General features: G+C 44.8%; 3 protein-coding genes across 7 annotated transcripts; 2 read left to right on the top strand and 1 right to left on the bottom strand.

Moving 5' to 3' along the window:
* The first annotated feature begins 7,287 nt into the window (after nt 1–7,287).
* LOC119295203 (glucuronoxylan 4-O-methyltransferase 2-like) lies at nt 7,288–8,567 on the top strand. Its single transcript, XM_037573562.1, has one exon. The coding sequence runs from the start codon at nt 7,352–7,354 to the stop codon at nt 8,321–8,323; it is 972 nt and encodes a 323-aa protein (XP_037429459.1). The 5' UTR covers nt 7,288–7,351; the 3' UTR covers nt 8,324–8,567.
* Nucleotides 8,568–9,194: 627 nt separating this feature from the next.
* On the bottom strand, nt 9,195–15,190 carry LOC119295201 (probable serine/threonine-protein kinase At1g54610). 4 transcript variants are annotated; one of them, XM_037573560.1, is made up of 10 exons: nt 14,620–15,190; nt 14,174–14,265; nt 12,833–13,499; nt 12,428–12,712; nt 12,026–12,343; nt 11,686–11,913; nt 10,897–10,997; nt 10,721–10,802; nt 10,218–10,514; nt 9,195–9,750 (listed from the first exon to the last, which is right to left on the bottom strand). In XM_037573560.1, exons 3-10 carry the CDS (start codon nt 13,322–13,324, stop codon nt 9,613–9,615), a joined length of 1,941 nt encoding a protein of 646 aa, XP_037429457.1. In that variant the 5' UTR covers nt 13,325–13,499; nt 14,174–14,265; nt 14,620–15,190; the 3' UTR covers nt 9,195–9,612. The 4 variants fall into 4 exon arrangements, with proteins under 4 accessions (XP_037429457.1, XP_037429456.1, XP_037429458.1 ...); XM_037573559.1 differs by having other exon boundaries at nt 12,833–13,417; XM_037573561.1 differs by lacking the exon at nt 14,620–15,190 and having other exon boundaries at nt 14,174–14,597.
* A 29,990-nt stretch (nt 15,191–45,180) lies between these two features.
* On the top strand, nt 45,181–48,939 carry LOC119295200. Of its 2 annotated transcripts, XM_037573557.1 has the most exons (4): nt 45,181–45,622; nt 47,193–47,453; nt 47,655–47,880; nt 48,595–48,939. In XM_037573557.1, exons 1-3 carry the CDS (start codon nt 45,245–45,247, stop codon nt 47,844–47,846), a joined length of 831 nt encoding a protein of 276 aa, XP_037429454.1. In that variant the 5' UTR covers nt 45,181–45,244; the 3' UTR covers nt 47,847–47,880; nt 48,595–48,939. The 2 variants fall into 2 exon arrangements, with proteins under 2 accessions (XP_037429454.1, XP_037429453.1); XM_037573556.1 differs by lacking the exon at nt 48,595–48,939 and having other exon boundaries at nt 47,655–48,000.
* The last annotated feature ends 22,917 nt before the right edge of the window (nt 48,940–71,856 follow it).

Below are 71,856 nucleotides of genomic sequence, written 5' to 3'. Positions count from 1 at the left end.
GCACACTAAACTATCAAGTAGTCATCATATCGAGCTTGCCAAACGTTCATAACATCTACATCTGCTCCTGCAATAGGTATGTCACCTAGCGGTGCATTAAGGACATGATTCTTTTATGCAACAATGAGGATAATACTCAGATCATGGACCTAGTCCGCATCATTGCTACTATCATCTTTCAACTTAGTTTTCTCTACTAACATATAAAAACATAAGGGAGCTACAACACGAGCTATTGATCGACAACATAATTTGCAAATACTATCAGGACTAAGTTCATGATAAATTAAAGTTCAATTAATCAAATTACTTACCGAAAAAGGCTTTCGCCCCGCTTTATATTATAAAGCAAATGCCCAAGCCAACAATCCACAAAGGTTCAAACACACACACACACAAAGGGCTCAAACACACCGGATCCAAAAGGGTTAATGCAGAGGGCACAGCTCAACAAGCCCTAGAACAGAAATAAACGACAGTATCTAGTCGGGCTCCGGGGGTGGTGGAGGAAGCGGAGGCGCCAGGCGAAAGGCAAGCAATCGGAGGTCGGCGAGGAGGGTGTTGATGACGTCCCGATCCTGAGGACGGCTAAGCGGCCGCCAAAGCTGCAAGTACCCACACAATTTAAAAATGGCGTCAGTAGCACGTCTGAGAGGGACCTTTTAGATGACAAGCTTATTGCGGACAGTCCACAGCGTCCAGGCGAGGACCCCAACGCAGAGCCAACGGATATGCCGGTAGCGAGGGGGGGAGGCATGGATCTCCGCGAGAAGTTCAGGGAAGTTGGAATTGCACCACTGTCCGCCAACCGTCTCGCGGAAACTGGACCATAGAAACTAGGTCGTGGAGAACTCCCACTTAGGTTTCATCCCTCAAGTCATCTAAATGATACACGATCCAAATCAAATAAAACATGTCCGATCATCACGTGAGATGGAGTAGTGATCAATGGTGAACATCTCCATGTTAATCATATCTAGTATATGATTCACGTTCGACCTTTCGGTCTCTAGTGTTCCGAGGCCATGTCTCTACATGCTAGGCTCGTCAAGTTTAACCTGAGTATTCCGCATGTGCAAAACTAGCTTGCACCCGTTGTATGTGAACATAGAGCCTATCACACCTGATCATCATGTGGTGTCTCAGCACGAAGAACTTTCGCAATGGTGCATACTCGGGGAGAACACTTATACCTTGAAATTTAGTTAAGGGATCATCTTATAATGCTACTGCCGTACTAAGCAAAATAAGATGCATAAAGATAAACATCACATGCAATCAAAAAAGTGACATGATATGGCCATCATCATCTTGTGCTTTTGATCTCCATCTCCAAAGCAACATCATGATCTCCATCATCACCGGCTTGACACCTTGATCTCCATCGTGGTTGTCTCGCCAACTATTGCATATACAACTATTGCTACCGCTTAGTGATAAAGTAAAGTAATTACATGGCGTTTGCATTTCAACAATAAAGTTACAACCATAAGGCTCCTGCCAATTGCCGATAACTTCTACAAAACATGATCATCTCATACAACAACATATATCACATCATGTCTTGACCATATCACATCACAACATGCCCTGCAAAAACAAGTTAGACGTCCTCTACTTTGTTGTTGCAAGTTTTACATGGCTGCTACGGGCTTCTAACAAGAACCGTTCTTACCTATGGCACAAAACCACAACGGTGATTTATCAAGTTTGTTGTTTTAACCTTCAACAAGGACCGGCCGCAGTCAAACTCGATTCAACTGAAGTTGGAGAAACAGACACCCGCCAGCCACCTTTATGCAAAACTAGTTGCATGTCTGTCGGTGGAACCGTCTCATGAACGTGGTCATGTAAGGTTGGTCCGGGCCGCTTCATCCAACAATACCATCGAATCAAAATAAGACGTTGGTAGTAAGTAGTATGACGATCACCGCCCACAACTCTTTGTGTTCTACTCATGCATATCATCTACGCATAGACCTGGCTCAGATGCCATTGTTGGGGAACGTAGCATGCAATTTCAAAAAAAAAATCCTACGCTCACGCAAGATCTATCTAGGAGATGCATAGCAATGAGAGGGGGGGAGTGTGTCCATGTACCCTCATAGACCGAAAACGGAAGCATTTGGTTAACGCGGTTGATGTAGTCGAACGTCTTCTCGTTCCGATCGATCGAGTACCGAACGTACGGCACCTCCGAGTTCTGCACACGTTCAGCAGAGGGTCGAGGAAGTAGATGAGTTCCGTCAGCACGATGGAGTGGTGATGGTGATGGTGATGTGACCCGCGCAGGGCTTCGCCTAAGCACCGCGAGAATATGACCGGAGGTGTAAACTGTGGAGGGGGCGCCGCACACGGCTTGGAACAATTGATGTGTGTTCTAGGTGCCCCCCCGTATATAAAGGAGGGAGGGAGGGGAGGCTGGCCCTAGGCGCACCCCAAGTAGGACGATTCCTACTTGGGGTCCTAGTAGGATTCGCCCCCCTTCCTTTTACCTGAGGGGGAAAGGGGGAAGGAGAGGGAGAGGGAGAAGGAAAGGGGGTCACCGCCCCCTCCCCTTGTCCAATTCAGACTCCTCCCTGGTGGGGGCGCGCCACCCCTTTGTGGGCTGGTGTGCCTCCCTCCTATGGCCCATATGGCCCATATCTTTCCCCGGGGGGTTCCGGTAACCCCTTGGGTACTCTGATATGTACCCGATACATTCCGGAACACTTCCGGTGTCCGAATACTACCTTCCAATATATCATCTTTACCTCTCAACCTTTTCGAGACTCCTCGTCATGTCCGTGATCTCATCCAGGACTCTGAACAACCTTCGGTCACCAAAACACATAACTCATATAATACATATCGTCATCGAATGTTAAGCGTGTGGACCATATGGGTTCGAGAACTATGTAGACATGACCGAGACATCTCTCCGGCCAATAATCAATAGCGGAACCTGGATGCTCATATTGGTTCCCACATATTCTACAAAGATCTTTATCGGTCAAACCGCTATGTCAACATACGTTATTCCCTTTGTCATCGGTATGTTACTTGTCCGAGATTCGATCGTCGGTATCTTCATACCTAGTTCAATATTGTTACCAGCAAGTCTCTTTACTCGTTTCGTAATGCACCATCCCACAACTAACTCATTAGTCACACTGCTTGCGAGGCTTCATATGATGTGCATTACCGAGAGGGCCCAAAGATATCTCTCCGATACTCGGAGTGACAAATCCTAATCTCGATCTATGCCAACCCAACAAACACCTTCAGAGATACCTGTAGAGCATCTTTATAATCACCCAGTTACGTCGTGATGTTTGATAGCACATAAGGCAGTCCTCCAGTGTCCGGGAGTTGCATAATCTCATAGTCGGGGGAATATGTATTTGACATGAAGAAAGCAACAATAAAACTTAATGATCAATATGCTATGCTAAAGGATGAGTCTTGTCCATCACATCCTCCTCCTAATGATGTGACCCCGTTCATCAAATGACAACACATGTGTATGGTTAGGAAACTTAACCATCTTTGATTAACGAGCTAGTCTAGTAGAGGCTTACTAGAGACACGGTGTTTTGTCTATGTATCCACACATGTATCAAGTTTCCGGTTAATGCAATTCTAGCATGACTAATAAACATTTATCATGAAATAAGGAAACATAAAATAACAACTTTATTATTGCCTCTAGGGCATATTTCCTTCATTATACTCCCCCGATACAATCCATAGATTCATCAAAATATGCACACAATGCAACGAAAACATAATCTGCCAAAAACAGAACGGTCTGTAGTAATCTGAACTCTACCCATACTTACGTAATTCCAAAAATTCTGAAAAATTAGGAAAACATCGGAAATTTGTATATAAATCTTGTGTAAAAAATTCAGAGCAAAAGCACGTTTCTGGTGGGTTGTGGTCCCCACATGCCTCTCCCCAGGTGCTTTCTTGGTCCCAAAGGTGTCTTCTGGTCCAAAAAAATCTCCAAAAAGTTTCGTTGTGTTTGGACTCCGTTAGATATGGATATTCTGCGAAGTGAAAAACAAGTAAAAAATAGCAACTGGCACTGGGCACTTTGTCAATAGGTTTGTCCCAAAAAAATGATATAAAGTTGCTATAAAATGAATATAAAACATCCAAGAATGAAATATAACAGCGTGGAACAAGCAAAAGTTATAGATACGTTGGAGATGTATCAACCCACCATGCCATAGGATGAAAAAGTAAAACGTTTGTAATTTCATGTTGAAGTTAGTCAGTCAAACGCGGCTACAGATGCCCTGGAGATCATCTGGTTGACGGTTGTTTTGCTGCAACAACCCTTGGCTTAGTGCACCTCTCTGCTGGTTTTTCTATTTCGCTTAGCCTTGTGTTCTTTGATGTATATGTTGCAGTTTCTGTAAGCTGGCTCTGCTTGATATGTAATAAGCACAGTCTTAATCGTCCTAATACTTTCCTTTTTAGCTCGATGTAGGAAGTGGGTGTTCTCACCCTAGGAGTCTATTTTTATATTTCTCCTTTTGAACTCACTTCTACTAGTCCTGTTTATCGGGCTTCTACTGAATGAATCTGGGGAGCTCTGACTATTGATCTAAAAAAGAAGTAACTTCTTCGTGTCAAGATGCAGTTCGTGCAAGGAGGGAAGTATGGTAAACCTCAAGCTCATGTTTTGAGGCTGGTCCTATGTGCCAGTTCCAAAGTGATGTTGGATTACACACAAGGTGCTAGTTCCCTAATGATGCCAGATTAGCCACAAGATGCAAATTCCCAAATGATGTTGGATTCCACACAAGCCAGGTGGAGTCGTCAAGTGTTCGTGTCCTCGTGGCTCTAGTAAAGGCTGAAAGAAAGCATGCAACCGCCCTTGAGAATGTAGCTGAGTTCCTGAGGAAGCGAAAAGAGCAATCAGATGCTCTCTTCACCCAAGCCAAACTAGAGATGGAAAAAGCCAGAAAGAATCCAACAAAGGCAGAGCAGGCTAAGCGACTCCTGCATTCTAAAACTGTTGTCGATCCAAATTTTCATTCATAATTGCTAGGTTCAAATGTTTATCCAGTCAGCATGCATGTTGTGATGTACGTGCATCGACTGAGATGTATGTAAGTCTGTGATGCCGAGATGTGGCACAATTTTTTTCCAGTTCATGTAAACTTACATTACTTCCCGAACAGACAAACCATTGGACATGGTATAGTTCACATGCAAGACCAACATTCCAAGTTCAACTTGAACATCAAACTCATGTTCACAAATATCTTCACATTCATAGATAATGTCCACAACCAACTAATAGCCATAGTTGAAATAGTTTATGCATCTCAATGATTCACTTCAAAGCTAAAAAAAATGTGAGGAGAATTAGAAATAAAGAAAAATCTCGAGTTGCTAGCAGTGGATTTGTCCATCTTTGGTGATGACTCAAGTAGGTATGTAAATATTAGCTTAATGAGACATAAGTCTGAATCCTTTGAAATAGTTCAAAAGGTTTCCAGAATGAAGTATAAATTATTGTAACAATAAAAATTATGTTTCTGCAATTAGATTGCGGAAAGGAATATTTGAGTTACAAGTTTAGCAAATGTGTGATGATTTGTGACAAGAGTTTCATAACTTGCAGCTCCTGGAATACCACTGAGAGTAGAATGTCCGAGAAGATGTAATCAAACCATATATGACATGGTAAGACCAAAGATGACATGCATCAATTTGTCGTTATCCTTTTCGAGGTAATGCTTTAGTGACTGCGGTTTTACACAAAAAGTAGCGCAATCAAAGCTGTTGAAGTGACACCATTGTATGGTACACAAAACCATGTTTGTCTTTTCTTAACATTTGGAATTTAATAAATGTGCAAAGTGTTTGCAAAAATATTCAAATCAGACAAGTGCTACTTTGTAGGTTATCCAAAATGTTGGGTATTCCTCCATCACTATGTCGAGGCAAAGTGTTTCCCGTATAGCGCGGTATATTTTGAAGAAAATGCCTTTTGCAAAAGAGTGAGTGTGAGGGCAGTGCAACTCAACGAGATAACATAATATTCATCATCACATCAAAGGAAGAAACAATGGAAGTTGTTCCAGAGTTTCCTACTACGATGGTTGATACAGAAGTCTCTACATGAGATGTATAGAATTCAGTTGAACTTACAGCTGAACCACACAGGAAAAACTCGTGCAAATGAGGCATTGCTGTTAGACAACGGTATACCTACGGTACACATGGAAGCATTGGTGGGCCCTGACTCCGGAATTGGCTAAATACCAGAATAATCCAAGATAGTATCCATATACATGATTCGAGATTAGATCTTGATAAACCCATCTGAAAGACTTAGAGTCTAACGAATACATATGGAACTATAAACTGATACAAATCAAAATGGTTTTTTATCCATAAATCTCAAGTTGTTGCTACTAAAAAATCAAGGAGTTGACTACAGCGAGATTGTCTCACCGCAGCGATGCTTAAAGTTAGTTCGTGTTATACTAGCAATTAATACACATTTCAATTATGAGATATGTTAGATGGACGCCAAAAGGATTTCCAAGGACATGTAAACAAATGTGAGACTAGACATAAGTAAACAAATGTTACTTTTACAAGGTGCGAGATATCCCAAATAAATAAATACTAGTATGGGAACACCACTATTGTAGAAACACAAACTATAAATGCATGTATGTGATCTCAACTCAAACATGGTCTTGATTGCAGTTTCTCTACCCAGCCAATTTTTTCAGTTCTATGTGATAGTAGATGGGGGCAAACAAATTGCAATTTCAACACGGTGATAGATGTTGTCATCCTACCTAATCTACCATCTTGTGCATTCAACTTACTCATACCATTCAAAAAAAGGTTACTCATGCCCATTATAATATGTTTCAAATTCAAAATGTTATTTCGCTATAAATGTTGCAAAGGACCTACTATGGTCACTCGATACTCTTCAGTTACTACAACATGATTTTGCACTATAGTTGCGCTTTTTTTCTCGTGAACCATGCAACGGCCAGAAGATACCATCAGCTTTTGATGATCTCCTAAGCCGATGACAACTCTTTATTTTTTTTATGGTTTCATAGTAACGCACGGATATTGTGCTAGTAATAGTGAAGGGAGAGAGAGAGTAGCTCCCAATCAAATCCATTAAACACCCACAAAGGCGGGGAAAATCTAACAAACGCTCACCAAACTTTAGGTCTCTGGTCCTCGTCACCCATCAAGCAGACAATGCTGCCCCTTGAAGCAACATCTCAGTACTATCTCACACCACACCACGCTAAACCAAACCACCGTGATATCTCATCGCGTTGCCGAAAGTGCTACACAGCATACCGCATACACGATGACGAGCCCCACGCTCGCGCGCAAGGCCAAGCTCAAGAACCACCTCGTCTCCGCGAAGGCCAAGCTCCGGCAGCACGTCACCCTCCGCCGCATCGTCCTCGTCGCCGCCGCATCCGCCGCGGCCTTCATTCTCCTCCTCACCGTCCGCACCCTCTCCGCCTCGCACGCCAGATCACCAGGCGCCGCCTCGTCCACCACCTCCCCGCCCGAGGCCGTACGGCGCAACACGCAGCAGCAGCAGGGCGGGTGCGCGAAGCTGCCTGGGCCAGTCGCCGAGGCGCTGGTTCACTACGCGACCGCCAACGCGACGCTGCCGCAGACTGCGGCCGAGGTCGGGGTGACCGCGCGCCTGCTGGCGCGGCGCGCGCCGTGCAACCTCCTGGTGTTCGGCGGCCTCAGCCCCGACAGCGCGCTCTGGGCGGCGCTCAACCACGGCGGACGCACCGCCTTCCTCGAGGAGGACGCCGCCCTGATCGCCGAAGTTGGCGCTCGTCACCCGGGCCTCGGCCTCGAGTCCCACCAGGTCGCCTACCAGACCACGCTCGCCGACGCCGACGAGCTCCTCGGCCTCCGTGGCTCCCCGGACTGCACTGCCTCTCCGCCCAAGGATCATCCACTCTCGCCGGACCACTTCGAGGGATCCCCATGCAAGCTCGCCATGCGTGGGCTGCCGGCAGCGTTCTATGAGACGGAGTGGGACGTGATCATGGTGGACGCGCCTACGGGGTGGGTGCCAGAGGCGCCAGGGAGGGTGGGCGGCGCGATATACATGGCCGGAATGGCGGCGCGGGCGCGGCGGCCGGGAAATGGCGAGACGGAAGTGTTGGTGCACGACGTGGACAGAACGGTGGAGGACAGCTTCTCCAGGGCGTTCCTGTGCGCAGGCTACCTCGAGGAGGAGGTCGGCAGGCTCAGGCGCTTCGCCGTCCCGAGCCACAGGGAAAAGGAAGGCCTGCCATTTTGCCCTTGAGAGCAAAATATACAACTACAACTATACTACTGTGTTTGTAGGATTTAGAACCAAAAGGATCTGCAACATGTCAATTCCAAGATTCTTGATTTCTTTTTGTTGCCCTGAGACGGACAAGAATGTTACGATTTTCTTTTGATTCATTTTCAGTTATAAACATGGGAAGAGGGGATCTGTTGTTTTCGAACTCCAGGATGAACACTCCCTGTGACATTAATCTGTGTGAATTCTTTCCTGAATTTCAGTGATCTATCTTTTGGAGTACATTTAAAAAAATTCATGCCACGTTGCAATGGATCAAGCAATGTAGTGCCACCCACCCAGGTAGCGGCAACTCGCTGCAGCCAGGTAGGGAGTCACCAACTCCTTCCTATGCAAGCACCAACCTCAACAACTCCTCCAACAACTTAAAAGGGAATGGCCGAGTCGACTCATGAACTAACCACCTTTTGTTAGCAGGATCAGATCTACAACCACCTTTCGTTTTCAAGATACGGGGCAATGGGGTATATGTCATAGGAGATGTAGTCTGATCTGGTCATTGCATTTCTCCTAATTTTTCAGGAAGATTGAACTGCAATACCAATTGCAGCTATCGTTCTGATTCCCAGCAGCATCATGGTTCAGTTTCTGCATTTTCATGTTAATATTACAGAAAATTATGTGACTGAGGCAGGCCCAATTATTTGGAGTTTGTTCAGTTGTCATGCTTGCATAATCATCCACCGTTGGTTTTCATGGTGGGATACTGGACTACATTGCTTTATCATGAGAAATTTGCCATTTTCTCTCCTCAATGTTTGTTCAGAACTATGTTCTTTATGTTCAGATAATTTACTACAGCAATCTGTGGTATTTGTACTGTACATCCTTCCTTGCAAATCTTCTTGTACTTCAAATATCATCACGAAGACAAAATATTAGGACCATGAACCGTCAAAAATCCGCTACAAACCTTGGCTTGTACTGTATTTCTTAGACCTCCAGCACCTAAGCTTCACCATGCCCCCTTAGTACACATTCAATACAAATGGCAGCATATGCTCATTAAGCTCACAAGGCATCTGCCTCGCTTAAAAATAATGGTATCGGTATCGCCCAACTCTTGTAATGATCTTCAGCTGTACAAAAATGGAAGTAATTCTTTTTCAATTAATTATGCCCATTTGGAGAGAAGTTGCTCTTCTAGAGATGCTCTGTAGAAAAATGCAAACTGCCATCCTAGGACTTTGAACTTTGAAATGCTGGAATCTTTGCCAGTTCGATCCCACTCATCTGTTTCACAGATCTCAACTCTTGATGCAGCGCGCTTTGCGCACCGCTTCCTGAACATTCCGCTCATGTTCTCTGAGCATATCCTCTATGTTCCCATCTTGAGTAGCCACTGGACCAGAGGAATTGACTATTTTGCTCTTACCCTTGTAGTCCTGATCAGACAAAAAAACAAAGACATATAATATGTTAGGTAAGAGATATTCAAAATGTTTTAATAGAATAAACTGGAAGGTACATACAAAATAAACCAATATGTATGAAATGATGGTGAACTGATGTCCCAACAAAGGACAACATAAGCATTTGAACTCTCAGCAGAAAATAATTCATCTTAAATCAAGCACTCACAAATAACGTTTGTGTTTCTTATTCTAGAAATACTGATATAAATATTATATTTTTTTATCATGTCAACAGAAGAGTTCCTTTTACTTAAGGAATAGTTTTGCAGCATAAACAGCGCCTATACGCCAACAGTATCACTGGGCTCGCACTAAAAAAGGTCCTCGAAGCTTAACTGACATATTATGTGATTTTCTGCTGTCCAGACTTATGCTTTGGTTGATTAAACAGCAGTTATATGTAAAAAAAACACTATCTTTAGCATTACCATACTTACCACCATTGGGCCTTTTACTTCCATCTCTTTGTTGTGAGAAGCAGGCATAATGTTCCCTACGCCAGTTGATTCGGGTTTAAACATGTCTGAGCCCTTTGTCCTTGAAATGTTGGAATTTGCCAATCGGCCAGATTTATATTTGCGTTCAGGTACTTCGTGATGGTCCATATAATTGTTACCTCCCTTGTTCCATGTGGGATCAAACCCTAGAGGTTGTACCTCAGTAGCCAACGTCAGTTGATCATCCTTTGGATTGAGATGTGCACTATTGAACCTTGTTTTGGTATGCTGAAGCCTCTGTATGATGGCAAAGCAACAGAGTCAAATAATGCAATCCTGTTATTAAAAAGAGTGCAGAATATGACCACTTTAGGAAAAAAGACGTAGGAGTGCATCATTTCATGTAAGGCATTCCGTTTCTTCTGATCGCAGTGATCATCAATGAGAAACTATACACAGAAAGGAAGCATCTCAACAAATGATTGCCGAGCTATTGTACGCACCTGCGGTTTAATAGAACCATATGCAACATGGTTTTCTCTAGGATTCTCATTTCCTGATCGAACAGATTCTGCCCTTCTTTGTCTATCGAAAGAGCAAGAAGAATTTCTGGGTCAACTAACAAAGCATCTCAACTGCATCCTCCCTATGAACAGAAAGACAGGATATGCAATCATACCTTCTTGCTTCCTCTTGTCGGAGTCTAGCATCATATTCTTTGCTTGGTGGACACTTTGGTAAGTCCGAAGGGCTGCAAGCAAGTGGCTCTGTTCTGAAAAACTGAAGAATTGGATACATAGGTTAAATGCTGGTACACAAATATCTTTTAATAAACGCAGTTTGCAAAACTAGCCAGCTGACCTAATAAACAAACTGATCTAGAAATAATAATTTGATGATCTTCACCAGGTTAGATTAGTTTTGGCATGATGCTAGGTTTTAAAAGGTACTACTGGACCAATCTGACAGTTTATTCCAGCAAACATAATCTGACAGCTTATTCAGGCCGTGTGCACAATTTCCATGCAATAAGCGGAAAACCAACCAAGCTCAGATCTAGTCCAAATGCTTCAGTGAGGTAACTAGCTACATACAGTAGACTAATTAACTTAGTTTCATTTTGTTACTCCTGACATAACATATGCATGAAAGTTGTTTCAGCAAAAAAAACATTCAGGCTCATCAAAAGATGTTCAAATTCCTCTACTTACCACAAACAAATTGTACAAAAGTAGATAATTTTATACCGTGATAACCTAAAAGTTTTCATGGTACTAGTCCTGATCAGTATTTGAGGTTGCTGTTAACAGACCCAATAGTATTGTCCTTTTGAACCCTTGTGGCTGCCCTGCCTTGGTATTATCCTTTTATTAGTGTCATGATATAATACTTTCAGAATTTCTATAAGTCAATAGTTTACAAACTAAAATGTGATGACCAGGAACCAGCAGAGGTTGACTAAACTTACGTCACTCTGAAGACTCGAGGCAGCTGTTCCACGAGCTTCTGGTTCTAATGCAAGCAAGTTATCTAGAAGAACTAGAGCTGATGGAGGTAAATCTTTGAAATTCTCGGCAATGCACCGCTTATACTGGCACAGGGGCTTGAACATCCCTGTTGGGGGCACTTCCAATTTCTGCCAGTACTCGTCAGAAGGTGATCCACAGAGCTTGAAAATCTTGTGAATTTGCTCCACCTAGCATGGAATTGTTGTAGAACACATATTAAATAACATAAGAGCAACTGTGAGTCAACCAGATCACAATATACCCTTTTCTTGATGCTAAAAGTGTAGCAGTTTCTTGTACCTCAGTTCTGCCTGGCATGACTGGCTTGGCAGTCAGCAATTCCCCAAAAATGCAACCTGTACTCCACATATCCACAGCAGCACTGTACCTGGTGGCACCAAGCAGAAGTTCCGGTGGTCTGTACCACAATGTTGCAACACGGCTTGTCAGTGGTTGCTGACTCTCAGGATCATAAAATGTTGCTAAGCCAAAGTCAGCAATCTTCAAAACACCATGGCCATCAATCAAGAGATTGGAGCCCTTTATGTCACGATGAAGAATTCCTTTGCTGTGGCAATGATCAAGGCCACTAAGTATCTGTTGCATCAAGCACTTGACCTGGATGAGACTCATGAGAAATAATTTAAGTTCATGTCATGCATTCCAATCAAACTATCAGTAGAAGAATAGTATCATAATCACCTGTGACTCGGTGAACTTGAGTTCTGGAGTTGCAGCAAGGCCAACAAGGTCATGTTCCATGTATTCAAAGACGAGATATAGGTTTTGTGAAACAGGAGATGTTACTATCCCTTCCAACTTTATAACATTGGGATGATTGAGTTTCCGAAGAACACATATTTCTCTAGCCATAAAGCGCACACTTTCAGGATCTGTATTGACAAACCGAACCTTCTTGAGCGCAACAATTTTGGCTGTTCTAAGATCCCGAGCTTTGTAAACACTACTATAAGTCCCTTGTCCAATCTGCAACTCAAAATAATAAATGCAAAACGGGGAAATTGAGAAGAAGAAGAAAGTACTAACAAGAAACAATATCATTTTTTTCCTGATGAAGTAACTTGTATCATCAAACTGATAATGTACCTTACTTAATCTCTCAAACGAATCAGCTTGCAGTGGGGCCCAGCCTTGCACTGCCTCAGGTGCCACAGTCACAAGCCAATCTGGCCATCCAGTATTCAAATGTTCAGCTGATAACCGCTTCGCCCCATTGAAGAAACCTAAATCCAGTTTATTACCGCATCGTCCAATTATGCCATTGTGCCGAGTGCTGATCCAGATTTTGAGTCTATGTCTTGCCCTCGGCTTCCTAGGAGGGTCAAAACCGAGAACTGGCTTCTCTTTCAACGGGACATTGGGCACTTCTGTATTTCTGTCATCACCAGCAACTTCAGGTACAGCCGACAATTCATCCTTGCTGGACGGTGCGATTAACCCATGTATACACGTGCCATCAGTGGTCTGGCTTTTCGAGGTGGCACTATCTTCTTGTTTAGTGCATTTAGAACAAAAGCGGCCTATAAACACATTTAGTGCCTTTCCACTTGATCGAAGGAATTGAATATGTATCTTCATTCAGCAAAAAAACAAGCAATGCCTGAACTTCTCAATGTTACAACAGCCTTGAAGATATTTTAATTTGACGGCATGAGAAGTCCAAATTCCAGACTGTAATATGAAGAAAAGATATGTCCAAACATTTCCTTCAACTTGAGTGCAAAGTTCATTGTACTAGATTAAGAAAGCAAAACTAGTAGAAACTCAATTAGAATCTTATGTCGAGAATAAAAAAGAGAAACTTTGACCGTGGTCATGATTGCAATTTCTAACTCTATCCAAGGAAGTTATTCCAAATTCAAAAAGGAATTATACTGTAAGCAGCCAAATGTGATCGAAATTCCAAATTTTGAAGCTAGCATCAAGAGCAAAACAGTTTTACTATATCAAGGACAATTTAAAACAAATACAAATTCAAATAGATCCGTAAACCAAAGTCACAACTCACAAGTTAAGAAGTCAACCAAAAAAAAAGCAAGGATATAGACAATCCATCAAAACTGCAATGTTCTAATACAACAATAAAATAATATGATCAAAATTCCATCTTCTGAGGCTACATCATGAACTGTTCATTCTTCTGGTTAAAATTGATTCGATTTTAAGAGCAAAACATTAAGACTAAAACAATCGAAATTACTTTTTGAAGGGAAATCAAATAATAAACCTATATAGCAAAATCACAAGTTAAGAAGTCAACAACATGAGCAAGGGATGGCAAAAATCCATGAAAACTACAATCTTGTCATACACAACTAATCAATTTAGGCGCTTCACAGCAAAGGACAGAACCATACATAGTTTAGCTGTCAACTAGTCATATATTTTAACATTTCGAGGAAATATGTGAAGAATTGTGATGGATACCTTAATTTCCCGCTTGACGCTCCTTTCAAGAAAATGCAATGGCACCAGAAATTGAACAATCTCCCCCACCTTCCCCTCACTCCATTCTAATCCTGAAATGGAGGAGAGGAAGGTGGGAATAACTATGCAAAATGAATTTGTTAAAACGAGATTGTGCCTTAATGGTATATTATTGTGAAGATCTCTTTCGCGCTAATTGAACAAAAAGTAAGGTAGAGAAAATTCAAACAAAAAAAGACAATAGAAAATGGCGCCTAAAAGGTACAGTGATGCAGATTAAAAACTACAGGTGAGGAGGATTTGTAGAGAGCTAAAGTTAGCCTGTATGCATGTTTCTTCTGTCTATTTCCTTCCTGCCCTATTATGGATAGAAGTGGGTGACTAAATAAACCATGAAATAAATCCAGGGAAGAAGAAATTACAGAAGCTTGCAGAAGTAACTAAACCTTTGCGGTGCAGATCAGGATCCCTGCATACCCAGAGTCTATCCAACTGACAGTTTGACGTCACCTTCTACAACACCTTGGTCCTTGGGGTGAGCTGATCATGTGAACTAGCCTTGTTCGAAGATTGCAACAAGCTTGACCCCCGAACAAGTGCGAGCACATAACAATCCTAGTCCAGCATTTTGTCGAACACCTTATGACCTCCTCACGCTCGTCGAGCAGGCACCGCGACCTTATGGGGAATTGGTGGTGGTGGGCAACGTTGCCGCTTAAATTCAAGATTGTTGCACGCAGCGGTGGAGGTGGAAGTGGAGGTACGTGCCGGCCGGGGCCGGCATGAGAAGAGAGAGATAACGTCGGGGAGGGGGGACTGCTTCTTGGAACTTCGTGTCCTTCGTCCAATTTTAGCAGGGTGCTGCTGGGAGCTTGTCCGATGGTCGCTTGTTCAGCGCATGTTTTTAGTTGTGGCCTCTTCCTTGATCCATGGCGCGGTTGCTCCTGCTGGAGGCCTTTGTGGTGATGCTGGGTGAGATGGTCAGAGGATGAAGGTGGGGCTGGGCGTGTCGGTGGTGGTGGCCGAACCGGATCCGGTCTTGGCAGATGTGGTGGCGACTCTGGTCCGGATCTGAACATGGCGGCGGCGACGTCCCTTTCGCCGGGGATGACGGGCCATATGGTGGGTCCTCGTGGCGGTGCCGGTGGCGGCGGATCTTGGGATCCCTCACCCGGGGACGTCGCAGGAAGCGCGTGGCGGCTGGAGCTTTCTCCGGCGTCGACGATGCGTGATGCGGGATTGCGGCGGCGATTGCTATTGTATGGGCGACGACAACGGCTGACGCGACGGACTCCGGGATCGTGTGGGCGATTCGGAGTCTGGATCTCGAGGTGGTGACGGTCTTCTGAGGCTGGTGGCAGTATGGGACGTCCCATCCATCAACAGATCGGGTTCAATGCGGCTCGACAGGTGACACATGTGTCTCTTTGAAGTTGTTGGGCGTTGCCTGTCGCCGGCAAGTGAAGCCTGAAGGAAATATGCCCTAAAGGCAATAATAACGTTGTTATTTATATTTTCTTATATCATGATAACTGTTTATTATTCATGCTAGAATTGTATTAACCGGAAACTTAATACATGTGTATACATAGACAGAACATAGTGTCCCTAGTATGTCTCTACTTGACTAGCTCGTTAATCAAAAACTATAGACATGTGTTGTCATTTGATGAACGAGATCACATCATTAAAAGAATGATGTGATGTTCAAGACCCATCTGTTAGCTTAGCATTATGATCATTACAGTTTCATTGCTACTGCTTTCTTCATGACTTATACACGTTCCCCAGACTATGAGATTATGCAACTTCCGAATACCGGAGGAACACTTTGTGTGGTACCAAACATCACAACGTAAATGTGTGATTATATAGGTGCTCTACATGTGTCTCCGAAGGTGTTTGTTGGGTTGGCATAGATCGAGATTAGGATTTGTTACTCCGTGTTTCGGAGAGGTATCTCTGGGCCCTCTCGGTAATACTCATCACTATAAGCCTTGCAAGCATTATGACTAATGAGTTAGTTGCGGGATGAAGTATTACGAAATGAGTAAAGAGACTTGCTGGTAACGAGATTGAACTAGGTATGATGATACCGACGATCGAATCTCGGGCAAGTAACATACCGATGACAAAGGGAACAACGTATGTTGTCATGCGGTTTGACCGATAAAGATATTTGTAGAATATGTAGGAGCCAATATGAGCATCCAGGTTCCGCTATTGGTTAATGACCGGAGATGTGTCTCGGTCATGTCTACATAGTTCTCGAACCCGTAGGGTCCGCACGTTTAACGTTCGATGACGATTTGTATTAGGAGTTATGCGATTTGATGACCGAAGTTTGTTTGGAGTCCCGGATGAGACCACGAACATGACGAGGAGTCTCGAAATGGTCGAGACGTAAAGATCGATATATTGGAAGGCTATATTCTGACATCGGAAAGATTTCGAGTGATTCGGGTATTTTTCGGAGTACCGGGGAGTTACGAGAATTCACCGGGAGAAGTAATGGGCCTTATTGGGCTTTAGTGAAGAGAGGGGAGAAGGGCCAAGAGGTGGCGCACGCCTCCCCCCTTCCCAAACCGAATTGGACAAGGGGTGGGGGTGAAGTCCCCCTTTCCTTCTTCCTCTCCCTCTCTTTCCTTCTCTCCTACTCCGAATAGGAAAGGAAATCCTACTAGGACTTGGGAGTCCTAGTAGGACTCCCTATGCTTGGCGCGCCCCCTAGGCTGGCCGCCTCCTCCCTCCTTTATATACGGGGGAGGGGAGCACCCCAAGGACACACAAGTTGATCTTTTAGCCGTGTGTGGTGTCCCTCTTCACAGTTACACACCTCGATCATATCGCCGTAGTGCTTAGGCGAAGCCCTGCGCCGGTAAAATCATCATCACCATCGCCACGCCATCGTGCTGGCGGAACTCTCCCTCGGCCTCAACTGGATAAAGAGTACGAGGGACGTCATCGAGCTGAACGTGTGCTGAACACAGAGGTGCCGTACGTTTGGTACTTGGGTCGGTTGGATCGCGAAGAAGTTTGACTACATCAACCGCGTTACTAAACGCTTCCGCTTTCGGTCTACGAGGGTACGTGGACACACTCTCTTGTCTCGTTGCTATGCATCATCTAGATAGATCTTGCGTGATCGTAAGAAATTTTTAAAATTACCGCATTCTCCAATAGTGGTATCAGAGCCAGGTTTATGCGTAGATGTTTTATGCACGAGTAGAACACAAAGAGTTGTGGGCTTTAATAGTCATACTGCTTACCACCAATGTCTTAATTTGATTCAGCGGTATTGTTGGATGAAGCGGCCCGGACCGACATTACATGACCGCGTTCATGAGACTGGTTCTACCGACGTGCTTTCGCACACAGATGGCTGGCGGGTGTCTGTTTCTCCAACTTTAGTTGAATCGAGTTTGACTACGCCCGGTCCTTGTTGAAGGTTAAAACATCACACTTGACAAAAAATCATTGTCGTTTTGATGCATAGGTAAGAACGGTTCTTGCTAGAAGCCCGTAGCAGCCACGTAAAATTTGCAACAACAAAGTAGAGGGTGTCTAACTTGTTTTTGCAGGGGTTGTTGTGATGTGATATGGTCAAGACATGATGTGATATAAATTGTTGTATGAGATGATCATGTTTTGTAACAAAGTTATCGGCAACTGGCAGGAGCCATATGGTTGTCGCTTTATTGTATGCAATGCAATCGCCATGTAATTGCTTTACTTTATCACTAAGCGGTAGCGATAGTCGTAGAAGCAATAGTTGGCGAAACGACAAACGATGCTACGATAGAAATCAAGGTGTCGCGCCGGTGAAGATGGAGATCATGACGATGCTTCGGTGATGGAGATCATGAGCACAAGATAATGATGGCCATATCATGTCACATATTATGATTGCATGTGATGTTTATTTTTATGCATCTTATTTTGCTTAGTACGACGGTAGTATTATAAGATGATCCCTTACTAAATTTTAAGGTATAAGTGTTCTTCCTGAGTATGCGCCGTTGCGACAGTTCTTCGTGCCGAGACACCACATGATGATCGAGTGTGATAAGCTCTACGTTCACATACAACGGGTGCAAGCCAGTTTTGCACACGCAGAATACTCGGGTTAAACTTGATGAGCCTAGCATATGCAGATATGGCCTCAGAACACTGGAGACTGAAAGGTCGAGTGTGAATCATATAGTAGATATGATCAACATAGTGATGTTCACCATTGAAAACTACTCCATCTCACGTGATGATCGGACATGGTTTAGTTGATTTGGATCACGTGATCATTTAGATGACTAGAGGGATGTCTATCTAAGTGGGAGTTCTTAAGTAATATAATTCATTGAACTTTAATTTATCATGAATTTAGTCTTGATAATATTTTGCAAATATGTTGTAGATCAATAGATCGCATTATAGCTTCCCTATGTTTTTTATATGTTCCTAGAGAAAACTAAGTTGAAAGATGATAGTAGCAATGATGCGGACTGGGTCCGTGATCTGAGGTGTATCCTCATTGCTGCACAAAAGAATTATGTTCTTGATGCACCGCTAGGTGACATACCTATTGCAGGAGTAGATACAGATGTTATGGACGTTTGGCTTGCTCAATATAATAACTACTTGATAGTTTAGTGCACCATACTTTACGGCTTAGAACCGGGACTTCAAAAACGTTTTTGAAATGTCACAGAGCATATGAGATGTTCCAAGAGCTGAAATTGGTATTTCAGACTCATGCCAGTGTCAAGAGGTATGAGACCTCTGACAAGTGTTTTGCCTAAAAGATGGAGGAGAATTGCTCAACTAGTGAGCATGTGCTCAGAATGTCTGGGTACTACAATCACTTGAATCAAGTGGGGGTTAATCTTCTAGATAAGATAGTGATTGACAAAGTTCTCTAGTCACCATTACCAAGTTACGGGAACTTCATGATGAACTATAGTATGCAAGGGATGATGAAAATGATTCCCGAACTCTTCGTGATGCTAAAATCGACGAAGGTAGAAATCAAGAGAGGGCATCAAGTGTTGATGATTAAACAAGACTACTAGTTTTAAGAAAAGGGCAAAGGGAAAGAAAGGGAACTTCAAGAAGAATGGCAAGCAAGTTGTCACTCCCGTGAAAAATCCCAAAGCTGGACCTAAGCCTGAAACTGAGTGCTTCTACTGCAAAGGAAATGATCATTGGGAAGTGGAACTGCCCCAAATATTTGGCGGATAAGAAGGATGGCAAAGTGAACAAATGTATATTTGATATACATATTATTGATGTGTACCTTACTAGTGCTCGTAGTAATCCCTGGGTATTTGATACTTGTTCAGTCGCTAAGATTAGTAACTCGAAACAGGAGTTGCAGAATAAATAGAGACTAGTTAAGGATGAAGTGACAATGTGTGTTGGAAGTGGTTCCAATATTGATATGATCATCATCGAGCACTCCCTATACTTTTGGGATTAGTGTTAAACCTAAATAAATGTTATTTGGTGTTTGCGTTGAGCATGAATATGATTAGATCATATTAACTGGAATACGTTATTCATTTAAGATAGAGAATAATTGTTATTCTATTTACATGAATAAAACCTTCTATGGTCATACACCCAATGTTGATGGTTCATTGAATCTCAATCGTGGTAATACACATATTCATAGATTGATGCCAAAAGATGCAAAGTTGATAACGATAGTGCAACTTATTTGTGGCACTGTCGTTTGAGTCATATCAGTGTAAAGCGCATAAAGAAACTCCATAAAGATGGACTTTTAGAATCACTTGATTATGAATCATTTGATTCTTGCGAACCGTGCCTTATGGGCGAGATGACTAAAACTCCGTTCTCCGAAACAATGGAACGAGCTAGTAACTTATTGGAAATAATACATACCGATGTATGCGGTCCAATGAGTGTTGATGCTCATGGCGGGTATCGTTATTTTCTGACCTTCACAGATGATTTGAGCAGATATGGGTATATCTACTTAATGAAACACAAGTCTGAAACATTTGAAAAGTTCAAAGAATTACAGAGTGAAGTGGAGAATCATTGTAACAAGAAAATGAAGTTTCTACGATCTGATCATGAAGGAGAATATTTGAGTTACGAGTTTGCCCTTCATTTAAAACAATGTGGAATAGTTTCACAGCTCACGCCACCTGGAACACCACAATGTAATGGTGTGTCCGAACGTCGTAACCGCACTTTATTGGATATGGTGCGATCTATGATGTCTCTTATTGATTTACCACTATCGTTTTGGTGTTATGCATTAGAGACAGCTGCATTCTCGTTAAACAAGGCACCATCAAAATCCGTTGAGACGACGCCTTATGAACTGTGGTTTGCCAAGAAACCAAAGTTGTCGTTTCTTAAAGTTTGGGGCTGCGATGCTTATGTGAAAAAGCTTCAACCTGATAAGTTCGAACCCAAATCGGAGAAATGTATCTTCATAGGATACCCAGAAGAAACTGTTGGGTACACCTTCGGTCACACATCCGAAGGCAAGATATTCGTTGCTAAGAATGGGTCCTTTCTAGAGAAGGAGTTTTCTCTCGAAAGAAGTGAGAGGGAGGAAAGTAGAACTTGATGAGGTAATTATACCTTCTCCCAAATTGGAAAGTAGTTCATCACAGAAATCAGTTCGAGTGATTCCTACACCAATTAGTGAGGAAGGTAATTATGATGATCATGAAACTTCAGATCAAGTTACTACCGAACCTCGTAGGTCAACCAGAGTACGATCCGCACCAGAATGGTATGGTAATCCTATTATAGAAGTCATGTTACTAGACCATGATGAACCTGCGAACTATGAGGAAGCGATGATGAGCCCAGATTCGCGAAATGGCTTGAGGCCATGAAATCTGAGATGGGATCCATGTATGAGGACGAAGTGTGGACTTTGGTGGACTTGCCCGATGATCGGCAAGCCATTAAGAATAAATGGATCTTCAAGAGGAAGACGGACGCTAATAGTAGTGTTATTATCTACAAAGCTTGACTTGTCGCAAAAGGTTTTCAACAAGTTCAAGGAGTTGACTATGATGAGACTTTCTCACCCGTAGCGATGCTTAAGTCTGTCCGGATCATGTTAGCAATTGCTATATTTTATGATTATGAAATTTGGCAGATGGATGTCGAAACTGCATTCTTGAATGGATATCTGGAAGAAGAGTTGTATATGATACAACCAGAAGGATTTGTCGATACAAAGGGTGGTAACAAAGTGTGCAAGCTCCAGTGATCCATTTATGGACTGGTGCAAGCCTCTCGGAATTGGAATAAACGCTTTGATAGTGTGATCAAAGCATATGGTTTTATACAGACTTTTAGAGAAGCCTGTATTTACAAGAAAGTGAGTGGGAGCTCTGTAGCATTTCTAGTATTATATGTGGATGACATATTGTTGATTGGAAATGATATAGAATTTCTGGATAGCATAAAGGGATACTTGAATAAGAGTTTTTCAATGAAAGACCTCGGTGAAGCTGCTTACATATTGGGCATCAAGATCTATAGAGATAGATTAAGACACTTAATAAGATTTTTCAATGAGCAAATACCTTGACAAGTTTTTGGAAGAGTTCAAAATGGATCAGTCAAAGAAGGAGTTCTTATCTGTATTACAAGGTGTAAAGTTGAGTAAGACTCAAAGCCCGACCACGGCAGAAGATAGAAAGAGAATGAAAGTCATTCCCTATGCCACATTCATAAGGTTCTATAAAGTATGTTGTGCTTTCTACCAGACCTATTGTGTACCTTGCCATGAGTTTGCCAAGGGGGTACAATAGTGATCTAAGAGTAGATCACTGGACAGCGGTCAAAATTATCCTTGGTGAGGACTAAGGAAATGTTTCTCGGTGATGGGGGTGATAAAGAGTTCGTCATAAAGAGTTACGTCGATGCAAGCTTTTACACCGATCCAGATGACTCTAAGTCTCAATCTGGATACATATTGAAAGTGGGAGCAATTAGCTAGAGTAGCTCTATGCAGAGCATTGTAGACATAGAATATTTGCAAAATACATACGGCTCTGAATGTGACAGACCCATTGACTAAACTTCTCTGATAAGAAAAACATGATCACACCTTAGTACTCTTTGGGTGTTAATCACATAGCAATGTGAACTAGATTATTGACTCTAGTAAACCCTTTGGTTGTTGGTCACATGGCGATGTGAACTATGGGTGTTAATCACATATAGATGTGAACTATTGATGTTAAATCACATGGCGACGTGAACTAGATTATTGACTCTAGTGCAGGTGGGAGACTGAAGGAAATATGCCCTAGAGGCAATAATAAAGTTGTTATTTATATTTCCTTATATCATGATAAATGTTTACTATTCATGCTAGAATTGTATTAACCAGAAACTTAGTACATGTGTGAATATATAGACAAAATATAGTGTCCCTAGTATGCCTCTACTTGACTAGCTCGTTAATCAAAGATGGTTATGTTTCCTAACCATAGACATGTGTTGTCATTTGATGAATGGGATCACATCATTAGGATAATGATGTGATGGACAAGACCCATCCGTTCTTAGCATTATGATCGTTACAGTTTCATTGCTACTGCTTTCTTCATGACTTATACACGTTCCTCGGACTATGAGATTTGCAACTCCCGAATACCGGAGGAACACTTTGTGTGCTACCAAACGTCACAACGTAAATGGGTGATTATAAAAGTGATCTACAGGTGTCTCCGAAAGTGTTTGTTGGGTTGGCATAGATCGAGATTAGGATTTGTCACTCCGTGTTTCGGAGAGGTATCTCTGGGCCCTCTCGGTAATACTCATCACTATAAGCCTTGCAAGCATTGTGACTAATGAGTTAGTTGCGGGATGAAGTATTACGAAACGAGTAAAGATACTTGCCGGTAACGAGATTGAACTAGGTATGATGATACCGACCATCGAATCTCGGGCAAGTGACATACCGATGACAAAGGGAACAACGTATGTTGTTATGCGGTTTGACCAATAAAGATCTTCGTAGAATATGTAGGAGCCAATTGATGTCTACTACACAACCTTCTTCTTGTAGACGTTGTTGGGCCTGCAAGTGCACAGGTTTGTAGGACAGTAGCAAATTTCCCTCAAGTGGATGACCTAAGGTTTATCAGTCCGTAGGAGGCATAGGATGAAGATGGTCTCTCTCAAGCAATCCTGCAACCAAATAACAAAGAGTCTCTTGTATCCCCAACACACCCAATACAATGGTAAATTGTATAGGTGCACTAGTTCGGTGAAGAGATGGTGATACAAGTGCAATATGGATGGTAGATATAAGTATTTGTAATCTGAAATTATAAAAACAGCAAGGTAGCAAGCGATAAAAGTGAGCGTAAACGGTATTCCAATAATAGGAAACATGGCCTAGGGTTCATACTTTCACTAGTGCAATTTCTCTCAACAATAATAACATAGATAGATCATATAACAATCCCTCAACATGCAACAAAGAGTCACTCCAAATCCATTAATAGCGGAAACCAAATGAAGAGATTATGGTAAGGTACGAAACCACCTCAAAGTTATTCTTTGGGATCAATCTACTCAAGAGTTCGTACTAGAATAACACCTTAAGACACAAATCAACCAAAACCCTAATGTCACCTAGATACTCCATTGTCACCTCAAGTATCCATGGGCATGATTATATGATATGCATCACACAATCTCAGATTCATCTATTCAACCAACACAAAGTACTTCAAAGAGTGCCCCAAAGTTCCTACCGGAGAGTCAAGAACGTGTGCCAACCCCTATGCATAGGTTCATGGGCGGAACCCGCAAGTTGGTCACCAAAACATGCATCAAGTGGCACATGATATCCCATTGTCACCACAGATAAGCAAGGCAAGACATACATCAAGTGTTCTCATAAAAGACTCAATCCGATAAGATAACTTCAAAGGGGAAACTCAATTCATCACAAGAGAGTAGAGGGGGAGAAACATCATAAGATCCAACTATAATAGCAAAGCTCGGGATACATCAAGATCGTGCCATAGAGGGAACACGAGAGAGAACACGAGAGAGAGAGAGAGATCAAACACATAGCTACTGGTACATACCCTCAGCCCCGAGGGTGAACTACTCCCTCCTTGTCATGGAGAGCGCCGGGATGATGAAGATGGCCACCGGTGAAGGACCCCCCCCCCCTCCGGCAGGGTGCCGGGAAGGGCTCCCAAGAGGTTTTTGGTGGCTACACAGGCTTGCGGCGGCGGAACTCCCGATCTATCATGTTATTCGATGTTTTTAGGGTACGTAGGCTTATATAGGCGAAAGAAGTCGGTCGGGAGGTGCTCGAGGGGCCCACGAGATAGGGGGGCGCGCCCAGTAGGGGGGCACCCCCTATCTCCTGGCCTCCTTGAGGATCTTCTGACGTAAACTCCAAGTCTCCAGGATGATATTCTTCCCAAAAATAACGCTGCCGAAGGTTTCATTCCGTTTGGACTCCATTTGATAATCCTTTTCTTCGAAATACTGTAACAGGCAATATGGGCTGGGCCTTCGGTTAATAGGTTAGTCCCAAAAATAATATAAAAGTGTATAACAAAGTCCATAATCATTCAAAACAGATAATATAATAGCATGAATGCTTCATAAATTATAGATACGTTGGAGACGTATCAGCATCCCCAAGCTTAATTCCTGCTCGTCCTCGAGTAGGTAAATGATAATCGAAAGAATTTATGAAGTGTGAATGCTAGAGGTGCACAAGTTTGATCAATGATAATTTCAATCACCTTTACTAGCATCAATATATGTCATAACAGTAGTTCATCTCATAAAACTCTTCATGATAAAGTAACAAGCTATTCACATGTCAAAGCATAGACCATAAACTTTCTTGAAAACTAGCAAACTTCATTCTTAGTCATCAAACAATTGCAATTCATCTTATCTTCAGGAAGGGTCTATGTCAGAGCTTTAATTTAGCAAACTTCACATACTCAACTATCATATAGTCTTCTACAATTGCTAACACTCACGCAATACTTGTGGTTATGAAGTTTTAATCAGACACAAGAAAGATAGGGGCTTAAAATGTTGCCTCGAAACATATTCACCTTTTGGTGATGTCAACAATAATAGTTCATGCTAACGTACATCCAATTGGATATATATATTAGGATCACCCTAACACAAAGTGCTTGCCAAAGGATAAAATGAAAAAGGGAAAGATGAAGATCACCTTGACTCTTGCATAAAGTAAAAGACATAAAGTAAAAGATAGGCCCTTTGCAGAGGGAAGCAGGGATTTGCAGAGGTGCTAGAGCTCGATTTTGAAATATAGATAAATAATTTTGAGAGGTATGATCTCATTGTCAACATAACAACCAAGAGTTCCCAATATCTTCAATACTACATACATTATAGGCAATTCCCAAACAGAATGGTAAAAGTTTTTACTCCCCCTCCACCAACAATCATCAATCCATGACTTTCCCGAAACAACGGGTGCCTCCAACTAACATCAAACCTGGGGGAGTTTTGTTTGCAATTATTTTGATTTGATTTTGATCTTTTTGATCATGGGACTGGGCATCCCGGTTACCGCCACTTTCTCGTGAATGAGGAGCGGAGTCCACTCCTCTTGAGAATAACCCACCTAGCATGGAAGACACTGACAGCCCCTAGTTGCTACATGAGCAATTCGGGCATACAAACAGATTATAATTTGAAGGTTTAGAGTTTGGCACATGCAAATTTACTTGGAACGGCAGGTAAATACCGCATATAGGTAGGTATGGTGGACACTCATGGCAAAAACTGGTTTTTAAGGATATTGGATGCACAAGCAGTATTCACGCTTAGTACAGATATTTAGGCTAGCAAGGGGAGAAAGGCAAGCTCAACATGTTTGAATGATCCATGACAATATACTTTAACTAAGATGTGAGAAAACATAACCCGTTACGTTGTCTTCCTTGTCCAACATCAACTCTTTAGCATGTCATACTTAATGAGTGCTCACAATTTTAAAAGATGTCTATGATAATATATTTATATGTGAAATCTCTCTTCCTTCAATATTCTTTCATGAATTGTTCAAATGACCAATACAATGCTTGCTAACCTTCAATACACTTACTACCTCTACTTCTTAGATGTGCAATCATTACTCCCCATGGGATAAGCAAATGAAACATATATAGTTTCAGATTTATGACAATCAACTCATTCAACAATTTACTCATAGGATATAAGTGAAGCACACGAGCAAATGACAAACTACTCCAAAAAGATATAAGTGAAGACCAATGAGTAGCAAAATAATTATGTAACTATGTGAAGACTCTCTCCCATTAAAGAATTTCAGATCTTGGTATTGTATTCAAACAGCAAGTAAAACAAAATAAAATGACATTGCAAGGATAGCACAACTCATGTGAAGAAGCAAAAACTTAGGCTCAACCGATACTAACCATTAATTATTGAAGAAGAAAGGTGGGATGCCTACCAGGGCATCCCCAAGCTTAGATGCTTGAGACTTCTTGAAATATTATCTTGGGGTGCCTTGGGCATCCCCAAGCTTGAACTTTCGTGTCTCCTTAATTACTCTCATGGTTTCTCTTCTTTTTATCAAAAGCTTCATCCACACCAAACTCAACAAGAACTCGTGAGATAAGTTAGTATAAAACAATGCAAAACCTTATCATTTTCTACTGTAACAAATTACTAACATTATTATTCAACATTGCATACTAAATGTCTCTGAATATTTAATACTCCTATCCTAAAATAGAATCATTAAACAAGCAAGCATATGCAAACAATGCAAACATAACAGCAATCTGCCAAAACAGTATAGTCTGTAAAGAATGCAAGATTCATAATACTTCCCTAACTCCAAAAATTATAAGAAAAATACTACGCTGTAAAATATTTATCAGATCTCATTATGCAAAAATATTCAACATTATATCACTCTCTGACTTTTCTAGGGAATTTTTGCAACAGCGGTAAACTTTCTGTTTTCAAACAGCAACATGTGTACTAGCAAAATAAGCATGGTAAGGGCTATCCTTGACATTTTTATTGAAAATATAGATGAAAAACATTATTCTAAATAACAGCAAGCAAATACTAACAAAATAAAATGACGCTCCAAGCAAAACACATATCATGTGGCGAATAAAAATATAGCTCCAAGTAAAGTTACCGATGAACGAAGACGAAAGAAGGGATGCCTTCCGGGGCATCCCCAAGCTTAGTTGATTGGTTGTCCTTGAATATTACCTTGGGGTGCCTTGAGAATCCCCAAGATTAGGATCTTGCCACTCCTTATTCCATAGTCCATCGAATCCTTACTCAAAACTTGAAAACTTCAACCACACAAAACTCAACACAAAACTCGTAAGCTCCGTTAGTATAAGAAAATAAATCACCACTTAGATACTGTAATGAACTCATTCTAAATTCATATTGGTGTAATATCTACTGTATTATAACTTCTCTATGGTTCATACCCTTACATAATAGCCATAGATTCATCAAAATAAGCAAACAACACAATGAAAACAGAATCTGTCAAAAACAGAACAGTATGTAGTAATCTGTATCAAACGTATACTTATGGAACCCCAAAAATTATGAAATAAATTGGTGGCACTGAAGAATGTGTCTATTAATCATCTTCAAAAAGAATCAACCTAAAATCACTCTTCTGTAAAAAATGGGAGCTATTCTCGTGAGCGCTAAAGTTTCTGTTTTTCACAGCAAGATCATAAAGACCTCACCCAAGTCTTCCCAAAGGTTCTACTTGGCACTTTATTGAAACAAAATCTATAAAACATGATTACTACAGTAACATAATCATGTGAACACACAAAAATAGTAAGGATAAATATTGGGTTGTCTCCCAACAAGCGATTTTCTTTAATGCCTTTTTAGCTAGGCATGATGCTTCAATGATGCTCACATAAAAGATAAGAATTGAAACATAACGGGAGCATCATGAAGAATATGACTAGCACATTTAAGTCTAATCCACTTCCTATGCATAGGGATTTTGTGAGCAAATAACTTATGGGAACAATAATCAACTAGCATAGGAAGGTAAAACAAGCATAACTTCAAAATTTTAAGCACATAGAGAGGAAACTTGACATTATTGCAATATGCAGAAGCATATGATCCTCTCTCATAATAATTTTCAGTAGCATCATGAATGAATTCAACAATATAACCAGCACCTAAAGCATTATTTTCATGATCTACAAGCATAGAAAATTTACTACTCTCCACATAAGAAAATTTATTCTCATCAATAGTAGTGGGAGCAAACTCAACAAAATAATTATCATGTGAGGCATAATCCAACTGAAAACTAAAATCATGATGAAAAGTTTCATGGTTATCATTATTCTTAATAGCATACAAGTCATCAGAATAATCATCATAGATAACAACTTTGTTCTCATAATCAATTGGAACCTCTTTCGAAATAGTGGAATCATCACTAAATAAAGTTGACACTCTTCCAAATCCACTTTCATATTCATCACAATAAGATTCAATATCCTCCAAAATAGTGGGATCAATACTACCTAAAGTTGACACTCTTCCAAACCCACTTTCATCAATATAATCATCATAAATAGGAGGCATGCTTTCATCATAATAAATATTCTCATCAAAACTTGGGTGCCGGTGTCAAAACCGGCGGATCTCGGGTAGGGGGTCCCGAACTGTGCATCCAGGCGGATGGTAACAGGAGACAAGGGACACGATGTTTTTAGCCAGGTTCGGTCCCTCTCGATGGAGGTAAAACCCTACTCCTGCTTGATTAATATTGATGATATGGGTAGTACAAGAGTAGATCTACCACGAGAGCAGAGAGGCTAAACCCTAGAAGCTAGCCTATGGTATGATTGTTGTTCGTCCTATGGACAAAACCTCTCCGATTTATATAGACACCGGAGAGGGCTAGGGTGAGTCGGTTACAATGGGAGGAGATCTTCATATCGTATCGCCAAGCTTGCCTTCCACGCCAAGGAAAGTCCCATCCGGACACGAGACGGAGTCTTCAATCTTGTATCTTCATAGTCCGGGAGTCCGGCCAAAGGTCTTAGTCCGGCCATCCGGAAACCCCCTAATCCAGGACTCCCTCAGTAGCCCCTAAACCAGGCTTCAATGACGACGAGTCCGGCGCGCAAGTTGTCTTCGGCATTGCAAGGCGGGTTCCTCCTCCATAGAAGATGTTGAACACCAGGGTAGTGTCCGGCTCTGCAAAATAAGTTCCACATTCCACCGTAGAGAGAATAATATTTGCATCAATTGGATCTGCTGACGTATTCCATAGCATGACGTCATGGCGAGGCCTTCATTCGAATCGTTTTACTGTTCCACCTCAGCGCGTTTAGCGAGGCGGTTTCCCTGGCACGTCTTGTCAAAGCAGAGATCGTGTCCCCTTATTCCGGATTCTCATCAATACGGGCGTGGGTAACCCAACTGTGTCATTAACCAAGGCGCTTGGGAGATAAGCGAGTTTTACTAGGCCGGTGGGGGCTCGTAGTTTCGGCCGCCCATATAAGGGGATAAGAATCCACCCCTTTCCATTCACGCCTTCTTCCTCCTCTGCTTATCCGTCCCTGCGCGCTCGAGCTCCAGTGCCCAAGCCCGCACTTCCCACCTCAACCTTCTCCAATCATGTCCGGAGCGGGAGGTAGATGGATGGCCTCCTCCGTCACGGAGGGGCAAATCAAGAAACTGAGGAAGGCCGGATACCTGTCTGACGACATCACGCACCGGCTTCCCGATGCGGGGCAACTCATCCCCACCCCTGGGCCCCATGAGAGGGTTGTTTTTCTTCCCCATTTCCTCCGCGGACTGGGTTTTCCTCTTCACCCGTTCGTCCGGGGGCTCATGTTCTACTACGGCCTGGACTTCCACGATCTGGCCCCGAACTTCATCCTCAATATCTCGGTGTTTATCGTCGTGTGCGAGGCCTTCTTCCGCATCCAGCCTCACTTTGGCCTATGGCTGAAGATCTTCAGTGTCAAGCCGAAGTTTGTGAAAGGCCAACAAGTAGAGTGCGGAGGCGCTATGGTGGGTAAGATGGCCAACGTCACTTGGCTCGAGGGTGCCTTCGTGGAAACCATCAAAGGGTGGCAATCGGGGTGGTTCTACATCACCGAGCCGCGCGATCCCAAATGGGCGGCGGCCCCCGAGTTTCGATCCGGCATCCCCACCCGGCTCACATCTTGGAAAGAGACGGGCCTGTCATGGGGTAATCCGGAATAGGTGACCGGACACCAAACATGCGTCCGAGACCTAGTGACCAAGAAGGTCAAGCTGGTCAACGTAGTCCAGGTCATGCTCTTCCGCTGGATCCTCCCGTGTCAAAGACGGGACTTCAATTTGTCGGAGTTCGACCTGGCCCAGCACCAGACTCTGTCCCGGCTCTTCGAAACGAAGCACGAGGACGCCTGGAAGGTGCTTTTCAAGAGTTCCGAGGTCTCCCCTCCCGTCACCGAGGATCGCGGATTCTGCGCCAAACGTCAAGCCTCCGAAGTAAGCTTACATTTAGTCCCTTACGGGACACTCGAATTCCATAGTGTGACTCTTTGTGGGATCTAAACTCCCGTTCCTTTGACAGGACTGGAAGAGGACATCCGAACAGTTTAACTGTCCGGCCCCTTTGCCCGAAGGCCCAGCAGACACATACTTGGCGAAGCTACTGGTTCTGGCACCTCACGTGGTACCGGAGAAGAAGGCCAAGGAGAAGGCCACGGGGACCCGAAAGAGTTCCCGGCGCCCGGTGGCGTCGGATTCAATGCCCGACAACCCCAAGGCACCCTATGCCTCGGAGGACGAGGAGGAGGAAGAGGAAGAAGAAGAAGAAGCCTCTCCCCTCCCACGAGGGGAGGAAAGAAAAGGAAGGCCGCCCCAACTGGGGAGGCCGGAGGGTCCAAGAAGGGGAAGACCCCTCTGCCGGACTACGCCTCGGATGCTGAGGATGGCGGGGAGGGATGGCCACCCAGGGTCAAGCCCCTGGCAAAATCGTAAGTATCCGGATATCCGAATAACTTATGGCACTCCCATGATATATGGTTCCTTCTGATGCTGAATTTAATGATGCAGTCCGCCCCGGGCTCAGCTCGGCGATTCATCGAGCGGATCCCTGGACTCGTAGGATGTGAATAGCGCTTCACTCCCGACGGCCTCCTCCCCTCTCCCTACAGATGACGTTGAGGTGGAGTCCCGAAAGGGGCAAAACCAGGAGGCGGTGGTCCTGGAGGCGCCACAAGGTGAGCTCCCGGACTCCAGGCCCAAAGGGGGTAAAGCTCCGGAGGGATCTAAGTCCGGCCCCGGGCTGGCCACTGCTCCGGAACCGTCGATGGTTCCGGAGCCCGACAGGCGACGCCTTCATAAGAAAGGCAAGCCTACGACGCCGGTGACCTCCGTCCATCCGGAGGCACCGGCCAATTTGCTAGAGGCGCTTAACGGCGCTTCCATCGACGAGGAACACCGCACTGTCATGAGTGCGGTGATTCAAAAGGTTCAGTCCGCCAAGAGCGGGCTGACGGAAGCCTGTACAAGCCTGTTAACAGGATTTGAGGTATGTGTTCAAAAACATATAAAAATGTTACCGCATCGACAGTAGCCCCTGATGCTTAGTTCGGCGTTCAGAAAGAAAAGCCGAGCTGAGGGTCTAAAAAGATATACGCAGGAGTCTAATAGAAATGTGTCAATATGGAAATGCAGGCTGTGCTGCTGACCTCTTCCACACTGACTGCAGAGGCCAATGCATTGAAAGAAAGCCTCGAGCGGTCCGAGAGCGAGCTCGGCCGTGCCAAGAAGCAGCTCGAGGATAAAGAGGGTACATAGTACCGCCTGTAAATGTATATAGAAATACTTGGTTGCAAATAATGACAGGACCAACGTAAATGTTGCAGGAGCCACGACCGAGGTGGCGACCCTGAAGGAGGCGGTCTCCAAGGCTGAAAAGAGTGCGGCCTTGGAGCGCACCGAGCGAGAGAAGCAGGAGGCGCGGGTGGCGGAGGTGCGGCAAGAGCTCCAGGCTCTCGTGGAAAAACACAAGAGTTTGGAGCGTGACTCGAAGACTCGAGAGTCCGAGCTTGCTTTGGCTCTTGAGAGTGCCAAGACCGCTAAGGCCGAAGCCTAGAAGGCCCTTCAGGAGATCGAGGCGATGAAAAAGATAGTGGTGGGTAAGGCATTCTTTATGCAAAGCAAGAATATAAAAGTAAATTATCTGTTACTTACCTGAATCCGGAGCTCTCCAGGAGCGTTCGCCGATCTGCCCCGTAGTATGTCTGATGCTGCCGCATTCTACCGAGCCAAAGAGGGGAGCTCGACGGAGAAGGTGTTCTGGTCTCAATATGCTGAGGCCGGACATCCGGTGCCCCTGAGCGACCAGCTGAAGCAGTTGGTCGAGCTCCACAATGTGGCCGAACAGGCCATGAAGGGTCTCGTAGTTCGGCTATGGCCTGGGGGAGCCATGCCTGGGAGCTACTTCGGTTTGGTGCGGCGGCTGGTGGACACTTGTCCGTGGATCGAGGTCATCAAGCGCTTCGTCTGCATTGAAGGTGCCCGTCGGTCCCTTGCCCGTGCTAAGGTGCACTGGGGCAAGCTAGACGCGGAGAAGCTTTTGACGGACGCGCCACCACCGGGCAAGGAGCATCGTACGCCCGAGATGTATTATAATGGCGTTCTGAAGGGTGCCCGCCATATAGCGGATGAGTGCTCCAAAGATGTAATTTTTGAGTAGACTCGCATTTGTTATCCTGTACGCTGAAACTTTGTTCATATGCGTTAAGCAACGCTTGTTAATTTAAAATATTACCTTCTGTGCGGCTGTTTATCAAATCTGAGAGATGCAAGTCGTCGGCTTCGACCCCCATGCCACGAGTGCTGGGGTGTTCGGGATAAACCTGAGCGCTCTTGTTCCCATTCTTGGGTCCATCTAGGGAGGCGTTCAGCACAACAAACCAGGCCGTCGGACTTATAATGCTTTATCACTCTCACTTAGCCATAGAATTCTATAATTTTAAATTTCGGCGAAGCCCCTAGTATTCGGAAGACCGAGTTCGGGGCGCTATCCACGCCTAGGCCGGATAAGTCCAGTTCCTCGCTCTAAGCGGCATAAGTCTTTAAGGACTCGTAAAACCTCGCGAACAGCGACCGGTCTCTCGCACTATCATGACAGTCAGTTTTAGCTTTCTCTACTGAGGTGTTAACCCAGCTCAACTGGGGCACAATCGTAGTAGTTCTCCCAGCGCTACCTTAGCCAACATTGCGGAACGTAAGGTACCAAAACAGGGGAGCCGGGCAAACCCAACTATTGACCAAAGACATGATTCGGAGCCGATGCATATAGTGCTATAAGTTCAGGGTGCCGCACTCATGAGAGTGTTCGGTCTTCTCACACCATGTTATGGGGTGTTTTAAGCCCCTGGTGTATTGTCCGTACCAAAGTGTACGGTTGCAGAATGTCATGACTGAATATATTTGTATATAAAAAATAGATAAGTACAATAATAGATAAGAGCTATATATTGTTTATTATTATTAAAAAAAGGGCTGCTGCGAAAGCAGAACGATACAAGAAGTGTGATAAGCAAGAGATGGGAGTATTTGACATGTTCCCCTCCAGGGGCAAGCTGCGGAATTGTAAGTAAAACAGGTATTAAACTCGTTATAGAGACCACCTGGACGTTTGACGTGGCTTGCTCTCTCCCTGGCTGTTGCATCGTGTGTTCGGCAAGTGTATTGCCGGACAGGCCTTCCGAATAGTTGGGTCCTGAAAGTGTGTAAAAAGGAAAACGGCGAAATAGGGAGCCCCTTAGTGCGGTTGAGCCGCATTCTGGGCGTGCCGTAGTTGTGCCCCTCCCCTTATGCCCATGGTATCTCTAAGGCGTAATTATGTACGCGTGGTACCAGTATCGCCATTTGGCGGGGGTTGGGGTTGGGGCCGCACTGCTATGCTTGCTCGGAACATGCCGACCGGATTTGTTGTAGGTTACTTCGGTCTTGCTTGACGTTGTCCGGATGTTTGACGCCTGGATTGGAGAACTGCCTTGAGAGGCTACTCTGTACTTCCGCCGCCAGGGCCGCCGTGTGCTCCTCCGTTCGGAGAGAGCGTTCGGTGTTTCCGTTTACCGTGATGACTCCGCGAGGTCCTGACATCTTGAGCTTGAGATATGCGTAGTGTGGCACCGCATTGAATTTCGCAAATGCAGTTCGTCCAAGCAGGGCGTGATAGGCGCTGCGGAATGTGACTATGTCGAAGATTAACTCTTCGCTCCGGAAGTTATCCGGGGATCCGAAGACCACTTCGAGTGTAACCGAGCCTGTACAGCTAGCCTCTACACCTGGTATGACGACTTTGAAGGTTGTCTTTGTGGGTTTAATCCTTGAAGGATCGATGCCCATTTTTCGCACTGTGTCCTGGTAAAGCAGGTTCAGGCTGCTGCCACCGTCCATTAGGACTCTGGTATGGTGAAATCCGTCGATAATTGGGTCTAGGACCAATGCGGCGAATCCGCCGTGACGGATGTTGGTGGGATGGTCCCTTCGATTGAAGGTGATCGGGCAGGAGGACCATGGGTTGAACTTTGGGGCGACTGGCTCCAACGCATAGATGTCCTTGAGAGCACGCTTCCGCTCCCTTTTGGGGATGTGGGTTGCGTATATCATGTTCACCGTCCGAACTTGCGGGGGAAATCCCTTCTGTCCTTTGTTGTTCGGCGGCCGGGGCTCCTCCTCATCATCGCTATGCAGCCCCTTGTCTCTTGTTTCGGCACTTAACTTGCCTGCCTGCTTGAACACCCAACAATCCCTGTTGGTGTGATTGGCTGGCTGTTCGGGGTGCCGTGTATCTGGCACGAGCGATCGAGTATCCTGTCTAAGTTGGATGGGCCCGGAGGGTGTCTTTTGAATGGCTTCTTTCGTTGACCGGGTTTAGAGCCTCTGAATCTGGCGTTGACTGTCATATCTTTAGTATTATCACCGTTAATGCGGCGCTTATGCTTGTTACGACGTGACCTGCCATTGTTGTCCTTGGTATCCGAATTGCCAGGGCTCTTGGTTATGTTATTGCTACGAGCTAGCCAGCTGTCTTCTCCCGCACAAAAGTGGGTCATGAGTGTCGTGAGGGCTGCCATAGATTTCGGCTTTTCCTGTTCTAGGTGCCGGGCAAGCCATTCGTCTCGGATGTTGTGCCTGAAGGCTGCGAGGGCCTCGGCGTTCGGACAGTCGACTATTTGGTTTTTCTTGGTTAGGAACCGTGTCCAGAATTATCTGGCCGATTCCTCTGGCTGCTGGATTATGTGGCTTAGGTTATCAGCGTCTGGTGGTCGCACATAAGTGCCCTGGAAGTTGTCAAGGAATGCGGATTCTAGGTCCTCCCAACAACTAATTGACTCTGCTGGCAGGCTGTTAAGCCAATGTCGAGCTGGTCCTTTAAGCTTGAGCGGGAGGTATTTGATGGCGTGTAGATCATCACCACGGGCCATGTGGATATGAAGGAGATAATCCTCGATCCATACCGCAGGATCTGTTGTGCCATCGTATGATTCGATGTTTACGGGTTTGAAGCCCTCGGGGATTTGATGATCCATTACTTCATCTGTGAAGCATAGTGGGTGTGCGGCGCCCCTGTACTGGGCTATATCACGACGCAGCTCGGATGAGCTTGGTCTGTTGTATTCGGCCGGGCCGTACTTATTATGTCCGGCGTGACGGTTAGCGTCACGTGAAGCGGGGCGCCCATGCGATCCGTAGATCGATCTTGTTTGCCTTGCCTTATTCTCCAAGATGTCTCGCAGATCTGTTGCGTCTCCCCGTACTCTGGTATGTTTTGAGCGGTGCCGGGGTGCGGCTTGGGTCGAGGGCCTGAAGGCCTCTCTATCGCGGCCACGGGGTGGCCGATCGGGCGCATCGTACGCTGGTGATGTAGGTTTAGTTGCTTCTTCCTCAAGTTGGGGTAGCAGCCTGCGCTTTGGGTAGCTCTTGAAGGGGCGTTCTAGTTTATACTCTTCGGCCGCCAGGACTTCGGTCCATCTGCCGGCTAGCAAGTCTTGGTCAGCTCTAAGCTGCTGCTGTTTCTTCTTGAGGCTGCTTGCCGTGGCCACAAGCCCGTGTTTGAAACGCTCTTGTTCGACGGGATCCTCTGGCACGACGAATTCATCGTCGTCGAGGCTTGCCTCGTCTTCGGAGGGAGGTATATAATTGTCGTCCTCAACCTCTTTGTCGGCCGCTCTCTCATGAGGGCTGGCTCCTTCATCCTCCTACATTGAATCCTTCCGGAGGGGGTTGTCTTCGGCACTGTCCGGCGTGTTGTTATCTTCGGTGCCAGAATTGCCGTTTTTGCTTTGGCGGGACTTAGAGCGGCGCCGCTGACGTCGGCGCTTGGGTTGCTTCTTGGAGGGATCATCCTCCGTTTTTTCCTCGCCATCCCCCGCTTTAGGGGTGTCCACCATGTATATGTCATATGACGAGGTGGCTTTCCAGTTCCCTATAGGTGCTGGTTCTTGATCGTCTCCTTCATCGGCGTCCATGCCGTTGATGTCTTCGGAGTCAAAGTCGAGCATGTCGGTTAAATCGTCGACAGTGGCTACGAAGTGGGTGGTGGGTGGGCTTCGAATTTCTTCGTTGTCCGCATCCCAACCGTGTTGGCCGTAGTTCGGCCAGGGCTCTCCTGACAAAGATAGAGACTTTAATGAATTCAGAATATCGCCAAAAGGCGAGTGCTGAAAGATGTCCGCGGCGGTGAACTCCATGACCAAAGCCCAATCGGGCTTAATCGGAAGAGGTGCGGGATTTATGGAGTCCGGAGCGGAGTCCGGCACCTTGGAGTCACGGGCCTTGCGAAGGACTAGGCTGGTATCCGGCTCTATCGCCGTAGAGGTTGCAGCTTCCGGGGCGGCGTCCAACCGTCCATCCCCGACTAGCGCAGTGGGCTCCGAGCTAATGGTCGGAGCGAACACCTGAGCGATGCTCTGGGCGTTGTCTGGCGGCAGAGCTAAATCATGCCCATCGTGACAGTGCGGCGCCCCCGGTTGTGGTTCAAATCCGTCAAAGATCAAGTCCCCGCGGATGTCGGCCGTGTAGTTTAAGCTTCCAAACCTGACCTGATGGCCAGGAGCATAGCTTTCGATCTGCTCCAGATGGCCAAACGAGTTGGCCCGCAGTGTTAAGCCGCCGAATACGAAGATCTGTCCAGGGAGGAAAGTCTCATCCCGGACCGCATCGCGATTGACGAGCGAAGAAGCCATCGGGCCTAAAGGCGACAACACAGAGGAACTCTCAATGAAAGCATCAATGTCGGTGTCAAAACCGGCGGATCTCGGGTAGGGGGTCCCGAACTATGCGTCTAGGCGGATGGTAACAGGAGACAAGGGACACGATGTTTTTACCCAGGTTCAGGCCCTCTCGATGGAGGTATAGCCCTACTCCTGCTGGATTAATATTGATGATATGGGTAGTACAAGAGTAGATCTACCACGAGACCAGAGAGGCTAAACCCTAGAAGCTAGCCTATGGTATGATTGTTGTTCGTCCTATGGACTAAACCTCTCCGGTTTATATAGACACCGGAGAGGGCTAGGGTTACACAGAGTCGGTTACAATGGGAGAAGATCTTCATATCGTATCGCCAAGCTTGCCTTCCACGCCAAGGAAAGTCCCATCCGGACATGGGACGGAGTCTTCAATCTTGTATCTTCATAGTCCGGGAGTCCAGCCAAAGGTCTTAGTCCGGCCATCCGGACACCCCCTAATCCAGGACTCCCTCATTGGGGGACAAAAAAATATCATATTCATCAAACATAGCTTCCCCAAGCTTGTGGCTTTGCATATCATTAGCATCATGGGTATTCAAGGAATTCATACTAACAACATTGCAATCATGCTCATCATTCAAAGATTTAGTGACAAACATTTTATAGATTTCTTCTTCTAGCACTTGAGCACAATTTTTTCCTTACCATCATTCTCACGAAAGATACTAAAAAGATGAAGCGTATGAGACAAACTCAATTCCATTTTTTTGTAGTTTTCTTTTATAGACTAAACTAGTGATAAAACAAGAAACAAAAAGATTTGATTGAAAGATCTAAAGATATACCTTCAAGCACTCACCTCCCCGGCAACGGCGCCAGAAAAGAGCTTAGTTGACAGGGTGTGAGTGCCGTTTACCTAGCCTCCCCGGCAACGCCGCCAGAAAAGAGCTTGATGTCTACTACACAACCTTTTTTCTTGTAGACGTTGTTGGGCCTGCAAGTGCACAGGTTTGTAGGACAGTAGCAAATTTCCCTCAAGTGGATGACCTAAGGTTTATCAATCCGTAGGAGGCGTAGGATGAAGATGGTCTCTCTCAAGCAACCCTGCAACAAAATAACAAAGAGTCTCTTGTGTCCCCGACACACCCAATACAATGGTAAATTGTATAGGTGCACTAGTTCGGCGAAGAGATGGTGATACAAGTGCAATATGGATGGTAGATATAAGTATTTGTAATCTGAAATTATAAAAACAGCAAGGTAGCAAGCAATAAAAGTGAGCGTAAACGGTATTGCAATGATAGGAAATAAGGCCTAGGGTTCATACTTTCACTAGTGCAAGTTCTCTCAACAATAATAACATAGATAGATCATATAACAATCCCTCAACAGGCAACAAAGAGTCACTCCAAAGCCACTAATAGCGGAGAACAAACGAAGAGATTATGGTAGGGTATGAAACCACCTCAAAGTTATTCTTTCGGATCAATCTACTCAAGAGTTCGTACTAGAATAACACCTTAAGACACAAATCAACCAAAACCCTAATGTCACCTAGATACTCCATTGTCACCTCAAGTATTCGTGGGCATGATTATACGATATGCATCACACAATCTCAGATTCATCTATTCAACCAACACAAAGTACTTCAAAGAGTGCCCCAAAGTTCCTACCGGAGAGTCAAGAACGTGTGCCAACCCCTATGCATAGGTTCATGGGCGGAACCCGCAAGTTGGTCACCAAAACATACATCAAGTGGCACATCATATCCCATTGTCACCACAGATAAGCAAGGCAAGACATACATCAAGTGTTCTCATAAAAGACTCAATCCGATAAGATAAATTCAAAGGAGAAACTCAATTCATCACAAGAGAGTAGAGGGGGAGAAACATCATAAGATCCAACTACAATAGCAAAGCTCGAGATATATCAAGATCGTGCCATAGAGGGAACACGAGAGAGAACACGAGAGAGAGAGAGAGATCAAACACATAGCTACTGGTACATACCCTCAGCCCCGAGGGTGAACTACTCCCTCCTCGTCATGGAGAGCGCCGGGATGATGAATATGGCCACCGGTGAAGGATCCCCCCCTCCGACAGGGTGCCGGGAAGGGCTCCCGAGAGGTTTTTGGTGGCTACAGAGGCTTGCGGCGGCGGAACTCCTGATCTATCCTGTTATTCGACGTTTTTAGGGTACGTAGGCTTATATAGGTGAAAGAAGTCGGTCGGGAGGTGCTCGAGGGGCCCATGAGACAGGGGGGCGCGCCCAGTAGGGGGGGGGCTATCTCCTGGCCTCCTCGAGGAGCTTCTGGCGTAAAATCCAAGTCTCCAGGATGATATTCTTCCCAAAAATAACGCCGCCGAAGGTTTCATTCCGTTTGGACTCCGTTTGATATTCCTTTTCTTCAAAATACTGAAACAGGCAATAAAACAACAATATGGGCTGGGCCTTCGGTTAATAGGTTAGTCCCAAAAATAATATAAAAGTGTATAATAAAGCCCATAATCATTCAAAACAGATAATATAATAGCATGAATGCTTCATAAATTATAGATACATTGGAGACGTATCACCAATATGAGCATCTAGGTTCCGCTATTGGTTATTGACCGGAGATGTGTCTCGGTCATGTCTACATAGTTCTCGAACACATAGGGTCCACATGCTTAACGTTCGATGACGATTTGTATTATGAATTATGTGATTTGATGACCGAAGTTTGTTTGGAGTCCTGGATGAGATCACGGACGTGACGGGGAGTCTCGAAATGGTCGAGACCTAAAGATTGATATATTGGAAGGCTATATTCGGACATCGGAAAGGTTCCGAGTGATTTGGGTATTTTTCGGAGTACTGGGGAGTTACAGGAATTCACCGGGAGAAGTAATGGGCCTTATTGGGCTTTAGTGGAGAGAGGGGAGAAGGGCCAAGAGGTGGCACGCGCCTCCCCCCTGCCCAAACCGAATTGGACAAGGGGTGGGAGCGCAACCCCCCTTTCCTTTTTCCTCTCCCTCTCTTTCCTTCTCTCCTACTCCGAATAGGAAAGCGAATCCTACTAGGACTTGGGAGTCCTAGTAGGACTCCCTATGCTTGGCGCGCCCCCTAGGCTGGCCGCCTCCTCCCTCCCTCCTTTATATACGGGGGAGGGGAGCACCCCAAGGACACACAAGTTGATCTTTTAGCCGTGTGCGGTGCCCCCCTCCACAGTTACACACCTCGATCATATCGCCATAGTGCCTAGCCGAAGCCCTGCGCCGGTAACATCATCATCACCGTTGCCATGCCGTCGTGCTGACGAAACTCTCCCTTGGCCTCAACTGGATCAAGAGTACGAGGGACGTCATCAAGCTGAACGTGTGCTGAACGCGGAGGTGCCGTACGTTCGGTACTTGGATCGGTTGGATTGCAAAGAAGTTCGACTACATCAACTGCATTACTAAACGCTTCCGCTTTCGGTCTACGAGGGTACGTGGATACACTCTTCCGTCTCGTTTCTATGCATCACCTAGATAGATCTTGCGTGATCGTAGGAAATTTTTGAAATTACCGCGTTCCCCAACAAAGCCACCGGTGGATGCGCTATCGGCGGATGCTACACACGGCGTCTTATATGGAGACGTTAAGTCATGCCTACTAGTGTCGGGTGATGCACGTTGGCTCTGGCGGAGGTGTCATGTTTAGCCTGCTGTTGTCGGATCGAAGGTGGCGCGACAGTAGCGGGAGGCAGGCGGTATGGGACGTCTTTGTCTTCTGTTGTCTCCTCCAGAGGTATCCGGCTATCAAGGTGTCGGTAGACGGATAAGGGCGGATGGTACAAACGGTTTCAGCGATGAGTTTATGCACTCCGGTGGAAACACAAGATCTCTGATCAGACTATGTCGTCGCCGCTGTGTCGTGTCCTTTATGAAGGTGGTGGACTGAAGCTTATCTTTGGGGATGAGAATTCGGAGTTCAACCTTGTGGTGGACTCGCCATCATCGGCGCACGTGTGGTGATTCCTTCTTGAAGACGTAGCATAGGAGTTGTGTATTTTTATTTATGTTGTGTCTTGTATCATAGGGATTAGTGGCTATCTGAGAAGGTATTGTCACGAGGTATACGGCCTCACGGTTTGTTTTCCGATTTATTTCTAGGTCGATGGTGTTCAGCTGCTGGATTTTGCACTTTTAATAATATATGGCTGCATGCATCATACTGATGCAGAGGCCGGAGTTATCCTCCTTTAAAAAAATGTTTTAGTTGTGATGTTCCAAATTCCAAGTTCTTTTTTCAACAGAGACAAAAGATTTGTCTGATCCATTAATTAAGTAACGAGAGTTGTTCGCTTAATTTGCGAAAAAACTGGGTGCACAAATTTCTCAACGTATGATGACTAAAAGCAGTGGCGGAGACACCGCCCAGCGACCCTGGGCACTTGCCCGGGCTCGCTGGAGCGGCGACAACAGCGATCAACAAAAATCTAATGGGCCAAACCTGTTCGGTTTCCTGCTTTACCCGGGCAAAAAAAACATTTGGGCCTTTGTTTCGTACAGTTCACAGCCCAGGCCAAAACAATTGACGTGAGGGAATCAACAGATCGATCTCTCTTCCCTCAAAAAAAAAAACAGATCGATCTCTCCTACTCCCCCTTTCTCTGTTCGTCTCTCAGGGGCGAGCGCAGGGGCTGGCGGCTGCCGGCTGGCCTTGAGCCCTAGACGGTTAGACGCACGGCCAGCGGCGAGCAGACGCACGGCGCCCGGGGAGGTCTAATCCTCCCTCATCCGCTCCTTCCTCTCATTCAGCTTCACCAGTTCTTTCCGTAAGAATCCGCCATGAAAATTAGGGCTAGGGATTGAATCTCCCAAGACCTCAAGCACAACTTCAAAAGAGCAGCAGCGCTGCGCTCCTCTATGCTATGATGTTAGTTAAATTCTTAATTACTACTACTACATGCCTTCAGAAGAAACAATCTTCATACGAAAGTGTTTGATGATTTTTTTTTACATCTGAAAAGTCATTTGGCAATGAACCAATAGACTCAGGGCTTAAATTTAGAGAAGTATGCTGATGGCTAGAGAAAAATTAAATTTGTTGGATGCTGGAAAGTGGAAACTTGTTACTTGTAGCTCATTTTTTTATTTACTTATGTAGCAACTAACTTCAAGTTTTAACATCAAATTTCAGAGATGAGGTGGTTTTTGGTTAATAGAGCAAGCACTGAAAATGTGAATGGTGTGTAAACGGAAATAGAAGTTGAGGAGCAGACAACACCTCACATTGCTAATGAATTTAATCCAAATGAGATTGAGCATTTACTGCAATACAGTCTCGGAAAGGGCATTTGCCTTGTGATTTTCTTTAGTGCACTATTGGTATGTCCCATGTGACCATATCTATTTTTGCAAGCTTTCTATTTTGAATATATTCACATCTCACAACTAAATTTATTTGAATTATAAATCCATTTTATCCTACAGTGTCTTCTAGGACTTTGGTAACATGGCGAGTTTGCCTCTATGCAAGGCTGGTTTTGCGTCCTTCTTTTGGCAAAAATGAACAAATGAAAGATGCTTTTTACCGTGGCAAAAGAAATTTCACACCGACATCTGGTATGGATAGTTGTACTTTTGTTGGCAACATGGCGAGTTTTCCTCTATGCAAGGCTAGTTATATGTCTTCTGTTTGTCAAGTTTAGTTTATTTGGTCTGTGAAACTTCATTTTTGTGACACTATTATGTTTATGTTTTCACTTAGTTATTAATGTGGATTTGTGGTTTGGATGTTTGGTGCTATATTATATGTTGCGTATCGAATACCCGCTTATTGATTTTAAATTATACACTTAGGCCCAACTTGCCCAGGCTCCACAAAAATTCTGGCTTCGCCACTGACTAAAAGCATCTACAACCAGATTTGTCTATATGACCTCCTAAACATCTGCGGACAGCGTCCAATCACCCTCAGATGTCCGCGTCCACAACGGTCATTCTGATACAAAAATCCTTAATTCTGTACAATCTCATGCAGTATTAAAACACAAACATACGTAACTTATCTAGATTAACACACATAGCATGGGGGAGTTCTGATACATGCCATCGGACTACCCAAAACTGACATGTTGTACTAGCTAAAATCTGGCTATGGAGGAAGTTCACCCTCAACCGCCCTTGTCCTCGCTCTTTCCTTTGCCATTACCCTTACCCTTACACTATTCATGGTGGAAGTAGCGGTCGACGACACAATACATCACCAGCCTACTACTCCTCCTCTTTGGGAGGCAGGCCGGCGAGGGCACGATGTTGTTATCTGTTATGATAGGCGCTTTTGCTTTGTAGTTTTGTATGGTTGTTGGTGGTGTGGTGTTCGTGCTACGGTCGGTGTTCGCATCGAGTGGGTAGCCTTCTTTACCTACAATTCTGCCTTCTAAAAAATTATGGTAAGCCTAGTCGTACCCTAAAAAAAGTCCCCCTTATGTTTTTCTTTCTCTATCTAGAGCACACACAATAACTATAGATAAATAGCACAATTCATCCATAAAATAGCATGCAAATATTCTAATGCAATAATAGTTCAAATATAAATATTACAATCCAATATAAATTTTTAAATAAAATAGTTCAAATTTGAACTCAACTTATTTGGGCATATGTCCTAGTTGTCCTTTTGAAGCGCTCACAGCTCACATGTGCGCAACCAGATCATTCTAAAGCTTGATGCTGAATATGTTGATCCATTTGGATAAAATCCTGAAATATCGTGCGGATTCTATGGTGAAAGTTCGATAGAATCATCCATGTTCTCAAAATCCAAACCAGTGTGAACTGCCTCACCCTCACAATCATGTTGTGCATGATCACACAATCTATCATCACCTCCCACAATTTTTCTAGATCCCATATTTTTATATGTCTTCGAACATCTGCAAAATGGACTTGAAACACGCCAAATGTGCGGTGGAGCCACAGATGTCCGACAAGGTCTGGGTGGGCGGCCGGGATGGTACACCGTCAGCGTCTGTTTGAAAGGGAGCAGATACGGAGTAATGGAGGATGGTCGGAGTGAGAATGTGCGGGCTTCGCCATGGTTTTGGCTAAGTCTGAGTTGTCGGAGGCCTACATGGCGAAGGTCCGAACACCTGCAAACCTCCCAACTTTGTAGCCGGTTTGTGGGATTTCGGACACCCAGACGCATCCGTGAATGTTTGAGGCATGACATTGGAAGACAAAAAAACGTCCTCGGGACGTTTAGGGGCGATTTGGTGGTCGGTGTTGGAGTTGCACTTAGACTAGCCATAATGGGAGTAACTTCGGTAGTAACATCGAGTCCAACTCAGCAAATTTGCTTATGTGGCAATGAGTTAATGAGGAGAGATGTAGTACTAGTAACTTAGCTAGTTACTGTAACATCACATGTCCCAATGCAATATAAGTCTATAACCTAATAAATGAAGCTTTGCATGTTACCACACTTATATTACTACCCACTATGAAGGTAGTAACATAGTCTAGGGATATGTGTATGTTACTAGTGTATGTTACTCTCCATTGTGGCTAGTCTTAGAATTGAGCCACGTCATCGGTTCGTTCATACAACTCGTTCCAGACCACTCAGGCCGCAACTGTACAGCAACCTATAAATGTGTCCGCTTGTCTTCCCCACACCCACACGCTGTCACGAAGCCTCGTGTCCGTCCTTTATCTTCGCTCTGTGGCCATGGACGCTCCACCCCACACCACCACCCCGCCCTCCTCCACCACCCTAACCCCTCCGCCCCCACACGCCTCCCTGCATTCCCCCAATGGCGGCCATTACCACCACAACCGCGTCCTCCTCGTTCCTCCACCGTCGTATCTCCTCGTCTCCAGCAACAACCACCACCCCGCGTAGCCACCTGGTTTTCTTCCACGCCCGCAACCGGTGCCACTACAGGCTCACCTGCCGTGCCACCGATGTGTCCGGGGCCGAGCCCTCGGCGCCACCAGAGACCGGAGGGGGCAGCAGCTGGTTACCGGTGGTGCCGCTGGCGGCGCTCCCGCGGGGAGAGCGCCGTGTGATCGTACAGGACGGGGAGGAGATCCTGCTTCTCTGGTACAAGGATGAGGTCTTCGCCATTGAGAACCGCTCCCCAGCCGAGGGCGCGTACACCGAGGGCCTCCTCAACGCCAAGCTCACGCAGGTAAACTGCTCGGCAAAATGCCTGCATGTACTAGTCTAGTCTCTCTACCCCACTAAAGTTGCTCATATGTGTGACTCTTTTGGAAGGTTAAGGTCACACACTCACACAGTCAGTTTTTCAAAGTGCTCTACAGAATAATAGAAGTATAGGCGAAACACCACTTCCACTTGGACAAGATACATACTAAATGGTGCATGTAGAACATGGCTTCTATTCTATATCAGTACAAAATTTCCATGTTCTAGGTTAACTGACCCTGCACACACAGAGACTGATTAAGCTGAAGGACAGCGAGCTCTACATGTCTCTGCTTTGCTGCTTTTTTTATCTTGTATCTGCTATGGGTTTTGTGTATTTCCTCGGAGTGTGAAATTTTGTTATGATGTAGATCATCCCTGTTTTCATTGGACAGTCTTTTGTTTAGCTGTGTAATTATATTCTATTCTGATCGGCAGGTGTGTAGAATTTTACTAATTAATCAAGAAATAAATGCTAAAAATTACCTATTAATGACCTGAATTGAAAACAAATTCATGAGCAATTCATCGAAGTTTCATTATATTAAACCAAACATAATACAGATCTGAATATGAACGCTGAGATGAAAATAGTTGGGAAAGTTGGACACGCAAGGCATATTGTATTTCTGTTACAAGTACACACGTATATTCATCGAAGGGATGGTGGTAATTCTTGATTTAAATATCATATCAGAGATTTGAGGCCTTAAACTCCTGTTTGAAATATATTTGTCAGAGTGTTGGTGTTCAATTTTTTGAATTACATGTCATTGACAGTTTTGCTACTACTGTAAGTAGCCCTAGTTTCTCATATTTTAAAATTCCATGTCATAGGGGATTTTTCCCCTTGTATCAATTTGTGTAACAGGAGTATTTTTTTTTTTCGAAAAGGAGGAAGGGTAACAGGACTATGAACCGAGTGAGACAGATGTCAGAGTCAATTTGTTGCTGAGATGCCTATTAGCTAGCAAGTTCGAATAGGAGTGATTTCATGACAGTTTTCTAGTTTCTTCTTTCCAGTTGCCTGCCTTGCTCTGAGACATGCTTTGGGATATCCTTTCATTCAAACAGAATTATGCTATGAGACAACCTTGACCTAATATTCAACAATCTTTATGTTTAATTTAAGAAATGGTAGGGTCACTGCTCCAAATATGTGAAGGTACATGCAATTGTGTGAGTTCTATCACTAAGGATATAAATTCGAACACACATTTTAATTTCTGAACTGTATATATTGTGCTGTTATATCAACTTTTGGGCACCTGGGTTTGCATAAAAAATCACATTTAAATATGTTCAGAAATTTGATGTGAGGGAAACATCTTCACTTCGAGTTAAGACAAAGTTCTAGAGGTTTCAGATAGTTTTTCGCTTGTTGGTGCACCATATCACTTTGCCACCTGCTATTTCTTATACTGCAAGCTGCAATGCTGCTAGTGTTTTTTTTTTCTTACCACACACTCTGAGTGTAAACTCCATCGCTTGCTTGCATGAGATAATTCCTCTTCATATCTCAAGGATGTAACCTTATGTTATTTGCATTTCAGGATGGCTGCATTGTTTGCCCATCAACAGATAGTACCTTTGATCTTCGCACTGGGGAAATAAAAGAGTGGTATCCGAAAAACCCTGTTTTAAGGGCTCTGACACCTGTATTGAGAAAACTATTCGTGTACCCTGCAAAAACGGATGGAGAAAATATATACATCAGCATTAGGGGCGCTGCTAGCTCTGGTGGATCAGCTGAGATTCTGTTCAGCGGGAAAGCTCAACCAGGGAGTACTGCATCTGATGTCAACATCGAAGAGGTTTCATTCTCCCTTGCTCCATTACTTTTACTCTGAAGCTTAAGATCATATCTATGCATAATGCATTTCTTTTATCTTTCATTAGATGATCCCTGCATGGATAGTTTACTCTAGTCTACTCCATTCTTAGCAAAAAGGGAATTTTACCAAACTGGTTACAGTTTGCAACTAGAATATGACATGTTCGTGTTACATTTTCAGGTGAGAATGGTGGTTGATGAAGGTGTAGGGGGTTTTGGTTTCACTGCTTACAATGAACTGGTCAACGGAAAAGCTGCCATAATTGGCTTTCTATTGTTGATAGATTTTGAACTTTTAACTGGTAAAGGCCTTCTCAAGGGGACTGGTCTATTGGACTTCATCTATGCAATTTCAAGAGCTTTCAGCTCGTAAAGATGTTTTCTGTTTAGTGTGGAGTGTTATCAAGGTATATCACTACTCATGTAAATCTAGATTTTGTTTACATACAGTTGAGTACACGAGCGATTGTAAGTGAACATTATGTTTGCCCACAAAGTAAGGAATACAAGATAACTTCTTCTACTCACACTCTTGGATCTTTCTGATCGTCCATAAACCCCAAAATGAGGTTATAGGTTAAGCAAGAAAAAGGGCTTCGGGCTTCTCTTATAATCGGTAATAAACTCACTTTTGCATTACCTGGTTGGGGTTCATGTGAGTTTCAAGATCATGTGAGTGAGAAAATTGATGTTAAGGAAACCAAGAAAGTAGATTGCGTGTATGACATGGGAAACAACAAAGCTGATGGTACCAGGAACAACTTTTTTGTTTATTTTCCTTTATTTAAATCTGATCACAAAGATACTTTTGAAAGCCAGATACTATGGGGAGAAAGTACCATATCATGTATTACAAATTTAACTTCTCTTAGCAATTTTGTTTTTTGCTGTATATGTCTCTTGAACCTCGTGGTATTGAAGGTTACCCAAACTTAATCCTAAAATCTCACCTTTTGTAAGATAGGTCCTTTTTACCCCTTTTTTGATAAAGTTAGATAGGAACCATAAAATGAGTTTGTTTTAACTATTTGAGCTTCAAAACAATCTCATCTTAGGATTTTAGGATTAAGTTTGGGCCCTATCTTACAAAAGTGCTGAAGCTTCTTCGTTTCCATCCCCAGCATTCTCTTTGTGCCAGTATTGCTCCCTGTTAGCATACGGAGCTCATTGCTTCCAGTTTCTGGCTTCAGAAATCCCATTTTCCTGCGGTTGGCCGTATCTCAGATGAGATCATTGAGTGGTTTATGTCAAAAGAAGATGAGAAGATTTTAGATCTAGGTTTCTGCTTGTTTAATTTTCGGATTTATTCACTCGAACCTGAAAGAAGTGGTTTATTCACTCAAACACTTCTTTCCGGATCGAGTGAATAACAAGATATTGCTGCTTGTTATCATCATGTAAGGAGTACAACAATACTGTATTATTTCCGGCGTGAAGTTTAGTGGAGCAATCTGCTGTTCTCCTCAGGCCAGTAAATCTGGTTTGTCACTGTCAGCTGATTGTTTGGTTTTGGAGTAGTACTTATGTACAGAGCATTCGGCTGCCAGGCCGGTTATATTGCCAGTTGAAATCTACCTACATTATCAACGGGGCGATGGTTGTGTGCATCATCGATGCAGAAGCAGGGATGCAATAAACTTTTCCACCATCTAACACAAAAAGGTCAAAAGCGCACAACAATGTCAAATGTCATCGTCAGCAAATGCAGAGAGCACATGCCCCAGGTTCATTTCAGTGTAGAGTTCAACAATGCTTATGCTCTTCTCTCAAATAGGATGCACAATAGATGGAAATTCAAAACGGAGGTTGGCTCTTATGCACCTGCGTGAACAGTTAAATAGAAGAAAAAAAGTAAAAAAGAAAAATCGGATCCTTTTAATCAACACGTTCGTGTCTTCTAACAGTGTATAACTTTTGTCAATAAAAGACCAGATCGTCAAACATGCCTTTTATTTATGAAAATTTGCATGATAAAAAGCAGTGTTTTTTTTTTTGCCTAGACCAGTACACATGCCTTCTATTCACAAAAAAAATTACATATAGTTCTTAGAGACGAACATGTTCATGCAAGAGCATATGAATCCGAGCTCCAAAACGCCTGCCTCCTACAGAAGAACTCAATCATTGACATTCATGTACTATAGCTACGTGTTTGCAAAATCACACACACTGTTTCTCGTTTGAAAATTTACACAGTTCGAAGACACGAAACATGTCCACAATCACAATGGCAGCCAAAATCAACCTAAGCTTTACTTATAAAGGGATAAAGGACCAATGTCACGCTCGGGAAGGAATAGGGAGAACATGCTCAAGGTCAACCCAAAATCTCGAGACACGGACTGAATCAGACAACTGAACAGATAGGACGTTAAGCTGGAATTGTTTTGACACACCCTTAAACTAAAGCTTAGGGGTAGGGCGTGTGTGTGCGCTCATAGGGTTGGGTGTATGTACGTGTATATGAGCGCTTGCGTCCGTATTGTGTTAAAAAAACTAGAGGTTTCTGCCCCTTACTTTGTGTTGACCTCGGAAGCTTCCTTGAGCACAAAACAATCCAGTTGCCTACGTATACCTTCTTTCTTGATCTACGCGGCAACAAAATTTTGTGGCTTTATTCTTACTAGATGTCAATTGCAAAGTTGCATACCAAAAAGTGGCAGCCTGAGGGTAATTTAGAGCGAAAATCAATTCTGGACCAAGGAATGTGTTAGAGTTATATTAGTGATGACTTTTGGTTTTTTGTATTCTAGTCTGTGGGCATCTTCATGTACTTTGTATATACGCTGCCTTTGGCCGAGAAAGGCGTTTTGGAGGCCGAGCTCCATGGAGGCCTTTATTTTTAAAAAATTCAAATTCAAACTTTTATGGTTCAAAAAATTCTGAAAAAAAATATGCGTGTATGTAAGGATGTAACTCACATGTGTGTAAAAATTCATGATGAAATACCTTGAGTTGCGACCTGTACAAAAAAGACAAATCCATGGCCTGGGAGGATGAATAGTATCATGTGTTAAACAGCCCCATATTTGTCTTTTTTGCACAGCCCTCATTTCAATGTATTTTGAACTGAAAATTTACACACATGTGTATTATGCCTTCATGTATATCTGTGATTTTTTTCAGAATTTTTTGAAATGTAAAAATACAAATTTCAATGAAATTTCAAATCTGAATCTGGAGGCCTCACTGGAGCCCGAGCTCCAAAAGGGATTTCCGCCTTTGGCCTCATAATAATATTAAGTTGCTTTCATAACATAGTATTAGAGCTTTAGGTATTTTTTTCGCAAGTGCAACTCGTGCTGCTCCCGATCCAATCTCCTGCACGGCCGCTGTTGCTCTCTTCCCTGCCGGCCCGTGATTTTTTGCTTTTGCCTATGTCCAACTCCAGCTACACGCGCTTGATGTCCAGCTAGCTAATCCATCGCTGTGTTGGATCCTATCGAATTGTGTCCCGATCGATCGAGCTGCTGGCCGCTTGTATTCCTCCAAGGTCGCCGCCGGCCGTTTGTCTTCCTCCACATCTGCCGGACGCCGGCCTTGTCCGCGCCACTCCTGCCTTCCGCGGCGCCGTCGGCCGCCGGCCTCCTCCGCGGCGCTGCTGCTTTTCGGGGGGCCGTCGGCCATCGGCCTCGTCCGCGCCGCTGCTGTCCGCGGGCGCTCTAGTGGTCCCGCATGCGTTCGTACCTGCTGCTGTTTCGTGTCCGGACATCTACAACTCCAGATCGTGGCTCCGTTGCTGCAGCCTGCTCCTCTGCTGCAGGTCAATCCATCCGCTCTAGATCGAGCCGCCCGTCGGTCTAGCTCTCCGGATCGAGCAGAGGCAGCAGCTATCGGAGGTCAACTGCTCCGCCCCGGTTGTTCGTCTGCTGGATTAAATCGAGTCGCCGCAGTTGTTCTGCTTCGTTTTTTGGGACTCGGTTGTTGGCTTGAGGCCTGATTCTTGCCTGATCATTCCGCTGTTGTTACACAAAAAAAGGAAGAAAAAGAGATTGGCCTGATGTTTCTGTCGGGCCTGCGTCCTCGTCGCTGCCCACGGACTTTAGAAGGTGTTACCTATATTGATCTCGTCTCGCACATGCGCCATCGTTCGGTGCTTGGTGCATGCCCGTCTGCAACGTTGTCCTTTCTAGAGTCTTCAACAGGCTGTGCTGGTCGCTATACGTCGACTCTACTTATGATTTTCGTGCGCGGCGGTGGCCGCTCTATGTCGACTTTTCCCACGACTTCCGCACCTGGTGATTGTCGACCTACGTCGAATCCTCTCGCGGCTTTCGCGTTTGGCGTTGACCGCTCTACGTCGACTTCCTCAGTGGCTTTCACATGCGGCTCTACATCGACTCGCTACTCCCGGTCGACTCTGCATGCAGCTTCCACGGATGGAGGCGACTGCTCATCGTCGTCAGGTGTTTCTACCTCGACCTCTTCGGCCGTGTCCCTGTCTGTGCATGAGATTGCACAGCTGAAATGCATGCTTGATGCTTGGGATTCTTCACCGACGGTTTCTGCAGGTTCTATGGCTGACTCTTCCGGCACTGAGAAACCACCTTCTACTCATTCAGGTACATCCTCATGGATTCTTGATATTGGAGCGTCTTTTCATATGACTTATGATCCTTCCATTTTGACCTCCGTTCAATCTGTCGAGTCTCCAGTTCGTGTTCTTACAGTCGATGGCACTCCCCTCCCTGTAGCTAGTTGAGGCACCCTTAGCACTTCTTCATTTCATGTTCCCTCGGTCGCTCATGTTCCTCGACTTACCATGCAGCTTATATCTGGTGGTCAGATTGTTGACTCTAGTTGTAGGGTCATTCTCGACTTTGATTCATGTTCTATTCAGGATCGTCGCACGGGCGCTCTGCTTGGTGTTGGCCCTCGACCCTCTGAGGTCTCTGGGAGCTTGACTAGCTTCGTCTTCCCTCCGCTGCCACCGCCGTCAGTCTCGCAACCCCTAAGGCTACATCTACCAGCTCTTTTCAGTAATGACATCATTGTCTTGGTCATTTATGTGGTTCTCATCTCTCGTCTTTGGTTCATTGTGGTGTTCTGGGGTCTGTCTCGTTGGATTGTCTGGGTTGTAGGCTTGGCAGATATTTCTGGGCTCATGTTCACCCTTCTTCCTCCTCCGGTAGATTATATACTTCCTTTTCTATCCTGGTCCTCTATGCTTCTTGTCTAGTGTGATGTCCTTTTCATTTTTCCTGTTTAGTCTTGTACTCCCTCCGTTCAGAATTACTTATCACAAAAATGGATGTATCTACAACTAAAATACATCTAGATACATTCATTTTTTGGACGAGTAATTCCAAACGGAGGGAGTAGTCCTTATTCAACGTGTGTGTAAAGCATGTACATCTTTCTTTCAAAACAGAGTGTGATAGATTAATGCGACAATTTCATGGTATTCCATTGTTCTAAGTCTCTATTAATCATGCAATCTCATCTCTTGGTGTTTATGCTGCCTATATATATCCATCTGTAACACATTTAAGGGCCTACCCACAAACCTCCCACAACGTCTGGATCGCATTGTCCGGACTGCGGAAGCTATCCAACGCGTGCCTGTATCGGTCCATAGGGCGGTTCAGATGCGATTTCTCCTATAACCCGGAGACAAAAGTGAGGAAGGTTTGCAAGAGTCAGGATCGATCCCAAGCCTGTTTTGACCGCCCTAGCCCACCAAAAAGCCCTCACCCCTCCCGCGTGTTTTTGGTCAGCGCCGCTCCAGAGCGGACGCGGTCGCTCACTGGCGCCGACATTGAAGCGGCGTGCCAGGCGGGAGAGCGCGCCCGCACCGGTTCCCGGTGCAAGCAACTGCCACGCGTTCAAACGACACGACGGTCTCCCATCTATCCGTCTGCCGCCCGCATTGATGGCACGCGGTTGCCGAGACGTCTCCGCCAGCGCCACTTGAGGGAGTTCTGGACTAAGGGGTCCTCAGGCCGTCGACCTGGGAGATATGGGTCGGACTATGGGGTCACCATGCAGCCCGGTTAGAGTGTGGACCCATGACCGGACAGGAGATATTTGGAGTCGTGGTGTGCCCTCCAAGTCAAGATTGGTGTGATCTTTCCTTCATTATAACCGAACGGTTGTAACCTTAACCCTACTAGTGCATATATAAACCAGAGGGCTTGAGGGATTTAGGGCTAGAGCTACGTCCATCACCTCATCACGTTAGGGTTTAGCTCGCTCGATCTCGAGGTAGATCAACTCTATAACCATATCGTACGTCAAATACAATCAAGCAGGACGTAGGGTATTACCTCTTCGAGAGGGCCTGAACCTGGGTAAACACCGTGTTCATCGTCCCTTGTTCCCCATCGATCCTAGATCCATAGCTCGGGACCCCCTACCCGAGATCCACCGGTTTTGACACCGACATTGGTGCTTTCACTGAGAGTTCCGCTGTTGGGTCGCCAAAAGGATCAATGGCCCGCCTGATCATCGGAGAAGGCGTCAGCTTCGGGGACCTCTTTGTCCCCGACCAACTCTTCGTGTTTGGTAGCATCGTGCTGCACGCCAACCCAACTGGTCATCTAGATCAGATCAACAACTTCGCACCCGAGCACCGGATTCGATTCGGTAATCTGGAGTACGTTGCAGACGCTCGAGGCGATTTGGTTTTCGCCGGATTCGCTGTGCCCCACTAAAAAAAAGACACATCCATGACACTTTGGGCCGAATGAATTTTTTTCCTGTCATACTTATGACACTTCCATGACGATAATTGTGAACCCGGTATCATCATAGATGTGGTGTGCTCCTACTTCTATGACAAAAATCATGACAGAAAATGGGCTTTTTGTCCTGGGCGGGCCAGAGATGCAGCTACATGACATTCTTTGGGCCGTCCATGACGGAAAAAACCGTGGTAGAAGCGAGGGCGAGGGAAATATCGGGGTGCTCCCGGTTACGGTGGGTGGTCGGGGCCGAGCGATGCACGTTTCTATCGTACACGTACGCGCATGGGTGCGAGGCGTTGGGCTGTAACTGAACCCGAGCGAGGCGTTCGCCTATACTGAACCCAAGCGATTGCACTGCAGGCTACGAGTTACTGAACCCGAGAGATCGATCGATGGCTGTTAACTAAACCCGATCGAGCGATTCTGAAAGTGCGTTATGTCGACTAGAGGGGGGGTGAATAGGCGATTTTTATGAATTCTTCACTGAGGAATTTGCCGGTGAGGAAATTCCTTAGCGAAGAACTATTAGCACGGAATAAGTACTCAGAAGTAAACATAACAGAATACAAGCATGGTCATCATGATGAAATGAAGACTAGCACAGAGTACAGAAAGCGTAATCATAGGATAACACAAGATGAAGACAAACAGACTGAAGAAATTGAACTGAGGAAATTGAGAAAGTCTTCAGTCAAAGTCTTCAAACACAGATATGAACAAACACTCAACACAGTAATGAGGAAATGAAAGGGTTGAGGAAATAGAACCAGTTAGGTTGGTGAAGACAATGATTTGGTAGACCAGTTCCAACTGCTGTCTCAGTTGTACATCTGGTTGGAGCGGCTGAGTATTTAAACTCGAGGACACGCAGTCCCGGACACCCAGTCTCTGAGCACGCAGCTCAGGACACCCAGTCCTCACTGTATTCTCCTTGAACTAAGATCACGCGGATCTCGTCCAATCACTCGTGGTAAGTCTTCAGGCGACTTCCAAACCTTCACAGACTTGGTCACTCGGCAATCCACAATTCCTCTTGGATGCTCTAGACCTTGACGCCTAACCGTCTGGAAGAAGCACAGTCTTCAAAGGTAACAAGCGTCGGATCCACGTAGGATCAATTTCTTCAGTGATGCTCGATCACTTTGGGTTTGGAGGTGTTTGGGTTTTTGGGATTTTCCTCACTCGATGATTTTCGCTCAAAGTCCTCGGAGAATGGGTTGCTCTCAAATGACAAGTGTCAAGTTCTCTCGGAGCAGCCAACCAGCTAGTGGTTGTAGGGGGCGGCTATTTATAGCCTAGGGAGCAGCCCGACATGATAAGACATAAATGCCCCTCAATGATATGACCGTTAGGTGGATAAGATATTTTGGGACAGCTGGCGCGCAGCACAGCAACGGTCGGAAATTTGACTCTCAAATTCCTCAGGGCTATCATGTTCCTCACTGTGTAGGCAATCCGCACTGGCGAATTCCTAACTCCTGAGTCAGAGCAAATTCATCAGCGACCAGAAGAACTTCGTCTCTGTCACTGAAGAAAGTGACTGAACTGTATGAGATTTCCAAAGGCTTCACTCGAAGGGATTGGTAGGTGTAGGATTTTGAGTTGAGCATCAGATGGAAATTTTTCCTTAGTATTTCCTCGACCCCCTTTAACAGTACGTGTTTCCTATGACTCAAGAAAGAGAAAATGAAACTACGAAAACAAAAGTCTTCACGCTTCATGTTCCACAAATGAATACCAAGTCTTCAAGGTCACACCAATTTCTTCACTTTCAAAGTCTTCAGAATAGCAAAGTCTTTAGTTGAAGAACTTCATTTTTAGGGGTCGACTTTCTCTGTAAATATCAAACTCCTCATAGACTTATAGACCTTTGTATACTCACAAATGCATTAGTCCCTTAACCTATAAGTCTTCAATACACCAAAATCACTAAGGGGAACTAGATGCACTTACAATCTCCCCCTTTTTGGTGATTGATGACAACATAGGTTAAGTTTTCAACGGGGATAAACATATGAAGTGTATACACTGATATTGAGGAATTTGATTACAAGATATAGTAGAACTCCCCCTGAAGATGTGCATAGTGAGGAATTTGCTTTTGAAGCAATGCACACTTGAAGAGTTAAATCATGGAGATCTCCCCCTATATCTTGTAATTCATACACGCATTTGATATATAATATGAAGAATTTGAAATGCATGATGAAATATGGTGCCTGATGAGATTCAACATGCGTGCAATGTCATTAACGAGGAATAAGCATGCAAAGCATAATGCAACAAAAGTATCAGCGCACCATCGGGTTTAAGATTACAACTCGATCCAAATAAAAGTTTCAGAAGAACGAGAGTTGTAACTTAAAAAATGCCCTTAATATAAACCCGCTTGAAGACTAACTCAGATTTCTCCCCCTTTGTCATCAAATGACCAAAAGGATTGAAACTGAGGACTAACGCCCCTGAAGAATATCAAGTTGATGGAGGAGCGCCAGTGTTGTTGGGGTTGTTTGTTGTAGCAGGGCCTGCTGCAGTGTCGTCCAAATCTTCATAGTCATCAGTCTCGCGTGATGAAGAATAGGAGCTGGCCACCAAGGAAGGAACTTTGACCTTCTTGAATTTCTTCGATGGAGGTGCAGACCAATCAAATTCTTCCTTGAGACCCATTTTCTTCAGATCTGCAGTGCTGTAGACATGAGAGGGAACAGCCCAGGTATGGTTGAAGGTATCATGGAGGTAGTATTGGTTTTTCTTCACTGCATTGTGTGTTGAGGTCATGTTGTGAAGAATTGAACCAAACTGACGCTTTACCCAGTTATGATTGCGATCAACTTTCTGATGAAGACTGAGGAGTAACTCACGATCAGTCATCACCCTGGGTGCTGTGGCTTGAGGATTTTGCTTGGCTGAGGTATTTGCGGCAGAGTCATGTGTGGCAGAATCGTCATTGGTAGAGTAAGATGCAGCCTTGCGAAATTGACCATCCAATGGACGAATGCCTTCATCGATCACAGCAGCGGCCTTGCCTTTATCATCAGCTGATGAAACTGTCCGTTTGAGGACTTCAATTGGAGGCAAGTAGCTACCGTGGTTCAGAGTGTCAGCTTTGTAATTCAGTGAAGATCTTGCCCTGATGAATCTCATAATCCAAGGAGCATTGGGCTTCAGCTCGAATGGTGACATAGCAATATTGGCCAGAGTCCTCATGAAGAAATCATGGAAGTTGACGGGAACGCCATGAATGATGTTGAAAAGCATATTCTTCATGATGCCAACGACTTCTTCATCATTTGAGTCGTGGCCTTTGATGGGACTCATTGTCTTCGTCAGAATTCGATAGACATTCCAAGGCACATAGAGTAATTCCTTGACGAGGAATTTGGTTCGTGGGGCCTGCCTTGGCTTCAAAGGCTTCATCAGTACTTGCATATAGTGATCTGACAGTTCTGGTTCATTGTAGATGCAACGAGCACCATCAAGTGGAGGACTGAGAGGAAGGACACGAAGCAATTCAGTTGCTGGTGCCTTGTAGTAAGTGTTTTCAGACATCCAGTCCAACACCCATGAGTTCACGTCATCAGCGTCTCCGGTGATGTGCAAAGTTGCATAGACTTGAAGAATGAGTTCTTCATTCCAGTCACAGATATCAATGCAGAAATTCAGAAGTCCTGCATCGTGAAGAACACTAAGGACTGGCTCAAAGCCGGGCAGAGATTCCATGTCCACATGAGGAATATGTGCATGATCGAAGACTTTGTCTTTGGCGAAAAGCACTGAGGAATAGAAATTGGCTTGGCTGGCAGTCCAGAAACGCCTCTTCCTTATGCGAGCAGAATCATATGGATTATAGTCTGTGAAGAATACGTGCTCGGCAAAGAAAGCTTCAGCCTTGAACTTTTGTTTTCTTGAGAACGGATCCTTTGGCTTTGGCAGAGGGGTGTCAGTGAGTTGCATTACTACCTCAGGAATCACGAGCTCAGGTTCTTCAGGCTGAGGAATTTCTTGTTCCTCAATAGGTGCAGTCTGAGGATCAGCAGCAGCAGGTTCATCAGCACTAGTGGCTGGAATTTCTTCATGGATAGATGTCATGGGATGAGTTTCTTCAGAGCCCATTTGAACTGTTGGTGCAGGGGACTGAGGTATCTGTTGGAGTGGGGTGAAGAGTGGAGAATTTGGATGCTGACTTTCCCAAAAGTCATCGTTCATCACAGGTGTGGTGCAGCCAATATCCACATCTTCATCTTCAATTTCTTCAACACCAGCCTCTTCAGCTATGAACTGAGGCATAGGTGAGGAAATGATTGGCGTTGAAGGGATTGCGTCCACTTCAATTTCTTCATCAACCTGCTCTGAAGAAGCAGCAGAATGATTTTCTTCATCAGATCCGCTTGGGATCTTATAGTCTTCTCCAAAAGGAACAATGTCCTTTGATGGCATGGAGGAAATCGGAACAGCATCAATAGGATTTTCGAGTGAGCTGGTCATTGGCTTCATTTTCTTCGCAGCCGAAGAATTTGACACAGCTGATGCCTTCCTTTTCTTCACTGCAGCTCGCTCTGCAGCCTTGGTCTTCTTCACATCGAATGCACATGGAAGAATTGTAGTTGGTGTAGGTGCAGATGGAGCTGAGGAATCTGGTTGATTTTCTTCAGGCGCAACTGATGCAGTTGCCCTGACAACTTCAGTTTCTTCAGGCGCACCACTAGTGGATGCCCTGGCAATTTCTTCAGCGGCTGGAATTTCTTCATCAGCCCTGGAACAAGCTTGTTCATCAGCAGGCTGAAAGTCATCGGCGGTGCTGGCATGTTCTTCAGCAGGCTGAGTAGAGTCTGCAGCCTGAAGATTTTCTTGTTGCGATGGGGCTGCAACATTCGTGAATTTCTTCGTCAGATTGACGAATCTCACTTTAGCTCCCTGCCAATCAACATAGTAAGCATCAAAGTCTTTGCTAAGGGCTTGAATTTCAGATTGAGCCTGGAGAAGTTCCTCAGGTGTCATTTTGACAACGTTTTTCTTCAGGAGCTTCTCCTTTCTGTATTGCGATTTCCTGATCTCTCTTGCCTTCTCAAACTTCCATTTTTCTTCAGTGATAAAATGGGACAACATATGATTCTGTCCAGGAGTCAGATGAAAATCAGGCATTGGTGTGTTCAGATCCTTGTGCCAGAGATCAATGTAATTGAGGATTTTCCTCGGATCCAACAGCAGTGGCACAGATGTGCCTTTGGCTCTAGCGGCCTTCACCTGTCTGTCTCTGATGATTTCTGCGAGTTCTTCATCAGACGCTTCATCATCAGAAGGCACATGGAATACAACCTGTTTCTTCTTTGGACTTGGCCGAGGACCTCGTCCAGCTGTTGCTTTGGTCTTCATCAGTGTCGGGCCAGATGATGAAATTGGTGCAGCTGAGGAACTTGCGGAAACACCAGATGCAATCGAGAAACCAGCAGTCCTTTGACATGTAGCCAGATGCACAAGAGCTGAGGACTTTGACGGAGCTGTTGAGGACTTTGGTGGAGCTGTGGCAGTGTGAGGAATTTGCCGTGAGGGCATTGCTGAGGAACTTGGCCATGAGGGCGCTGTTGGTGAAGCACTTGGCTTACGAGCAGGCTTCTTTGGCATGGATTTCCTCGGTTTGACCGAGGCCTCAGCAGTAGCAGCAGTGGCAGAATCCTCATTGAATTTCTTCACTGCCTCCTTGGCCTGTCTTGCCAATTTTGCTTGGCGCTTAGCCCATTCTTCAGGAAAGTCCTCACCACGTTTGATGCTTGTGGGGTCAGCTACTTGGCCAGGTGCCAATGGAGCTCTTGGGCATGGAGGATTGAGGGCGAATTTCTTCATGTACTTTGGAGTCACATATCTGTATTCCCTCCATTCCCTTGCCCATCTCCGTTCAATCTTCTGAATGCGCACCTTGCACTGATTTTTATTTTCTTTGCCAAATTTTGCTTCATCAGGTGTGCAATAGTCAGCATAAATTTCCTCAGGGATTTCAAAAGCAGTCATAACTTCAGGTTTCTTTCCTCCTTTCTGCGGCTTCTTACCGTCTGCCATATTCTTCAGTTGAGGAATTTGAACAATCGAGTTTTCTGAAGAAGTATGCAGTTTTTCTTCGAGGAATGCTGCAAATGAGTTAAGTTGATGAGAACCTAGTGATTCAGCAGCAGACATGAGTACCTGTGAACAGAGTACAGGTGCGAGGAATTTGGAGAGGTCATATGCGTTGTTAGAAGGTTTTTCGAAAAGAACAAGTTTTGAGGAATTTGACCAGATGAGCCTTGAGGAATTTCAGTAAGCGTTCTTTGTCTTAGGATCTAGAGTTGTACAGATTGAAAATCCACACAATTGAGGAATCTTGAAGAAAAATGATGCTTAGAAAAAACTAATCAAGAGCATATAACGTGTGAGGTGTTCATGTGTGTGAAGATTTGAAGAATAAACACCTTTGAAGATTTTCAGGAAAGCTTGAGAATCAAGGCGAGTAATAAAAGTAACTTTTAATTACCCGAAGTGAAGAACACGACGAACTGAGAAGAACAGATGGGAAGTTCGTCAGGTTAGATCTTCCTTGCCCTAACTCGGCGGAGGAAGACAGCTACGACGGCGGCAGAGTGAAGATTTCCGCGGTCGGCGCGAGTACGACGGCGACGAGGTCAAGGCAGCGAAGCTCTTCCTCACCGGCGACGATGGAGTAGCGGCGGCGCTAGGGTTTGAGGAGCTCGAGCGAGAGAGAGAACGGTCGAGCGGAGTAAATGAAGTGAGGAAAGGGAGAGGGGTATTTATAGACACGGTGAAAAAAACTGTTCGCCCAAAGATTTAGGACGAACGTGCCCCTGCCCTTTCTCCTTCACGCGACAGGTGTCACCCACGTACTGTGTAGTGTAGATCGTGTACGATTGTGGGTGAATAGAATAATGCATCGTGGGATGCGGAACAGTTTGTGCGGCAAAACCGAAAATTTGGATAAGATTTGTTTTAAAGTTTCGTTCGCAATTTCTTCAGCTGACAAGGACACAGTGAAGATTTTGAACGAGTTCAAATAGAACGCACATGAAGAATTTGTGAATAGATTGGGTTGAGTATAGCATAGAGGGGGAAGGGTCCGATCACATTCACTTAGCAGAAGAAGCAACTTGAAGAATTAGCTATAAGTGAATGTTGTAGAGGACATAAACTTATATATATTTATATAGTCAATGAAGAAAAATGAAGGAAACAGTGAAGATTTTGAAAAGTTGAAGAATTTGAAAAAACTGAAGAATTTCAAAACTGAGGAAAAACTCAAATTGAAGATTTTCAACTTTTTGTGGTGGCGTGACCCACTGTATAAGAATGATGATTTCAGACACCGCGTACAATTATCGTAGGGTTCTGAGAATCAAATTCTTCATTAATTTCTTCACACTTAGAGTGTTATTCTTCATTGATTGAAGAAAAATGTTTCTTCATGTGTTGCACATCTAAGTCATCAATTTTGCATAAGTGTTAGGATGTGTGTCCTTTTCAAAGAACATTCGAAGATTCTAAGATATTTAGCTCACACCGCAACTTGCTAAATCTCTTCTCATCCAAGGGCTTAGTGAAGATATCAGCTAGCTGTTCTTTAGTCTTCACGTGCTCGATGGAGATGTCGCCCTTCAACACATGATCACGAAGAAAATGATGACGAATCTGAATGTGCTTAGTCTTCGAGTGCTGAACTAGGTTGTGAGCAATCTTGATGGCACTCTCATTGTCGCAGAGGAGAGGCACATTCTTCACGTTGATGCCATAGTCCTTGAGTGTTTGCTTCATCCAAAGCAGTTGAGCACAGCAAGAGCCAGCAGCAATGTATTCAGCTTCCGTAGTGGACAGTGATACGCAGTTCTGTTTCTTCGAGGACCAGCAGACCAAAGATCGTCCGAGGAAATGACAAGTGCCAGAAGTTGACTTGCGGTCCACACGATCACCAGCATAGTCAGAGTTAGAATATCCAATGAGATCAAAAGCAGAGCCCTTGGGGTACCATAATCCTAGTGTTGGTGTGTGAGCTAGATATCGAAGAATATGCTTCACAGCCTTATGGTGTGATTCCTTCGGTGCAACTTGAAATCGGGCACACATGCAAACACTAAGCATTATATCTGGCCTAGATGCACATAAGTACAGTAAAGAACCAATCATGGAGCGGTATACCTTGTGATCGAAGTCAATACCATTTTCATCAGTGCATAGATGGCCATTTGTGGGCATAGGAATTTTGACGCCTTTGCAATCTTGCATGCCGAATTTCCTCAGTACATCTTTGAGGTATTTCTCCTGAGATATGAATATGCCATTGCGCTGTTGACGAATTTGAAGACCTAAGAAGAATTTCAACTCTCCCATCATAGACATTTGATATTCTTCACTCATCATATATGCAAATTCATCACTATAACGTTGGTTAGTACAGCCAAAGATAATATCATCAACATATATTTGGCACACAAACATTTCACCATCATAAGATTTAGTAAAGAGAGTAGGGTCGAGTGAACCGGGTGTGAAGCCATTCTTCACGAAGAATTCCTTCAATGTATCATACCACGCCCGAGGGGCTTGCTTGAGGCCATAGAGGGCCTTATTAAGTCTGAAGACTTTGTCAGGATTCTTTGGATCTTCAAAACCTGGGGGTTGAGCAACATATACTTCTTCCTCAAGCTTACCATTGAGGAATGCACTTTTCACATCCATTTGATATAAGATGATATCATGATGGTTAGCATAAGCAAGTAATATGCGAATAGCCTCAAGTCTAGCAACAGGTGCAAAAGTTTCATCGAAATCAATTCCTTCAACTTGTGTGTAGCCTTGAGTTACCAGTCGTGCCTTATTTCTCACCACAAGGCCATTTTCATCTTGCTTGTTGCGGTAGATCCACTTTGTGCCAATGATATTATGCTTGCAGGGATCTGGACGTTTGACTAGTTCCCAGACATTGTTGAGCTCAAACTGATGTAATTCTTCTTGCATAGCCTGAATCCACTCCGGCTCCAGAAATGCTTCATCTACCTTAGTGGGCTCTGTAATAGAGACAAAAGCATAGTGCCCACAAAATTTAGATAAATGTGAAGTTTTTGAGCGTGTGAGAGGACCTGGCGCTTCAATATCATCGATGATCTTGTCAACTTGTACTTCTTTTGCAACGCGGGGATGAGCTGATTGTCGTCGAGGTATTTGATCATTTTCCTCAGCACCATTGTCTTCAGCATTATCTTTAGGTGCATCAGCTCGACATTCTTCGCGTACTGGAATGAATTCTTAGCAAATTCTTCAGTAGGAATGACATCCTCAGTTGCCTTGAACTTGATAGAATCCTCAGGTGCTGGTTCATCTAACACAGAAGGTAGGTGCTCTCTTTGCGAGCCATTAGTTTCATCGAACCGCACATCTACAGTTTCAACAACCTTGTGAAGAGCATTGTTGAAGACTTTGTAGGTGTGCGAGTCCTTTCCGTAACCAAGCATAAAACCTTCATGTGCTTTCGGTGCAAATTTAGAATTGTGGTGAGGATCTCTAATCCAACATTTTGCACCGAAGACTTTGAAATAACTCACATTGGGTTTCTTGTCAGTGAGGAGTTCAAAGGCCGTCTTCTTGAAGAATTTGTGAAGATATACTCTGTTGATGATGTGGCACGCAGTATCAATTGCATCAATCCAAAAATGATGAGGCGTTTTGTATTCATCAAGCATAGTGCAAGCCATCTCAACAAGAGTTCTGTTCTTGCGCTCCACGACGCCATTTTGCTGAGGAGTATAGGGAGCAGATAACTCATGAGTAATACCAAGTTCATCAAGATAGTCATCAAGACCGGAGTTCTTGAACTCAGTTCCATTGTCACTCCTGATGTGCTTGATCTTCACACCAAAGTTGGTTGAAGCCCTTGAGGAAAATCGTTTGAAGACTTCCTGCACTTCATGTTTGTAAGTAACAATGTGTACCCATGTATATCGAGAGTAATCATCAAAAATGACAAAACCATATAGAGATGCAGCATTTGTGACTGCTGAGTAATGATTAGGTCCGAAGAGGTCCATGTGAAGCAATTCGAATGGACGAGTAGTGGTCATGATAGTCTTTGCTGGATGCTTGGCCTTGGTCATTTTTCCAGCTTCACAGGCTCCGCATAAGTGATCCTTGAGGAATTTGACACTCTCAATGCCGATGACATGCTTCTTCTTCGCAAGCGTGTGCAAATTCCTCATGCCTGCGTGACCAAGTCGTCGATGCCATAGCCAGCCTTCTGAAGCTTTTGCAAGTAGACACACGGCTGGTTGTGGTCCTGTAGAGAAATCAACAATATACAAGTCTCCTCTCCTAAAGCCTTCGAAGACTTTGGAATTGTCAGCTTCCATAATCACAACACAGCGATACTTGCCAAAGACAACAACCATATCAAGATCACAAAGCATTGAGACTGACATGAGGTTGTATCCTAAGGACTCAACAAGCATGACTTTGTCCATGTGTTTATCCTTAGAGATCGCAACCTTACCAAGACCCAATACCTGACTTTTGCCTTTGTCAGCAAAGATGATGTGCTTCAGATGTGACGGTGATAAGGGAGCATCCATCAAAAGATTCTTGTCACCAGTCATGTGATTTGTACATCCACTATCGAGGACCCACTCAGTGGTTTTGGGTTGATCATCCTGCAGATGAATTAGTGTAACTTACAATCTCATATGCTTCATCAATGAAGAATATGATATCAAGTTCATCAGATGAATTTCATCAAGCAGTAAGCAGATATAGCAGTATGAGGACGTGTGAAATGAAAGTTCATGTCATCATGATTAGCCTGCGTCCTTTCAGGCAAATTTGTCAGGTCCCCAGCAAATTCTTCAGACGTTAAAGCACGTCTGGAGACCTGACCCTATCGAAGAGATTAGTTCTTTTTCTTCACCACCCACATCTGAAGGGATGGCAAAGAGTTCATCACTCTGCGAGCACCATAAGAGAACGGTGGCATAGAGGCCAAGCCATTTCGTTTCACATAAGAGGGGTTAGAGTAAGCATATGAATAAGCAGAGAAATTCTTCGAGGACTTATGAACATAATGATTTGAAGAATAATGTGCATATTCATAGCCCTTAGCTCTACCCTGCGAAACAGAGTTGTTAGCACGATGATAATCATATGAGGACTTTGATCCATTTGAGGAAATTGGTCCATATGAGGACTTGGATCCATATGAAGAGTTTGATCTGGGGTTCCTGTTCGTCACAGGTGGTGTCATGAGGACATTCACCTGAAGACTTTCAACATAACTTTTGGGAACCCAGATTTTCTTCATAGGGGAACCGTTCCTGCAGTTAGTCCCAACATATCTAGCAAATACTTCACCATTCTGATTTTTGAACAGTTTATAGTTGGAGTCAAATGACTCATCAGAAGAATGAGAAGATTCACATGTAAAGCCAGATAAGTTAGATGGATCAACTGGAGGTCCCTTTGCAGCAACCCATGAGGTTTTGGGGTACTTCTCAGGCTTCCAATATGTTCCATCAGCATTGAGTTTCCTCTCAAAAGCAATACCCTCTTTCCTAGGGTTTCTGTTGAGGATCTGCTTTTTGAGTACATCACAAAGAATGTGATGCCCTTTGAGGCTTTTGTACATGCCTGTCGTGTACAATTCCGTCAGTCCTGCATCGTTAGTGATACTAGCAATGTCCTCAGATGAGGAATTAGTGACAGCCGAGGCAGGTGAAGAATTTGTAACAGTTGAACCATTTGAACATTCAGGTGAAGAATTAGCAGATTCACGTTCAATGCACTTTAAGCATGGAGGAACAAATTCTTCCTGAGAAGTGCTGATTTGTTGAGCTAGTAATGAATTGCGCTCCTTCTGAAGATCTTCATAACTCACTCTTAGCTTCTCAAGATCTTGCTTTCTTTGAAGAAATTCATAAGAAAGTTTCTCATGATCAGATAAGAGAGTGTTATGATGACTTTGAAGGTTATCAAACCTAGACTAAAGTCTCTGAAGATTTTCAGTCAGGGCTTTAGTGCGATCCATTTCTTCGCCCAACATATCATCAGTTTTATCTAGCATGTTTTGAACCTTTTCAAAAGCCCTTTGTTGTTTTACAGCAATCTTAGCAAGTTTAGAGTAGCTGGGCTTGAGATTATCATCAGATTCATTTTCACTGGATTCAGAGGAGGTGTATTTGAGTACCTTTGCACCTTTTGCCATGAAGCAATAGGTGGGAGCATAGTCATCATTATCTTCATCAGGCTTGTCGGTGGGGTCAGTTTCTTCAGTGTTGAAGATGGACTTGCTAATGAAAGAAGTAGCGAAGGCCAGACTCGCCACACCGGATTCAGATTCTTCAGACTCCTCCTCTTCCTCATTTTCCTCAGATTCAGCTTCATAGTCCATTTCCTTTCCAATGAATGCCCGAGCCTTCTTGGAGCTGCTCTTCTTGTGAGATGAAGACTGAGGATTTTGATGATGAGGATTTTGACGATTTCTTCTTCTTCTTCGCATCATCAGAACTGTAATCCTTGTATTTCTTCTTCTTCAATTCCTTTTTCCACTGAGGACAATCTTGAATATAATGACCAGGTTTCTTGCATTTGTGGCACAGCCTTCTCTTATAGTCACTTGATGAGGAATCACTGCTTCTTGAGGATTTTCCAAAGCGACCACGCCTTGAGAACTTCTGGAATTTCTTCACGAGCAGTGCTAGCTCCTGGCTCAATTCTTCAGGATCACCAAGGCTACTACCAGAATCCTCACATTCAGACTCAGACACAGCCTTGGCCTTCAGGGCATGTGGTTTGCCATAGCACAAACCATAGATATCTCTCTTTTGAGCAAGCTGGAACTCGTGAGTATTTAGCCTTTCAAGGATATCGGCAGGATCAAGAGACTTGTAGTCAGCCCATTCTTGTATCATCAGACCCAGAGTATCAAATTAGGAATCAAGTGATCTCAACAGTTTCTTCACCACCTCATGGTCAGTGATGTCAGTGGCACCGAGGGATTGAAGCTCATTTGAGATGTCAGTGAGGCGATCAAAGGTTTGTTGGACATTCTCATTGTCGAGTCTTTTGAAGAGGCTGAAGAGATTCCGAAGAACATCAACTCGAGAGTCACGCTGAGTTGAGACTCCTTCATTCACTTTGGACAGCCTATCCCAGATAAGCTTAGCAGTTTCCAAAGCACTCACTCTTCCATACTGTCCTTTACTCAGATGGCCACATATGATATTCTTCGCTTGAGAATCGAGTTGCTTGAATCTCTTCACGTCGGTAGCGTTCAGTGAGGGTGTGACAGAGGGAACACCATTTCCACAACATACCAGAGATCATTGTCAATTTCCTCGAGATGCATTCGCATCTTGTTTTTCTAGTAGGGGTAGTCCGTCCCGTCAAAGGTAGGACACCCAACCGAGACCTTGATCATACCTGCGGTCGACATAACTGAAACTCCAGGCGGTTAAACCAAAATCACATAGAACAAGGGAGTACCTTGCTCTGATACCAATTGAAAGTGCGTTATGTCGACTAGAGGGAGGGTGAATAGGCGATTTTTATGAATTCTTCACTGAGGAATTTGCCGGTGAGGAAATTCCTTAGCGAAGAACTATTAGCAGCGGAATAAGTACTCAGAAGTAAACATAACAGAATACAAGCATGGTCATCATGATGAAATGAAGACTAGCACAGAGTACAGAAAGCGTAATCACAGGATAACACAAGATGAAGACAAACAGACTGAAGAAATTGAACTGAGGAAATTGAGAAAGTCTTCAGTCAAAGTCTTCAAACACAGATATGAACAAACACTCAACACAGTAATGAGGAAATGAAAGGGTTGAGGAAATAGAACCAGTTAGGTTGGTGAAGAAAATGATTTGGTAGACCAGTTCCAACTGCTGTCTCAGTTGTACGTCTGGTTGGAGCGGCTGAGTATTTAAACTCGAGGACACGCAGTCCCGGACACCCAGTCTCTGAGCACGCAGCTCAGGACACCCAGTCCTCACCGTATTCTCCTTGAACTAAGATCACGCAGATCTCGTCCAATCACTCGTGGTAAGTCTTCAGGCGACCCCCAAACCTTCACAGACTTGGTCACTCGGCAATCCACAATTCCTCTTGGATGCTCTAGACCTTGACGCCTAACCGTCTGGAAGAAGCACAGTCTTCAAAGGTAACAAGCGTCGGATCCACGCAGGATCAATTTCTTCAGTGATGCTCGATCACTTTGGGTTTGGATGTGTTTGGGTTTTTGGGATTTTCCTCACTCGATGATTTTCGCTCAATGTCACATGGAAATTTTTCCTTAGTATTTCCTCGACCCCCTTTAACAGTACGGTGTTTCCTATGACTCAAGAAAGAGAAAATGAAACTACGAAAACAAAAGTCTTCACGCTTCATGTTCCACAAATGAATACCAAGTCTTCAATGTCACACCAATTTCTTCACTTTCAAAGTCTTCAGAAAGTCTTCAGAATAGCAAAGTCTTCAGTTGAAGAACTTCATTTTTAGGGGTCGACTTTCTCTGTAAATATCAAACTCCTCATAGACTTATAGACCTATGTATACTCACAAACGCATTAGTCCCTTAACCTATAAGTCTTCAATACACCAAAATCACTAAGGGGCACTAGATGCACTTACAGATTCCTTCGCTACTGCTGCTAACTGAAGCCGATCGATGCTGCCTCTGGATGAATAGTGAGCGTTGCAGTAGGGGGGTGGGGGTGGATGAATAGTTCCCGGTGGGGGTGGATGAACAGGACCCCGTGGTGTTGCCTCTGGATGAACATGACCCCGATTGATCGAGCCGGTTGGGGCTGGATGAACAGGACCCCATGGAGGGCTGGATGAACAGGATGACCCCGTGGAGGGCTGGATGAACAGTAGAAGGTGGAGGGGTGGATGAACAGTAGCCCGTGGAGGGGTGGTTGAACAGGAGCCCGTGGAGAGGGGTGGTTGAACAGTAGCCGGTGGAGTAGCGCACGGTGGAGGCTGGATGAACAGGAGCCCGTGGATAAACAATCGCAGGAGGCTGGAGGAGGTCGACGGTGGATGAACAGTAGCCCGTGGAGGCTGGAGGAGGTCGACGGTGGAGATGAACAGTATCCCGTGGAGTCCCGTTTTGCGGTACGCCACACCCCTCCCGATGAACATGACCCCCGTTTCGACCGTAGCGCTCTAACACAAGTCCGTTTCCCCCGTTTTACGGTACGCCACACCCCTCCCGATTAATAGGACCCCGTTTTGACCATAGGAGGTCCAACACAAGTCTGTTTCCTTTGTTTTGGGCTACGCCAGACCCCTCCCGATGAACAAGATCCCGTTTTGAACGTGGCCCATCGAACACAAGGCCGTTTCCTCCGTTCTGCGGTACGCCAGGCCTCATTTCCATCGGCTGTTCCATCCAAGCCGGTTGGCTCCCACGTGTTCTGTTGCCTCCCGATTAACACGACGCGTTCCGTTGCCTCCCGATGAACACGACGCATTTCGTTGCCTCCCCATGAACACAACATGACGCAGTTTCTCCTTTTCGATCCAGCCATGTACACGAGCCTTGGCCGTACGTATGCGTGAGTAGGCATTCGAGACCCCGCCCGTATGTACGTATGTGGCCGTATTTTCTTTTTTGCACCCTGTCCGCTGTACGTATGTGTACATGCTACGTGTGCGCCTCTACTACGACATGTGCACGCCTCTACATCAACCAGTATGTACATACACGTTCGCGACCAGAGTGACAATGCTACGTACGCTTCGACCAGGTGGGTCCTGACTGTCAGGCACTTCCTTGCGTGCGAAGATGTAGCTGGTGGGTCCCAGCAGTCAGGGAGCGAATCGTTTTTTTTTGCCCGGACGCACTTCCTTGTGTGCGAAGATGTAGCTGGTGGGTCCCAGCAGTCAGGGGGAAACATTTTTTTCGCGAAATATAGTGGCCCGTCCAGTGGGTCCCTGTTGCCAGGTGGAGGAATAATTATTTTGCGCGTAATAAGGAGCCAATTCCTTGCGGCTGCCCTGGACCCAGCTGTCAGCCTATCAACGTACAGTACTCTTCTGATGGAAGTCGTTCCTTGACCATGTTGACCACACCGTACCGAGAGCACCAGGGCGATGGACGACAGCGAGGCCTAGGAACAGGACGACACGGAACCAGGGAAGACGCGACAGTGGATGCCCATGTGTAGAGGAGTACGAGGGTTCACTGGTTCGCTGCGGTGTGAGACTGTCTCGTCGCAAGGCCTGGCCAGCGGTGGGAATAGTAGGGGGCGGTGAGGCCTCCATGACAGCATATCCGGCCACAGGAGGCAGGAGCATGCGGCACGACCGGCGCTGGTTTGGGCGGCTGGAGCAAGAAGACCAGAGGTTGAAGAAGTACTACGGCCGCTGGATGGACATCATACGGTCACTGGAGCTAGAATCGTTCATATTGACTAAGTTGACAAAGCCCTCCGTCCCCGTCAACTTAGTAGGCCCACAAGTCAGCCTCCCACCAAGGTGGGTCCCAGCTAGCAGGGGGAGTATTCATTTTTTAGTGCGTAATAAGGAGGCACTTCCGGTGGGCCCGAGCTGATAGCGGGGGGAACGTTTTTTTTCATGAAATACGGTGGCCCGTCCGATGGGTCCCTGCTGTCAGGTGGAGGAATCATTATTTTGTGCGTAATAAGGAGGCACTTCTTTGCGGCTGCCATGGACCCAGCTGTCAGCCTCTCCACGTATAGTACTCTTCCGATGGAAGTCGGTCGTTGACCACATTGACCACGCCACGCCGAGAGCACCACGGCGATGGACGACGGTGAGGCCTAGGAAGGGGACGACGCGGAGCCGGGGAAGACGCGGCAGTGGAAGCCCGCGCGGAGAGGAGTACGAGGGTTCACTGGTCCGGCTGCGATGTGAGGCTGCCGTCGCCGCAGAATAATATGGGGTGTGGGTGAGTAGAGGGATGCCCTGGCCAGCGGTGGGAGTAGTAGGGGGTGGTGAGGCCTCCGCGGCATAATAGCCGACCACGGGAGGCAGGAGCACGCGGCACGACCGGCGCTGCTTTGGGCGGCTGGAGCAAGAAGACCAGAGGTTGAAGAAGCACTACGGCCGTTGGATGGACATCATACGGTCACTGCAGCTAGAATCATTTATATTAATTAAGTTGACAAAGCCCTTGGTACGCGTCAACTTAGTAGGCCCACAGGTCAGCCTCTGAAACGGTGCGCCCCAGATGTCAGGGGGAGGAATCATTTTTTGGGCGGCTGAAGCAAGAATATCCGTGATTGAAGAAGAAGCACCACATCCGTTGGATGGACATCCAACGACCACGGCTGCTAGAACCGTGTGTTGTTGACAAAGCCTTGCATACGCGTCAACTTAGTTTTTTTAGGGACGCGTCAACTTAAAAGGCCCACAAGTGTGTGGCAGAGAACATATAGCCCATTTACGATTTGTAAGAATGTACATCCCATTTTTTAATTCTAATGGAGTTTACTATAGCCTATTTACAGTTTGTTAAAAATACAACCCAACTTCTAGCTAGGACAACGATTAATAATTTCAACCAACCGCTCAAAACAGAATTCAAAAAAAATTCCCACATTTTGATGGGATCCAAAATATTTTTATCCGAAATTTCTAGTCAGATTAAATATAATTTCAAAATAAAATTATATTATGTTAAAATCCAATGAAATATTGCGCGCGCAA

The sequence above is a fragment of the Triticum dicoccoides genome, chromosome 4B (genome assembly GCF_002162155.2).
Source record: "Triticum dicoccoides isolate Atlit2015 ecotype Zavitan chromosome 4B, WEW_v2.0, whole genome shotgun sequence".
Taxonomy (NCBI): Eukaryota; Viridiplantae; Streptophyta; class Magnoliopsida; order Poales; family Poaceae; genus Triticum; species Triticum dicoccoides.
Note: the sequence above shows the minus strand (reverse complement) of the source record. Positions and strands in the feature narration are given on the sequence as shown.

Bases quoted from the DNA above. Each gene is read 5' to 3' on its own strand.
- LOC119295203 (XM_037573562.1), top strand. From the start codon at position 7,352: ATGACGAGCCCCACGCTCGCGCGCAAGGCCAAGCTCAAGAACCACCTC.
- LOC119295201 (XM_037573560.1), bottom strand. From the start codon at position 13,324: ATGAAGATACATATTCAATTCCTTCGATCAAGTGGAAAGGCACTAAAT. The intron at 12,713-12,832 runs GTACATTATCAG...TTTGAGTTGCAG, and splicing joins CGTTTGAGAGATTAAGTAAG to ATTGGACAAGGGACTTATAG. The intron at 9,751-10,217 runs GTAAGTATGGTA...TTGTCTGATCAG, and splicing joins AAGTAAAAGGCCCAATGGTG to GACTACAAGGGTAAGAGCAA.
- LOC119295200 (XM_037573557.1), top strand. From the start codon at position 45,245: ATGGCGGCCATTACCACCACAACCGCGTCCTCCTCGTTCCTCCACCGT. The intron at 45,623-47,192 runs GTAAACTGCTCG...TTTGCATTTCAG, and splicing joins TCAACGCCAAGCTCACGCAG to GATGGCTGCATTGTTTGCCC. The intron at 47,454-47,654 runs GTTTCATTCTCC...TTACATTTTCAG, and splicing joins CTGATGTCAACATCGAAGAG to GTGAGAATGGTGGTTGATGA.